This window comes from Sceloporus occidentalis, unplaced genomic scaffold, assembly GCF_023333645.1.
Source record: "Sceloporus occidentalis isolate IW3139 unplaced genomic scaffold, rSceOcc1.0.p SCAF_13, whole genome shotgun sequence".
NCBI classification, from domain to species: domain Eukaryota; kingdom Metazoa; phylum Chordata; class Lepidosauria; order Squamata; family Phrynosomatidae; genus Sceloporus; species Sceloporus occidentalis.
In genome coordinates, this window is record NW_028316993.1 from 16,748,573 (window position 1) to 16,811,879 (window position 63,307).

The 63,307-nt window shown below is 42.1% G+C and overlaps 2 protein-coding genes and 1 long non-coding RNA gene across 9 annotated transcripts; 1 reads left to right on the forward strand and 2 right to left on the reverse strand.

The window, feature by feature from the left end:
* Positions 1 to 2,002: 2,002 nt before the first annotated feature.
* ZDHHC18 (zDHHC palmitoyltransferase 18) lies at positions 2,003 to 36,656 on the reverse strand. 3 transcript variants are annotated; one of them, XR_016271819.1, is made up of 10 exons: positions 36,232 to 36,656; positions 26,291 to 26,451; positions 21,405 to 21,554; positions 14,866 to 15,003; positions 14,303 to 14,351; positions 13,371 to 13,473; positions 12,081 to 12,190; positions 8,535 to 8,634; positions 4,924 to 5,019; positions 2,088 to 2,175 (listed from the first exon to the last, which is right to left on the reverse strand). XR_016271819.1 is itself a non-coding variant. In XM_089478315.1 (10 exons), exons 1-9 carry the CDS (start codon positions 36,579 to 36,581, stop codon positions 4,978 to 4,980), a joined length of 1,203 nt encoding a protein of 400 aa, XP_089334441.1. In that variant the 5' UTR covers positions 36,582 to 36,656; the 3' UTR covers positions 2,089 to 2,175; positions 4,932 to 4,977. The 3 variants fall into 3 exon arrangements, 2 of the variants coding, with proteins under 2 accessions (XP_089334437.1, XP_089334441.1); XM_089478315.1 differs by having other exon boundaries at positions 2,089 to 2,175; positions 4,932 to 5,019; XM_089478311.1 differs by lacking the exon at positions 4,924 to 5,019 and having other exon boundaries at positions 2,003 to 2,175.
* Positions 36,657 to 36,727: 71 nt separating this feature from the next.
* Positions 36,728 to 38,363, forward strand: LOC149305091 (uncharacterized). The gene is made up of 2 exons (XR_016271900.1): positions 36,728 to 36,897; positions 38,097 to 38,363. It is a non-coding gene; the product is annotated as an uncharacterized LOC149305091 (long non-coding RNA).
* A 2,625-nt stretch (positions 38,364 to 40,988) lies between these two features.
* On the reverse strand, positions 40,989 to 59,464 carry PIGV (phosphatidylinositol glycan anchor biosynthesis class V). Of its 5 annotated transcripts, none has more exons than XM_089479038.1 (4): positions 59,379 to 59,464; positions 54,411 to 54,570; positions 49,665 to 50,819; positions 40,989 to 41,694 (listed from the first exon to the last, which is right to left on the reverse strand). In XM_089479038.1, the coding sequence occupies exons 2-4, from the start codon at positions 54,495 to 54,497 to the stop codon at positions 41,398 to 41,400; spliced, it is 1,539 nt and encodes a 512-aa protein (XP_089335164.1). In that variant the 5' UTR covers positions 54,498 to 54,570; positions 59,379 to 59,464; the 3' UTR covers positions 40,989 to 41,397. The 5 variants fall into 5 exon arrangements, with proteins under 5 accessions (XP_089335164.1, XP_089335166.1, XP_089335163.1 ...); XM_089479040.1 differs by lacking the exon at positions 59,379 to 59,464 and adding an exon at positions 59,318 to 59,353; XM_089479037.1 differs by lacking the exon at positions 59,379 to 59,464 and adding an exon at positions 58,775 to 58,820.
* Between the last annotated feature and the right edge of the window lie 3,843 nt (positions 59,465 to 63,307).

The window sequence follows — 63,307 nt, forward strand, 5'->3', positions numbered from 1 at the left end:
AATTGAGCAAAAGGTTGCGTTTATCCCTGAACTGTAAATCAGAGCTATCTGCAATGTAAAGGCTCAGAATTAAGACCACAGCAGGCATCCTTTTAAAACTAGTTCAGATTCTGCCCCCTCTCCCAAATTACATTTTTCAAAACAATTTTAAAAATTGCTAATTGTTCTTTCCAAAACAATGAATTGCTAATTGTTCAGGTGGCATCTCAACTGATGGGCCCTGGCACCTTTATGTCAACTATTGCATTTTGAAGAGCTAGGGAAAAAACAATTGTCTGTAAAAACATTAAAAGCAAAATATTATCCTGATGCTGAATCTTTCACACTATCCCATATTCCTTGGCAACACAGTACAACCATTTGACCTCTCCATTGACTCTCAGCCATATGTATGCTTCACTGCAGAAGCAGAAGGGAAAGTGGAACTTGCAGCTGCCAGTGAACCCAAGATGTTTCCAATGCCTTAACAGAGAGATCAGACACTCATGAAGTAGGAGAGGAGAAATTTTATTGTTACAAAAGTGAAAGGCATAAATGGATTTCAAACCCTACATACAGTAACTATTAGTTCAGGGGCCAAAAGGTTTGGTTTTGTTCACTGCATAGGGCCTCCTGACAACCTCCCTGTTCTCTGCTCTGCTCCTCCTTGGCCCTGCAAGAGATAGGCAAGGGCAGGATTCTGTACAATAACTACTAGATAATCGCTACAAAATACTGTTTGTTAGTGTTTTTGTTTTTGACAGGGAGAGGAAGGGAAGGGGGAATCTAAAGCAATCCACCAAAACAAGTTAATCGATTAGCAGGTTAAGTGCAGAAAGGTGCAAAGTCCAACCTATCTACATACAAGGAGTGAGCATCCTCCTCATACAAAGTGTGAAAAAGTAGCCCTGCTGTGGGATTTTCAACCGGTGACCTCTACAATATTCTCCTTAGCAAGCTTCATTAGCTGCTTTTGTGCACTTTGCCAGGTTCAGGGCTGCACAGCAATGTGACCTGGCCTCTACTACTGGCCTTAGGTAGCCCAAGACAGAACCAGACAGGTTCATCTAAGCAAAAGGACTCTGTGCTTGAAGAGTTTTGGTACCGGGGTAGGTGGGTGGGTAATGACAATTCTGCAAACCTAAATTGTTATCTTGATTTATTTTACACAATATATTCAACATATTTGCATAATTCTGATTTTGCCCATGATGGGGAGAGGTAAACGGCAATACAGAGCATCAACTCTCCTCCTCAAGCTACTGGAAAACTGATTCCATGAACCATCTGGTTTCTGAGATTTGAGCAGAAACTGCTCACAAACTCAAAAGCATAACTTCACAACTATTATTCTATTACTCATAATATACATATATAAAAAATTAAAAAGATAGCAGAGATGCTCAGGAAGTTGAATTCAGCATCATTACCGTATTCTTGTTGTTTTTTTCCTGTGGTCCCGCTGGATTATATCACACAACAGACATACACACTGTCTCACAGGCCTGGGTATTGGCTCACAATTCTAGTGCAGCATAATTGCATTGAAATAGATGCAAACCTTGACCAAATGCACCAAGTAGGAATATATTAAATGCTAGTGCAAAGTTAGCCTTAATGGGGGTCTGTTTTGTTGCAGCTACAGACACCACATGGATTCTCAACTCACAAGTGGATCAGGGCTAGGGAAAGGAGATATATGCATGTACCCTAGCACATAGCTAATAACATTGATTACTAAAGGCATCCCATAGGAATTATAAAGCCTTGAGACACCTTTGCTGTAAAATAAGGCTAGAGATAGGAATCCCCCCATGGCCTTGATGTGCTTAGATGCTGGAGTCCATTCCCCCAACCCAAATACAGGAGCCAACAGTAACTCCCTTTATTGCACTCATAGCAGGTGGCTTGTATGGCTTTTAAGCTTCAAACCCCACGGATGGCAGGAGCACCTCCACTCCAGGCCTTGTGGGTCAGAACAGCTTTTTCCTTGTGCATGGTGGCATCTCCCTATCTTTACAGTGAAACGGGAAGAGATGCAGTAATATAAAAAATGAGATAGCCCTGGAGGGTAGAGAGGCACAGGTGGTGGCAATGGCTGGACTTTCAGATATTGGACAGGGCCTCTTGGGTTTGCCTTGGGTTTTGCCACGAGGCGCAGAGGGTCCTCAAAAGCTCTTTTGTGCCCCGGACACACTGGATGGTCCCAAGCAGTGTAGGGGAGGTGGGGTGGAACAAAAGGAAGAGAAAGAGAGAAAGAGAAAGAGAAAAAGAGGATTAGTAAAACGAAATACCTGAGATAGAAGGAATGGTCACAGCAGTAGAGCCCGCAGGCAAGCTAGAGAACAAGGAGAAGACAGTGGGAAATTGGTACAAGTTTGGTAAATCTGGAATGGGTGCCATTTTGGTAAAACTCAGTTTTGATTAGAAAGGTTTTGGTGAGAGAAGCATAGTCAAGAAAGGGAGGTGGCAAACACACCAGGTCAAAACAGAAACAAATTTCAAACCAATCCTGATTAGGAGAACCAAAACAAAAATAAATGGTTTCTGATAAATCTGTCACATGGGCATGCAAGAGTAAGAATACTTTTTCATGAGGTCTATATAGACAGGGTTATTTTTAAGAATAAAATCATCCGAATTTCCCCCTAGACTTTGTCTTTTCTACACCTCTTCTATCAGGTGTTTCCAGTCCTCTTTGCTTTCTGTATAGGCAGGGGCCAAATGTTTGTGTGACCTCCTATGCTATTTAATTCCTGATTTCACTAAGCATCTATATTTAACTACAGCTTATGCTGACAAATCTAAAATGCAGAAACGTGTCCTGGAGTTTACAGTAGACGGAGAACATGATGGACCCCTTAGTTGAGACAGGCATAGAATAAATGGGAACTTCCCAACATTCAAAGCTCTACACATAGTAACCGAGGAAGGAGAAGCCTGTCTAGGTTTCTAAGCTCTGTGGCAGTAGCGAAACACAGGGAGTCAAGTTGGATTTTTGTCTGGAATGCTACCTGCCTGTGATCTGACCCTCTTGCTTTCTGTGGCAGCAAATACAGGCAGATGGCTAGAAGGTCCAAACAAGAACTCAACTCTTCCCTTCTAGCACTCCAGAAAGGAGCACACCATCACAGCATCTCACTCATTCACCACTAGCTTTATTGGTGAGAGCAGAGCCAGTATTGCTCCAGCTGCTGCTTCCTTTTAGCTGCTCTTGGCAATAGTAAGCAATGCTCAAGACATTTCTCTCTGGTACTTTATTGCAGGGGGGAAGGAAGAGGAAAAGGGAAAAAAAATATTAGAAAAGTTCTCCAACTCTTTTTATTGCTGATAGGGAGGGATGGTGGAGGCAAAGCAGATTACTTGCATTGCTCTAGCAAGGGTTAACCAGCCTTCCTCACCGCAGTGCACTCCAGGTGGTTTGTACTATAGTTCTTAGGATTCCTAAACCGATGTAAACTGAAATCTAACATATCTGGAGAACACCAGGTTGAGCAAGATAGTTATACATTAAATATAAAGTGTTTGTTAGAAAGTAGTCTAGGCAACTGGACAACAGCCACAGTTCAAACCAAACGTACATTATGGTATCACTGTTAACAAGGGATTGGGCTGCCAAATGGCTCTTTGTTAACATGGCCTATCTCAAGATTTCAGGACAGATGACATCTGTTCGGCTTGGAACTTCCCCACATAGACAATGACCTTCCATATGTTGATTCATCTCTTTTGGAATCAATTCCAAATGGAATTTTGAAGCAGAAGGGAATCAAATAGAAAGCACTGGCAGGAATTAGTGGCTGGAAATTTACACATTCGGTTTGATAAAGCAAGCTTACAGATAATTACTTACCAGCAATACAAAACAAGCACACATGAAAAAGGATTAAGGCTCATTTTGGGAAAAATGACATGGCAGTAAAATGAGCACTAGTGAGGAGCCAGCAGCCGTTAAACAGCAGAGCCATGACAGCACAGTTAGGTCCCTGCTTTAGTCCAAAATATGGAGTATGGACACTCTGGCCATCAATGGGATGGTCATCTTGAAAGCTGGTGTGATAAAGACACTGGGCAGAAACATCCTGAACTGGTCCCTTCTTACACTGTAACTCAGCCATGGGGCTATGAGGCAAGCTGCTTAGGCTCAGTAATTCACCTGCAAGACCTAAGACAAAAGATCCAGTGCACTCAAGTAGAAGCTGGAAAGTAATGTGAAGCACTTCAGATATTCAAAATCAACCTATCAATACTAAATGGTGACCTACTAGAGCAGAAGACTTCTGCCTTACCAATCTAGCACGGTCACAAAGTAGCACTCTCACATAGATGTAGGGGGAAGCAAATGGTCCTCTCCAGCAACCTTCATCAGCATCCCAAAACCATCCCCTACTGTAGGAGCCATCATTTACGTGACATGAGAGATTTAACTGTTCAGTAGTAGATGGGGAAGGCAGACCATCTCATTTACTCATTTACTATTCTGCCTTTAACTTTTAATCCAATATTCACAGTCAAGAGATTATGTAGAGATACAGATTGTATTTCCAACTACTTCAGGGTAATGGGTCTGCGGGAGGTGATTTGCACCACATGTTTTCATTTTCAATCCTCTGAGAATCATAGATGAATGGACAGACATGCCCTAAAAAAAAAAGCTATGAAGCCGCTTCCTGCCTTCTTTAAAGTCTGAAACTCAATGGGTTGAGTACTTTGTTCACAATCCTCCCCACCTATCTATCCCTCAGCCTGCAGGCTACCTTGCTGCCCCACAGCTCTTCTCACAGCTTCAGCTACTGATGGGATGGCTTGTAAGGCACACAACAAATGAGAACAGCCACAGACTGGAGGTGGTGGTGGTGGGGAAATGAGCTTCAGGCTTGAAGCAACTCATGCGGTGAGAATGAGATAATTCACTGAATGAGGTCGAGGAAAGAAAATTCTTACCAGCTAACCTTCAGAGAGCAGTACTAACCCATCCTGTGGGGAGGGGCTATCCCATCAGGCTGTGCAAGATATGGCAAAGTCCTGGCAAGCATCCTCCTGAAGAAGACACCAGAGATTATGTACCACGGCAGTCTTGAGTTTTGGAAAGTAAAATTGGGGCAAGGTGAGAGATGGCGGAAGCAAGCGTGAGTGCTGTCCACCAGCGGTGGAATGTGCTTTGGACAAGGAAAGGTCATCTTAAATTATGGCTATGCTGATATGTTATCTATAAAATCATTTCAATAAACAGCACTGAGTCTCCCTATGAACACACAGAAATGGGGGAAGCACTCAGCAACTGCAGCTATGCCTGCTGGATTCCCAAGTCAGCATCAGGGAAACTGGTGCTACCCATCAATGTTCTGCCAAAGCTTAGCTAAAGACTGTGTTCCTTAATCTAGCATAAGATAATGCAAACACAAAACTCAAAAGGAATTAGCTCATTTAAAAAACTGTTTTTTATTACAAAAGCAAACAAGAAGAAAAAATGACTTCACCACCAGAAAACTGTTTATCCCCACAAATTTAACACTTCTATAGTCCTTACCTCCTCCCTCCCACCTAAGCTTTATGAAAATGATTATGTGTTACAAGGTGGCCTGAACTAACAAGAACAACTTCTTTTCCAGGTTAAGGTATGGGGCCAACTTCTAGAAATAAGATGGGCTACAACTGGAGATCAGGATTCCCCCCTCCTGATAATGTCCTGGAAAGCTGCTTGGAGAAAAGGTGAGCCCACTTTAAAATTATGAGATTCCACCCTGAAAACAAAGCATTCTGTTCTGGACCAACTGAACAGGCATAACCTCTGTGCTAGTAAATGAACCACCATCTGAAAATGCACCATTACAGATGAAATGGCAAATGGGACTTTTAATGGGAATAGTAATTATTCAAAAATGGGCGGGATACCAGCAGAAAAAGAGAAACTCCAGGAAGTCTCACAGAACAGAAATGGCATTGCAGCCTCAGCAGGCTTAACACCAGGGCTCAAGCCTATTATTATCTAGGCCGGGAAAGAATTTACTATATCTCTGGTTTTGGTACTTGTGTAAATATCAAGGAATGCAAGCACCTGTCCCACATACCAGCTGCACAGAAGTTGGATCTGCCTTTCTAACTATTCCAGGGGACTTGAGATCCTTATATTTAGTAGGAGAAGAGACTCCTGAAATCTGTAGTACCTCCCAGCATAGTGGGCCATACATAGAGCTTCTCCAAGTGGTGTCCATCTACCAAAACCTGCAGTTCTGTATGAGGAATGAGCCAAATTCTTCCTGTCAAAATGCAATACAAGCAGCGGGTACTCTAGCCTCAACATTTGATTGCTCAAAGCTGCTGCATCAGAATATCCCATACCTGCATTTCAATTTTGGCTTTGTATCATACCTTAAGCTCATCTTTAAGTGCAGCTCCAGATTCTATAAAGGGACCTTTGATTACATGCACAGTTTCATCTCCATTGCAACTACATGATTCAGTGGACAAATAGATTTATTCAGTCCTCCAATCATCATAAAAATGTAAAGGAACAGGCATAGAAATGCCACAAACGTTTGTGGTCTTTGATCTCTTGCAGGAGATGCTCCAGATCTAGCGATAAGTGCAAAGGGAGTTCAGAAGTACTCCCTCTAGTAACATCAGTCTACTTAGAAAAATTAAGTTCAGTTAACTAATAGTATTAAAGAGTGCAAGACTGAGAAGGGTATTCTCCTCCTCCTCCTAAGGACAAGCAATGAGGAAGGACCTGTGTCGATCCAGTTTAACAAGGCTGGGTATCTCCCTGCCCACCTTAGGGCTGCCTAAGAAATCTCTCCCAGGCATGATACTGTACATATCAATGGAAGAAGCCTGCCATGTGCCTGGGGCAACAGGTGGGATTCAAGAATGCTCCACGGAAGGGGGTGGCACTACTCAAAGGTGTTGAGGTATGTCACATACATGAAGAGCATGTCTGGAAATGCGGAAGGAAAGATATGAATTGTTCTATATCTGATCCCTCACTTAAAGGGAGAATTCCTGAGATATGACCTCAATGATTCCAATTTAAAAAAAAATATAGCTGCAATGTTCATGTTTTTCTGATCCTCTGCTGAGGCAGCATTTTTTTAAAAGGCACACTTGATTTGTCCCTTTGAGACCTCAAATCCTTCTCTGTTTCCAGCAAACTCTAGTTTCTTCTGGTCATTAGGGATAAGGAAGATCAAGCTTCCTTATGTCCTATAGACTTCCCATTGTTTCCTATAGGCTGACAAAGTTCAAGGAAAAATTACAGATAAACAAATTTCAATGCTATTTTTTTTTTAAAAAAACTGGTTCTATGAACCTGTGAGCACAGGCTTATGTAGAATAAAACCACTTTAAAAATCCTTACAAAAATCTACAAAAGTTGTGCAAAAATATCCAGCAGCTTTTAATAGACACATTTCAAGTATTTCACATGTATTTGACCTTCCTATATACATAAGGGCTCACACAGCAGGATGGGAGGCACTGTTAAGAGGAATTCCAATAGGCATATTTATTATCCCTCCCCTCTTTATATGACTAGTCAAGAATCCAAGTGAGTGGACTCAGCTTCCTACAGAGAAATAAATATTTAATGCTTCTGAGAAGGTTTCTTTCTGGATTCCTCCTTGAACACAGCCTTGGGCCAGTATTTCTCCTGACAAAAATAGCTCTGTGACCCATAAGCACCAAGTGGCAATATTCCATCTCTATTTACATCACTGAATTATCTTTGTAGGATTTCCTTAATTTTCATTTATTAATTAAACAAATAACCGCACAGGGCTGTGTTACTGTTGTCCTGATTCAACTGTAACGAACAGGGACAACAACCCTACATTGAGAAACCATTTTCTGAAGCTGACCCAGACGATCAGCTCATGCTCCTTGCTAAGGATCGTCTAACCTATGCATTCCTCTCACTCCCGTTGGTGAGAACAGGAGAGCAGTCCTGGTAAACCAGCTCAGCAAGCAACACTTGCTGCTGGGGCAAGGAGTGCTGTGTCCTCAAACAGTACTCTCTGGCTGAAGGCTTAGCCAAGTAGTAATTATCTTTCTTGCTGCTCACACAAAGCAGCAGGACTGACAGACTAATGTCAAAGCTTCACCAAGGAGCATGTTAAGTGCTGTTTAGACGATGGGCACTTTTATGCTCTTTGTACCAGTGCCATATGCAAATTGCTATGCTTTTTTTCAATCAGTCCCTGCAGTAGAACCTCTGAGGATGGACGGTTCTCGAGAAGCTGGCATTTCCAACCAGTGGCATTGTTTGCTCTAAGCAATTCTGACCCATTTTTCCCCTGTGTCACATCAGGGCCTGCCTAGAGTCTTAGATGCAACAGTCCACAATGCTGAGGTAAATCCCACTGTATAAAAATCAAACCAAATAAAAAAACCAACACAGGAAATAACAGCATGTGGTTTGAGTAGGAGCTTGGGAGGCTCTGCCTCATGAGGCTGTCCTGTCTGAGCCCAATAAAATGGTAAACTGGAGAAGAAGCACCGGCTGGAGGTAGACCTAGGCACAGGACTCTATGGCAGCACTGCTAAGGTTTGGCTCATACCATGCTGGAATCCGATTTCATTCCAAAGGAAGGGATTTCACTCTTAGGCGTGGTTGGGATCGCAGCATCTGCCTGGATAAATCCTCTTCTGTCTATTAAACTAGATGAGGAAGAGAGAAAAAGAAAGCAAGAGGGTTAGAACCCAAATGAGCAGTCCTCTTTTCCATCTTGATAATGCATATTTTACAAAAGAGAGAGGACTTCCAGTTTGCTTTAGATCATAAATATAAAACTGAGATAGTCTTATTCTGGTGTAATATATAAAGTGTACAAGAACAGGATATTCCTTGGGCAAAAATTTACATGCATCTTGCTTAAGCATGGCCTGTTGTTTCTGTTTTAATATCAAACAGGCCTCAAGTGTCAGCATGTACAGGATTCTACAGAGCAGCCCAGCAATGACAGTATGGGCAGATAAATTCCTCCAGATGGGGAACACCTGGCCTTTTGGATGTTGCTGGACTACAGATCCACTCACCATGACTGATGCTGGTGGGGACACATGGGAGGTGGAGTCCAGGGGCTTTAAATGGCCATAGTTTCTCTTTCTTGCCTTGGCTTAGATTATGGATGTGAACAACAGAAACTCAAGAAAATGCTCTCTGTCTTGTGCTAGGCTTACACCATATTTTGGATCTACTTCACCTTGTGTTAAAACTGAGCCTTCATCTCTGTTTTGCCCAGAGAAAAGCATACACAATATTAATATCAAGGGGCCCGAACAGACAGGCCAAAATAAAGCTGCTTCGGGTCACTTTGGAGACAAATGATGCATGCATCCTATGAGGCCGAAAGCTGAGCCAAAGCCACGCTCCAAGACTAGAGACTGGCGCAGCTTTGGCTCAGCTTCTGGCCTCTTAAGATGCGTGTATCATTTAAACAGCATTCCTCCAAAATGACCTGAAGTAGCTTTATTTTGGCCTGTCTGCTTGGGCCCAAGGTTATTAGAAGAGAAGCACACTCTGAAGCCAAGGCTTAAGGTAATGTTTTTGGTATTCATTAATCTGATTTTGAATGTGATGCCGTACATCTGGAAAAATATGGCTCAAGTGGACCCCTATGCATTTTTTTAAAAGAATGAAACCATGAACAGAACACATTCAAATGATGGATAACAAGCGGCCGATAACATTTCTTCTTATAGGCATTCATGAGCCCTTCAAGGAGATATCTCCTAAACACCAAGGGCTACCTTTGAGACTGAGATAAAGAAAAAAAGACTTAAGTCTATGAAAGCTTATGCTACCAACATATTCCTTTCTCGCAGTTAGTCTTAAAGGTGCTACAAGATCCCTTTGCATACTCATCCAGACTAAAAAAGCTATATTTTTTAATTCTACTACCATGTGCTAATGTTAGAGTCACTCTTCATTTTGTCCAATTCTGCCCTCTTGTGACTACATGAAGACGGGTAAAATGGGATTATCAGCAAAGCGTTAGGTAGTTTAAACCTGCATCTAGACATGAAAGTCAAGAGCTGCATGCTAAAACTAAGTTTAGTGGAAATTCCACAAGATACAAAATGCCAAATATATGTAACAGCATAAGCATTTTCAGAAAAAAAAAACAACAACCCTGTAAATCAAAGGTACTGGTGAGTTGGACAATCCTGCTGAAAGACCAGATCCATTGGGTTCTGCCATTTCATGCCGTTTTCATTCCAGCTGGCTATTGCTATTTAATATTGCCTAAGTATTTAATGTTGCCTGAACCCAGAATCCTATTGATGTCATATACCAGCATTACATCCTATTATGCCAGCAGATGTACTATTTTGTTTGCTGCAGAAGGAAGTATCCATGTGTCTCCTTGTACAATTGCCACCTGTCCACATAATGTGCCTTGATAGTGCTGCAGTGTGCCTCCTTCAGCACCCAGAGGGCTCTCAGGCACAGTCTGGTCACAGTGTGGACTTTCAGGACTGCCAGTGTAGTTCCTGAAGGCCCAGCAAGGCTGAGAACGGTTCCTTTCTCTTGGTCATGGAAAATACAAGCAGATGCTCATCAGGATCTCCATACAGCCTCAACCACTAGCTGTAGGGATGTGTTCTGCCACTATCAAGCTATATTGCTTAAGTGGTATAATGGAAGCCTGGTGTTATTACACCTCTGGAGATTTATATTCCACTTCAACAGAATCTTGGTCTGAGCTTATTTTTACCCCTCTGTCCTCCTTTCTTTTTGTGTTTTGGTCATTTAGAATGTGCTGTATATACTCATATTTAAGTCTAGAAATTTTAGTTAAAAATTGACCCAAAAAAACCCAAGACAATTTATTCATGGGTCCATGAAAATACTGTTACTCTTACTAAAAAAAAGGGTCCATCCCCTGGTGAAATCTTTCTTGGAAATACTGGCCCCTACTCTCTTATCCATCCAGCTTTTAGTGTGAACTTTGGCCTGTTACAGACTGCCAAAATAAAGCTGCTTCGGGTCTCTTTGGAGGTATGCTATTTAAATGATGCATGCATCCTAAGAATCCGGAAGCTGAACCAAAGCTGCACTCCAGTGCTTAGGAATGGAGTGTGGCTTTGGCGCAACTTCCGGACTCTTAGGACCCATGCATCATTTCAATAGCATACCTCCATAGAGACCCGAAGCAGCTTTATTTTGGCAGTCTGTAACAGGCCATAGACAGTTAATGCCTGCTAAGATTCTGTAAGTTCTTTGGCAATGTTTTCCTTTGCTTTCCCGTTTGATCCTGTTACATACCCCTAAATTTTACCCTCCACTTAGCCATGGGTCGTATCAAAATCCATAATTTTGGTCCCAAAACCTGTCCTCAACTTCTACATGAGGTCGACTTACAGTCGAGTATATACGGTAAGCAAATCAGCAAGGACTCATCTTTCTTTCTTTAGTGGGGGAACTCTTTCGGATGAAGAGAGGAAAATGTATACTCATGCCATGCCCAGATACCAACAACTGTTATCTTTTCAAGGCTGACTTGTTGTCAAGATCAGTGAAGTGATGGCCTCAAAACGCAAACTGTGTACATCATTTAAGATGCAGCAAATTATATTTTTAGTACAGAAAAAGAGACAAGAGAATTTGGATTTTTTTGCCTCAGGCCAGCTGTGCATCCCTCAGCACTTCCTGTCTGGCTTTGCCTTTCCTCACTAGTGTAGCAATTTTTCCTCTCCCACTGTCATTTCTTACTGGCTCCATCTTTTCTAGTCCAGGCTCCCAAGCCCACATTGACTTCCACTCAATGTGGTGGACGACCTGCTTTTTTCTAACACAGTAGCTAGTTCTTAATTTTGGTCTTTGAATGAGCAGTGGCACACAGAAGAAGGAGGAAGCAGCCATGGCAGGGAGGTGGAATGAGGAAAATCCCTCTCAACCTTTATAAGCAGGAGCCCCTGTGCTGTCTGACTTCTGCAAATTGCTGCCCCAACACACTCATCTCAGAGGAAGGCTTTGTTAATAATCCTGGGCTCAGAAGAGCTGCTACTCAGTCCCTCTCCCCTCCACCCAAATGAACATGATTCAGTGTTATCTATTGTATATTAAGGTGCAGATCCTATTCAGGAAAGAGCATCCTTACCTGGGATAGAACGGTCCACAAAGCACTGCACAGCAGTTAGTGAGGACACTTTTATGGCTGTAGGGATTGGCAAATTCAGAACCTCTCTTACTCGACCATGCCCCTTTGAGCTACAAACCAAAAAAGACAAACTGGTTAGAAAAAGCCAAGTGGAAGAAAAATTAGTGAGAAACCTGTCTGGCTGGGCTAGATTCAGAAAGACACTTGCCCAATTTCCAAGAAATATTTCTGATTATTGATAAAGATTCCTACTCAGCTACTGAATTTTGGCCTCTCCAATTAGATAAGACTCTTGCTATTCTGCGTATTTATCCCCCCCAGTGCAAATCAGTTGTAATGCCTTTACTAGAAAAGCAAATTAAATATTCACATAGACCAGGGATAAAATAAATGAAAACATGCCTTTACAAGCATGTAGACTGTTCTGCACTTGTAAAATCATGGTCAGTCAGAACCAAAACTTACAAAATTTAATCAAAGAACTAGTTAGAATAATCAGTTTAAAGACTTTAATAATTAAAATGCTGTTCTGAGTCATCAGGTAGCCATTTTTAAATATATATATATATATATATATATATATATATATTTAGTAGCACTGTTTAATAAAAACTTTAAATAATTTCTTTTTTTCATAAGCAAAATTATGAAGGTTTAAGAGATTGATTCAAAACCATACAATAAACTGACTTTGGCTACAATCTTAAATTTGGCTTACACACAACTGAAAATTCCACTACAACTTCTTTAATTTGGTGACTAAATGATCAGAGTGTGTGTGTGTGTGTAAAGGAGTAGACGTATGTGTGTGTGTGTTTGTATGAGATAGAAAGATCCAAAACACACTGCGGAAATAATCCAGTTTGAGACCTCTTTAACTGCTCTGGTTCAATGCTAGGGAATTTTGGGAACTGTAGTTTTGTGAGACATTTAGCTTTCTCTGTCAGAGAGCTCTGGTGTCACAATAAACTACAATTCCCAGGATTGCCTAGCACTGAGCCAGAGCTAAAGTGGCTTCAAACTGGGTTATTTCTGCAGTGTGTTTTGGACCAACAAGTCAATATCTGTGGACCAAAGAGTCAAAACAGACACAACACAGCCATTCATCTAAGGCCAGCCTTCCCAACCAGTGTCATACAGATGTGTTGGGCTACAACTACCATCATCTCAAACTTCTCACTATCCCTAGTAGCGCCAATCCCTCCATTCTTGCTCAGCTCCTTGAACTATTATTGTGGAGTTTGTCTAAAGGTCCAGTAATTTTCTATTTAAAGAAATATTTATACTCACATCCTCGTTGGTTGTCAAGTTGGAGGCAACTAAGTAAGTGTGAAACCCTGAGAGGCCAAAGATAGACCAGACTGAGAAAAAACAGATTACCAATTCCAACACAGTGAGCAGAGAATCAAGGAAGGAATAACACATGGTTTTGGGGAGAACTTTATCTTCTCTAATTCGCCGAGACAAAAATCCTCAGCACCACTTTCAAAAATCCAATGGTGTTATCATCATTAGTAGTTCACAAGTAGAATACTTGTTCTGTACCTCAGCACCAGGGATCTCCAGCTTTTTATCTGATATCATGCCATACTCTTCAATACTTTAAAGTATTTTCAGAGTAGATTTGGGGCAAAATGATAACAATAAAACAAATAGCAATAACACAATACACAGCCTTAACAACATTTAAAAAACAAGATCTAAAAAGGCCTGGGATATTTTTTTTTTAAAGCCTTCAGTTGGCATTAAAAAATAGCAAATTTGGCATTAAGCCTCAGTAAAGGATGTCAGCAGAACTTAAGTTAACCTCTGTTTTGGGCAATGAGAATTGCTTAAGACCAGGCAAGTTTGAAAACATTGGACCTAATGAATCCTAGGACTTATGCAGAATCCTATGGCTAAAAGAGACCATGAAACAAGATCATGTCCTAAAAGCAGAGGTCTTCTTCAGTTCCTACAACAAGGGAGGACCAGATGTTCTTGGACTGCAACTCCCATTATATCTAGCCAGTACAAGACAAAGTATCACAGGAAATTTAGTCCAACAATACTTGGAATGTCACAAATTGATTACTCCATCCTATAAAGAGAGCCCCTGCCCTTTTCTGCATTAGTAGTTAGGGGTCAGCTATTGCTAGGATTTTAAAATCAGTTCTACTAAACTAGCTCTTTGCCAGTTCCACAAAAAAGCAGGATGGGGGTGGAATAACAGGAAAGGATATCTTGCTGGTGTTGCTTTTAAAACACTGATGAAATCATTTCCCTGGGAGCCTGAAAAGTAAAGAAACAGTAACAGTGAGTTAAAAGAAGCCATTAGCTATGTTTAATGCAGCAGACATCAGATAAATGTGCAGAAGGTTTCATGATGTCAACAAATAATGGAGACTCATGCAAGATCTCAGGAGTACATGACCAGGTTTGAGCTATACTAGATAGGTTTACTCAGGTACTTTGCATAAGTAACATTATTTTTTTAACCACACTCTAGGTCAGTGGTTCCCAACCTTTGATTGAGATGTTCCAGACTTCAACTCCCCCCAGAAGCTCCAACCAAATTGGAAAATGGTGAGGGATACAGATTTAAAACATCTGGAATGCCAAACAATGAGAAACAATGCACTAACTAACTTTTGCTGCTAGCCAAGTCTAGAAGACCTCAGAGACCTTCATCTCCAGAAAGATTTGTTGGCTATGGATTTGAAAGGTATTCTGGTTTTAGAACGAGTTCAGCTAGACAGAGACAAGATCTTCTGGTTCAAAGTCTTATACACAATGCTATACTTACGGAGGGCGAGATGGGTGATGACACAAGCAAAGATGAAGGCTGTCAAGAAGGAGAGAGAGAGGATGAAGGCATAGAAGAATCGATAATTCCGCTTCCCCACACAGTTGCCGACCCAGGGACAGTGGTGATCAAATCGCTCTGGAAGGGTAAAAAAAGGCATTGCGATGAGGACCTTAAGATAGCTGACACTGTAAACAACCAAAGAAGACACTCAGCAAAAACATTTAAGCAGATGAAAATCACAGAACACGACAATTTCCTTGCTAATACACAGACAGCGAAAGGACAGGCTTAGTTCTATTTTTAAATAAGGTGGAGGCCTATGAATGCCTTCAACCTTCCTGCCAACTGCATCTCACTGACTATAACCTGGAGGTGGGCTTATCATTAGTGGTAGATTTAATAAATGCTTTGGCATGGACTAGACAATTTTCCTTTGGGAGTCACTTTCTAATACACCATAGTATAAGAAGCAAAGTTAAGTGAGATAAGGAGGAAAGTATGCTCACAATCTTCAGCCAACTGATTTTTTTCATTTAAGATCTGAGCATGGCTGAGTTTAGCCTAAGAACTGGGCATACAGTGACTCTTCCTCGACTGGATAAAATACTAAAATTGACCAAAAGGTTTCTCCTGGTAGGACAAGAAGTTGCAAGAGAGAAGGATCAGTGAATCACCCCAATGCAGGCTCCCCAGAAGTCCAACAGAGTGATTCTTTTCAATCTAAAATTCACAATTTAAAAATCATCTGGGTAAGCCTGCCAAAAGAGACTGTCTTTAATGCTGTTTTGAATTCAGACAGATGTCAAATCTCTTTAGGCAGGTCATTCCACATATGGAAGGAAGAGAAAAAATACACACAGGCCTGTTACAGACTGCCAAAATAAAGCTGCTTCGGGTCTCTTTGGAGGCATGCTATTTAAATGATGCATGCATCCTAAGAATCCGGAAGCTGCACCAAAGCTGAACTCCAATGCTTAGGGATGGAGTGTGGCTTTGGCACGACCTCCAGACTCTTAGGACCCATGCATCATTTAAATAGCATACCTCCAAAGAGACCCGAAGCAGCTTTATTTTGGCAGTCTGTAACAGGCCACAGAGAGATACAAAAATCAGAATAAGGTAGTTAATTCCTTTGTGTAGCACTTAGACTTAAAAGAGGGTCAACTAGCCAGTCGAGGAAGAGTCACCTTTTCCTATTGGACAGTTTTAAATGTTGATGTTTAATCTCTTTTTATGGGTTCATCACTGTTTTTATGATGGGAGGAGGGTTGGGGTTTGGGGGGTTTAAATTGTAATTTTTAATTGTTTGATGTTTTAATTATACTGTGAAGTCGAAGGCTTTCATGGCCAGCATCCATATTTTTTGTGCGTTTTTCAGGCTATGTGACCATATTCTAGAAGAGTTTATTCCTGATGTTTCGCCAGCATCTGTGGCTGGCATCTTCAGAGAATGCTTGCCTGGAAAAATAGTGGGTCTATATATACTGGGAAGGCAGGAGTGATTTGCATGTGTTTTGTTCTGTTGCTAATGACAGGCCTTTAATTATACTGTTGGAATCTGCTTTGGTTCCTTGTGAAAAAGCGGAATACAATTATTATTATTATTAAAAAGAATGAGAAGAGGCAGACCAAGGCCTGAACGCTCACACCTAAACAAGCCAGCGAACTCCTACTGCTGTAAGTGCTGCCTTCTACCAGCTTATGGTTGATTGAGGTTTGCAGGTGGGAGAAAGAACCATGATCTGAAAGTATCGTCGCTACATAATCTATTTCAGTTTTGCCATATATAAAGACTGTCCATGTGGTATTTTGCATGTATCTGTTTAACAACTGCCCTTTTTTTAGATGTTGAAACCCTACCACAAAATCTTCACACTGGTGGAAGGGAGACCACCAGTTCTGTACAGGAAGTCACCCTTTCTTTCCAGAGGGCAAAATATATTTATCTACAATTACTAACGAAAAGCTCTAGAGCAATGGTGCAGAACCTAACTGGAGGCAGTATATGCAAGTAAGTAACTGAGTGACCTTAAGGAAGGCATGGGCAAATTGTGACCCTCCAAATGCTGCTGGGCTCCAACTCCATGCCTCAGCATTGGCTACACTAGCTAAACAGCTGATGGGAACTGTAATCCAACATAATAAATAAATAATAATATAATAAAACCACAATCAAAGCGGCGTACAACCTTTAAAAAATACAATATATACAATTCCCCCCCTTAAAAAAGGATTAAACAATTCTATCCATTAAAATTACAGACAATAAAATCTATAAACAATAAATACAATAATAAAATAACGGTGGGCAGAGTTTTTGCTTGTATATGACTGTGGGGGGAGCATTACGTGGCCAGGTTCTATTCCGGGAAGGCCTGCTGGAAGAGATCCATCTTGACAGCTTTCTTGAAGCTCTCTAGATTGGTAATTTGATGGATCTTGTCCAGCAGACCATTCCACAAAGTGGGAGCGATCGTGGAAAAAGTCCTCTGGGAGGTCGCCATCAATCTGGTCTTTGTGGACTGCAACAAATTCCTGCGATAGGATCTGAGGGTACGGGGCGGATTATACGGAAGGAGGCGATCCCTTAAGTAGATTGGGCCCAAGCCATGGAGGGCTTTAAAGGTAGTAATCAACACCTTGTACTGTGTCTGGAAATGAATAGGCAGCCAATGGAGTGATTTCAATATTGGTGTAATATGGTCACTCCTAGTTGTTCCTGTAATCAATCTGGCTGCCATATTCTGTACCAGCTGAAGTTTCCGGACTAGGCACAAGGGTAGCCCCATGTAGAGTGCATTGCAAAAATCAAGTCTTGAGGTTACCAGTGCATGTACAGTGGAACCTTGCTATATGCGGGGGATCTGTTCCGGATCCCTCCGCGTATAGCAAATTCCGCCTATGCTCGAGCCCCATTGTTTCCAATGGGGCTCGTGCACAGCGGCGTGGCAGCGCGCAGGGCGCAACGGGTGCGCGTGCCCATTCAATTGAATGGGACGTGCCACTCCTTCCGCCCCGCACGCGCCCGCGGCTTTGAGCGCGTATGCTCAAAGCCTCCTATAAAAAGTCCGCGTATGCGGAGGCGCGACTGTACTACAGTTTCGAGGTTACCCAGCTCCAGGCAAGGGCACAGCCGACGTATCAGCCGGAGCTGATAACAGGCACTACTGACCGTTGCATTCACCTGATTTCTCATCTGAAGCGACGAGTTGAGAAGCAACCCTAAACTGCGAACACAGTCCTTTGAGGGGAACATGAACCCCGCTAGGACTGGAGGTTGCGGCCCGATACCTGGTTTGGGAGCCCCTACCGTTAAATACTTCCGTTTTGTCTGGATTCAGCTTGAGCTTGTTTTCCCTCATCCAGTCCATTACTGCTGCAAGACATTGATTGAGGGGAGAAATGCCATCTGTCATCATTACTGATGACCGAGACATGGAGAAGTATATTTGGGTGTCATCAGCATACTGATAACACCCCGCTCCATGCCTACGGATGATTTCTCCCAGCGGCTTCATATAGATGCTGAATAACATCGGGGACAGGATGGTGCCCTGAAACACTATGGCCACCTCTGCCTAGAGCATGAATAAAGATATGTGTGAAACTGGCAGAAAGGATGCATGTCCTTGCTATGGAATGGACACTGCAGTAACTGGTCACAGTCCCAGTGCCAGGTCTAAGGGAAATTTGAGCAAACTGCAACCCTCCCTGACCTGAGTATCATCCTGGCATCCTAGAAGGCTTACTGGAAAGCAAGAGTGAGCAGTGTTGTAAGAGTTGCTAAAACTATCTGAAATTTTACTCACTTGTGCACCCCTCTGAAAGAACTATAGCTGCCAGTATTGGTGGGGGGGGGGGGGGGGAGATGAGAGCAATTAAACCACAATCTGCACTGCAGATAACTCTTAAGTATTTTGCAAAGGAGAAACAAGGGGAGACACACAGCAAGTTCCCACCCACAGTCATCCCAAATCCTGGTTGATGTCTTTTTCTCTCCTTAAAGTATCAGCAGAACTTGCTCTCATTTCAGAGTCAGCGTTCGTCTGTAAGCCATCTTCTTAAAACATATATTTCTTGTTCTGCAGCATAGTCATATCCAAGCACATTAAAAGATTCTCCCGACAAAGTATTAGCAGCCTCAAGGGCTCTGGTCACATGTACACCCATTTGGATTCTGGTCCTACCCCCTTTTCTCTCTCTCCCCACAGCCCATACCATCTCCTCCAGTTGCCCAGTCTTGTTTGACACCATGGCAGACTGATGAAGGAAGTTCACCTAATGCCCTGCAGTGCCCCACCCCATCTGTTACTGGAAATATTTTTAGGTGGCTGCTGGCCCTGCCTTGCTCAAGACACAGCTGTTCTGTGCCTCTACATAACTCAACAAATGCATAACTGTTCACTGGAAGCATTCCTTGGGCCAGTATTCACCTACTGCTCTCTAGAACCTGCATGACTTTACATGTAATTTGGCTGAGAAACAGAATCTATCCATACTGGATTCTTGAAAATTTTACTTCCTAGACAGTGAGAGATGAGAGAAGGGGAGAAACTGAATCACTGAACCATCCAGGAATCTGCTTCAAGAAGCAGAATGTCTTATCCAGAACTTTCTCTTGCCCTGAAGCACTGTGTATCTTGATAAGAGCCAGTAACTGGGGTGCATCCAAGGCTTGGTTCATGTCTCAATATGACTGTTAACCTTTGTTTTTTTCCTACAAAGTCCATGCTACACTGCAAATGCCTCAAGAATGGAAAGGAACTGGTTGCTGACATTTCCACAGAACAGAAACATTTTTGCTACTTGCCCATTCCTAACATTTTCACCAATCTCAATATCTGTCTGTCACCTATCCATACCTACAGACAAGGGAAAGAGCAAATTGCACTAATCAACACAGTCAATGGTAAGGGATGACAGGAGCTGTAGTTCAGCAGCAGTCTCCTTCACCATGTATCAAGTCTAAGAATTTGGCTGTCTTTTCAACATATACTTATGCCATCCTCTTTCCACAAGGCAATGGCCCTCAGTTAAACTGTACACCAGAGAACTCTCAAGTACAGAGTCCACAATTTATAAAGGAGTTTGTTGCCATTTTATTAGTGAAGAAGGCAAATACTTGCTACCATCTGATTCACTGGAATTTGCCATAAAGAAAAACAAGTGCTGGGAGCCATTTCTCACATCAGTAGTGGGCCACACTGTCATATTTTCTACCAAAAATGCAATATGGAAGCATCTAGAGGTTACTGTGGGATTTTGGGGTACTCTAGAGCTGGTTTTGATAGTTTGAGGGCCAGGGAGTTATAGGCATTTTGGTGGATTTTGGTCTATTTGAAATATTGGTTTGTCTTTTGGATTATTTTCTCTTCTGAATAAAAATATATCATTTGAATAAAAATATAACTAGCTTCTGGCGTTTCCAGAGTCCAGCCTGAAATCTAGTAGGGTATAATCCACAAGCACACATTTACGTAAAGAAATGTAACAAGCAAACTAGACGGTCAGAGTTACAACAAACAGCAATTTCAGTATAGTAACTGTAGTCAAGAGGTTGTTGCTGCTGCTGTGTGCCTTCAAGTTGTTTCTGATTTATGGCAGCCCTAAGGTGAAGTTATCACAGGGTTTTGTGGGGCTGAGAATCTGTGACTCACCCAAGGTCACCCAGTGGGTTTCCATGGCCAAGCAGGGAATTGAACCCTGCTCTCTAGACTTGGAATCTAATGCTCAAGGAACAGCAGTTATATCAAGTGAAACCTCATTCATACATGTATGCATGTCTATGTGAACCTAGGCTCAAAGCAAGGCTGGGACTGGTTATGTAGAGAAAAAGCATTATGGCAATCAATTCTTGTTAGTTTCTACCATTTAGGGCACTGACACAATAATTTTAGCTTGCTTTTTAAGGAAGCAATCCTATTTGGAAATTATGCAATGAGTAGACTATGCTGTGCATTCTTTTCCATGTGGAGTGAAGTATTCTTACTTTCAGTACTTTAACAAATTTTTCAGGCTGACCTTCCAGATGAAAATATTAAAACAACTGAAATGCATACATCCTGTTTTTAAAACTAGCATAAAATATGCAGAAGTAGAATAAAAAAATGGCAGAGGTAATGATCCAAATTTTAAAAAATGGTGGTTCAAAACTTGTTAAAATGCCTGGGAAAATTAAACTGCCTTTTCACGTCATTAAATGACACCAAATTAGGCATAAGTGGATGCCATTAATGAAAAGCCTTCTCCTCCTCTTTAAACATTTGCTGAACCCCAACTAGCAGAAGCACATGGAAAAGCGCATCAGATGATTTATGGACTCTCATGCAGGAATAGGGACACACAGAGATGAATCATCTATCTTGATTCTAATATCATCTAAAATCATCTAATAAAACCTATCATCATCATCATCATCATCTGTGGCCAAAACTGATAATGGAAGAGGCAGCATACCCAAGGTGTTTCAGACTTCAGATGAATCCAGAAAGATTAGTCAACATTACTGCTTGCAGGGCATCCTTCTCTGAACTTACCTACACAATTGTCACAGACACTGCAGTGGGAAGTCCTAGGAGGACGAAACATTTTGCATGTATAACAGTATTTCAACTTCACCATATATTTGTTTATAACAACTTCCATGGTGCGAGCTGGTGGCCGATAAGTGGAGGTGCCCATGTTGTCTGCAAAGAAAAACAACAACAACCATACATTAGATTCAGTTCAGATATAATTAAAGGGTAGAGTGGATTCTGGCATCTTCTTGTTGAGTCCTCTGCCCAAAATCAGGATGCACAACCCATCATCCACATCACACACTTTTGAAATTATTGCATGACACCTATTCACCATGCCACAGGCAAGAAATACATTTTTGTAGTGCTTCTTTAAGTGTCCAATTTTTTAAAATATGTTACTCCTCTTGTCTGATGAATATTAGTCATACTGAATTGAAATACAGTTGGAACAGGATAAGTTCAAACAATCTATCTGCATCCATAAGATTCACCTTCGTTTAAGTGAAAGTCTTCCTGAATTAGATTTTTAAGAAGCTTAAGGGGGAAAATGGGTGCGTGTGTAAGTTGTCCTAAAAACAGAAAGGACAGCTTCCACATTCTGACCTTTCTTCATCACATTTGCTGATGCCATTTATCTGCCTCTTCAAAAAGATAAACAGGCAGCCTGTGCGTGCTGCCTCTAGACCATGCTGTGTCCAGTCTTTATGCCCTACAGTGCTGTCAAACATGCATCATGCTGCATGAAAAAGTTTTTAGTGTTTTGGAGATGTTCTGTAATTCAGGGGTATGTATCAAGTAGATTACAGACCTGCAGGTTAGTCTTCAGTGCATCAGCTCATATCTACTGGTTACTGGGATTTACCTTTTGCAAAGGACACTGAATTAGGCAGGCCATGATCTTATTCGGGGAATGTCTGATATCTTTAAGCAAGTATTGAACTTAGACATTTGAAGTCATCTTGGCATCTGGACCCCAGCCATCCACTCGAAAGCGCCAGTTACCAATTTGACTCTAACTTTGAAGCTGGGGATACTCCCAGAAACTCCATGGCAATCCCCTACCTCACACTCAGCTCCAGGACTGGAGAAAAAGCTGGGGGTTGTCTGGACAAAAACTGCTGAGCTAGTAAGGCCAGAGGGAAAAAGGAGGAGGCTTTTCCTTCCATGCTGCTCTATGGAAGAACTCCTCTGTCAAGAAGCAGTCACAGCTGACATACTTTCAGCCAGTCTTTCCTGCAGGAAAGAAAATGTTGGAGGTGGAATCCTGTACCATTTTTTGATGAAATCATGTTGCACCCACCCAATGGGTGAAGTGGATGAGAAGGGAAGTTTCCTTAGCCACTAAGCATCAGTCAAGCAAGAAAAGGAGAAACGTGAACGCAACGGCCACAAGTTCTTGTGTAGAACCAAGGCCATCCAAAAACTGTGGATCACTCAAAATTGTATATACACAAAAGATCATTAGAAACAATTAGTTGCATCTCAACTAAAAAGAAATCCTAAATGAAGGGATTGTTTCTCTGTGAATGTAACATACATTGTTAGCTTAAAAGAATTCAAGTAAAAAAAACAAACAGAAACAGCGGTGTTATAGACCTCTAAAGGGCCTGATATGCCCACCCCACCATTTTTTAAAATAAACAGTCCTGTTTTAAATGGTCTCTTTATGGAATTGCTATTTCCAAAATTAAGCTATCATATAATATAAATCTTGCCTATTTCCCTCTGTGCTAAGCCTTCCTCTGCCACATCCAAGCACCTCCAGCTAGCATCAACCAATCTGGCGAGTACCAGCTAAATTGAAAGAAGCAACTGAACACAGCCTTCAGCCATTTTCCCTCCTGATCCTATTGCACAATAATTCTTAATGAGGCAGAAAAAATTATTTTATTTAGACATTTCTCAGATGCATTTTCTGCCATACAAAGCACCCAAAGTGACTTACAGGTTAAATGTATGCACAGAAAATCCAATTAACACAGATTAACACATCAAATACAGAACATAAAACTAAAGCCAGAAGCAAACCCAGGCTATTTGGCTATAAACAACAGTGCATTTAAATATTGTTCCCCTCACAGCAAAGACATTGGAAGGCACATGTAAGATACTTATCTGCCCAGTCCAATATGTAGATGGGATTACTGGTTGCTGAGCAAGTTAACATAAGCATTTATCTTTGGGGGAGGGCATAACCGTTTGTTTTCAGTCTCTTTATTTTACAATGGCTGAATGACTGATTGTTTGTACAGAATTTTGGTAGTAATCTTGAATGTCATTTGGCAGAAAGGCTTCAAACTTATCAGACATAAATAAATAAAGCATTATTTCCCCCCACTTGATAACATTGCATTGGACTACTGATCATAAAGTCACTATGAGACAATAAAATAAAAAGTGACATATGCTGTAGCAATGCAAACCACGAGAAAAAGAACCTTGTGATAGAATAGAGGAAACAGAACTATGTCATCCATCTGAGTCATCTGGGAGACTGATGATAGTACCTGTGAAAGCAGGGTATCATCAGAAAGTAAGGCACTTGCAATCCTGCTCCTTTGAGAAGAACACACTTTTTTCTTTGCAGGTGGGGGGGGAGAAGAAATACTTTAAGATCCAGCTTGCTTGTTGTTGTATGTCTTCAAGTCATTTCTGACTTATGGCGACACTAAGACAAAGCTGTCACAGGGTTTTCTTGGCAAAATTTGTTTGGGAAGGGCTAAGAGAGTGTGACTTACCTATGTTCACCCAGTGGGGTTTCCAACATTCAAATCACTACCCCACACTGGCTCTAATGTGATGGAATTCAGGCTCCGTTGTCTAGCTCAGAACTTGGAAAGGTGACCATAAGCCTTTCCATTATGTTTACTGTTCATTATGTTTACTTCTTGGGGGTTGGACTGGATGGCCCTTGTGGTCTCTTCCAACTCTATGATCCTATGATTCTTCATCAAGAGAGCATTAATAGGATGGGCAAGAGACTTTGGGCCAAATAGGACAGGATCAAAATTCAAAATAACCTGAATAGACTTGAAAGCTGGGCCAAAGCTAACAAAATGAAATTCAACACAGAAAAATGTAAGGTACTGCACATAGGGCAGAAAAATAAAATGCACAGATATAGGATGGGGGACACTGGCTGAATGAAACTACATGTGAAAGGGATCTTGGAGTCCAAGTAGACCACAAATTGAACATGAGTCAACAATGCGATGCGGCAGCTAAAAAGGCCAATGCAATTTTAGGCTGCATCAATAAAAGTATAGTGTCTAGATCAAGAGAAGTAATAGTGCCACTGTATTCTGCTGTGGTCAGGCCCCACCTGGAATATTGTGTCCAGTTGTGGGCACCACAATTCAAAAAGGACATTGAGAAACTGGAGCATGTCCAAAGGAGGACGACTAAAATGGTGAAGGGTCTGGAAACCATGTCCTATGAGGAACGACTTAGGGATCTGGGGATGTTTAGCCTGGAGAAAAGAAGGTTAAGAGGTGATATGATAGCCCTGTTTAAATATTTGAAGGGGTGTCACATCGAGGAGGGAAGAAGCTTGTTTTCTGCTGCTCCAGAGAACAGGACCAGGAACAATGGATGCAAGCTCCAGGAAGAGATTCCACCTCAACATTAGGAGGAACTTCCTGACGTTAAGGGCTGTTCGACAGTGGAACAAACTCCCTCAGAGTGTAGTGGAGTCTCCTTCTTTGGAGGTCTTTAAGCAGAGGCTGGATGGCCATCTGTCAGGGATGCTTTGATATGGATTTCCTGCATGGCAGGGGGTTGGACTGGATGGCCCTTGCGGTCTCTTCCAACTCTACGATTCTATGATTCTATGAAATAAAAAATCAAGCCACTGTCCTTAGCTACAGGGCTTCTGTTGTCTGGACATCCTCTTTTCTTCCCCACTCTGCTATAGCATGGGGCATTCTGGCTCCAAAACACAGAAAACAGGAGAAGGAGAAGCAATATCACAAGGGATAAGCCTACTACTCAGAGTCAAAGTGAGTTTTGCACTAAAGAAGGCTTAAAGTCCTAACTTTGGAAACATTACTGTTATTGGATAACAGCTCCCAGAATCCCTCTGCCAGCATGGACACCTGTGGGATTCTAGAGTTACTGTCCAAAAAAGGTAACATTTCTAAGCTCTGCTAATTTCATATGGCCCTTGATCTTTGCTCATACAGATATGGTGAGCTCAGTGGGAAGGAAGGGAAGTGGGCCAAAGCTGCAAGTGACCAATTCTGACAGATGACAAGAGTCATCTGCCAATGCCCCAATAGACTGATGGGTGGGAAGAGAAGAAAACGCTGGCCATAATCTTTTTTGGGTCTGGGCCCACTGACCAGCAGCTATATTATTGTGTTATATTGTGTAAACCACTATGATCTCTAAGGAATAGCGGTCTAGAAAATAAGCATTCAAACATTCACCCTTCACAAAGAAAAAGTATGTACAGTCCGTCCTCGCCTTACGCAGGGGATCCGTTCCGGATCCCGCCGCGTAAGGCAAATTCCACCTATGCTCGAGCCCCATTGGAAACAATGGGGCTCATGCACGGCGGCGCGGGGCGCAATGGGTGCGCGCGCCCATTTAATTGAATGGGACGCGACGCCCCTTCCGCCCCGCGGCTTGAGCGCATATGCTCAAGGCCGTGTATGGCGCGCCCGCGTATGGTGCAGGCGCGCTATAGTCCTTGAAAACAGGGAAAAAGTTCCTCACCTCTGGCTTCAGGTATCCAAGACCCCCGAGTCAACATTTGGCAAACCTACTGCCCTGTGTCCCCTGCCAGAATGCTTCAGACTCAGGAAATGAAGTTGCCTGCATTAGGATGCTGGATACCATCAGATCACAAACAGCATCTGTAAACATTTTGCATAAGTAAAAATATGACAAGAAGCACTCACCAATCCATTTCTCCAGATCAGCAGCTTCGCTGGGGGTGGCTCTGGGCAGGATACCAGGGTCTCTGAAGCTGGTCTGCAGCAGAGAGCTGATGACAAAAAAGAACAGGATGCCAGCAATGATAGGAATGGCCAAGGTCAGATTACGAGCCAGGAAGGGACAGCTGAAATGAAAACAATACAGTTTTAAAGTAGGGCCTTAACTCACTGTACCGGCTTTTCACCCAAGTGGGTTTCTCTTACTGCGCACATTGGTCTCTAAAATCCACAGAGTAGATCATTTAGTTCAATGTGATAAAGTACATGATGAACAGTAGTGGCTATCTTATGTGGACATGATAATTTGCAACACAACATGGACTCACAGCATATTCCTCAACTACATCCTTCCTGCCTCTTTAGATATCTTACAAATTCTGCAGTAAGTCAGTGCTTCCTAGAGCACTTCTTTCCTCAATGTTCTTTTTCATCAGCAAGCAAAAGCTAGTTCTACATCCCACAATTCCATTTCTGAGGTCAGTTCAGCCACATGACCTGCCAGGATTATTAAAACTGATTTCCCCCCTATCGATGTCTTAAAAAATAAGGGGTGTAGTCCCTTAAAAAGTTAAATTTTAAAATATGATTTGTCAATGACAGTAGAATCATAGAATCGTAGAGTTGGAAGAGACTGCAAGGGCCATCCAGTCCAACCTCCTGCCATGCAGGAACTCCAAATCAAAGCATTCCCGACAGATGGCCATCCAGCCTCTGTTTAAAGACCTCCAAAGAGGGAGAAGCCACTACACTCCGAGGGAGTGTGTTTCAGTGTAGGAACACTGGTCACTTCTCTCCAGGATGAAAAGGAGCCATTGTTGAGCACCCTTTGGCTTCGGTCAGTCAACCAGTTACAAATCCATGTAACAGTTGCCTTGTCTAGCCCACATTTTACCAGCTTGTTTGCAAGAATGTCATGGGGAACTTTGTCAAAGTATTGATCGATGAACCCCAATGATTCTATTTTTTTAAAGGTAAACCATGAGATACAGTTACTTGTCAAAGGCTATGCAAACCCAAGGCAATATAGTCTGACCACACTGGATCAGCAATCGCTTTGTGTTGGAAAACAAAGATTGGGGGGAACAAACCTTTAATGCCCTATAGCAGTATCTGTTCTTGTTGAAGCACAGCACTTTCTCCTATGTTCTTCTACTCAAGATAAAACCATATATTCAGCAATTGATAAACATGTCTCCATCAACCACTCAGACCTACATTCTGGTGCACCAAAGCCATTGGGCAGATTGCTGATAATGTTGTCTTGATGTAAGCCAGATCAAAGCAGAACCTTTTTAAAAGCAGTGGAACACCATCTGAATCCAGAGTTGTCAGTATTATTTAAATTCTTATTTGAGACTCAGTACCAAGAGACAAGGTATATTTCCCAATGTCATCAGAGGACAAGGAGAGTTAAGAGTACAGAATCTGAACATACAAAGTCTTGAGTTGTCAAGGGTAACCATGGTATTCTTTTCGCGAGGAGAAAGGGTGGGTGGTTGATTTGAGTTGTGAAGTGGGAGTAAGCTGTGCGTCATGAGGGAATTCAATACTATTTCTGTTCTGTTCTTTTCGTGAAAGAACAGATTTGCAAAGGATGGGATCATTTGCCAGAAAGAACTGAAAGGCTATAGGGAGCTAGGGTATGATCACCAAGTCAGTTTGTGATGGTGATGGCAGCAGGGTTGATCATGAAAAAATGGCCTTGCCTGTTCCTGTGATGTTAACAGAAGCGTGGATCGCAGAAACCAGTACACGACGTTATGCCCAGCTGGGAAACAATTCGTGTATAAGTCAAGGACAAGTTTTGGGGTCAAAATTATGGATTTTGATATGACCTGTGGATAAGTCAAGGGTAAAATCTAGGGGCATGTAACAAAAGACCTGAAGGATGATGCAAAGGAAAACAATGCCAAAGAACTTACAAAACACTACATATATACAGTACCTATATTGACCCGCGGATAAGTCGACTCAGGTTTTTTGGGTCAATTTTTTGACTAAAATTTCAAGACTTATACAAGAGTATATACAGTATCTCTACTTCCTAAAACTGACACATCAAGCCACTGTTCAAGACACGGTTTGGTTTAAAAGCTGGAAACTCTAGAAATGGGAGGGGAAAGTCAAAGCAGCCTTTATTCCTTCCTGAAATGTTTATTATATGCTGGAGATGTGATAAACTATGTTTACATTTAGGTACCACTTCCGAGTATTCCTTGCATAAGAAAACCCAATGAAATTCATAGGGTCACCATAAGTCAAGAGGCGGCCTGAAGGCACATACACACAGTACAATCTCTATTGATGTCAACAGAATTGATTCTCAAGTAGTTACACCTAAGTCTGTCTATAAGGACACCCAGGACAGTTTCAAACACTAACATAAACGTACCCTAAAGTTTTTAGTGTTTTTTTAAATAAAAAAACTCAATTCTAATATATTTAAACAGATTCATTGTCAATAATCTTTGGATCCAAACATATCGTTGGAAGGCAACTCGTTCTCTGTTTCTTCCCACTCTGCTAAGAACACAAGGCAGCAGACAACACAAAACTCTTGCTGTCCAAGAATTTGTCCTTGCAGGTAGGGCAAAGAACACCTTGATTTCTTTAAAGAATACCTATTGTGTGCGTGTGTCACATAACAAGTCATTCTTTCTTTCAAACTTTTGTACCAACTTTTGATCTAACTCTCAATCATGGGGAAGGTGCAGAGTTCCAGAACTGAACTAAAAGGGTTATCATGTCAGCACAAGGAACAGAATTAACAAGTCATCTAAAGAAAAACCAGCTTCTAGAAACATGAACTCAAGAGGGAATGGATTCAGGTGTGTACATGTGAATGACTACCAGCAAATTATAGACATCCAAGTTGCTGAAGGAGCCAGTTCACATACAAAGCAAGAGAAAGCATGCACTTTGTATGTCAGTGGTGGTGAGGTATAGGATGTACACAGTGAGACATACACTGCAACCATGCTGATGTCTATATCTACCAATAATGCAGCTGACATAAGCTAACTGAACATCTGACATATGTCTGACTTGCTGATTTCTACTAGAATTCAAAGATATAGCCATGTTAGTCTGTAGAATCAGTATGCAGAGAGCTCTTGTAGCACCTTTGAGACTCACTAAAAGAAAGAAGTTGGCAGCATGAGTTTTCCTAGACTTCAGTCTATGCCCTCAGATGCATTTAGTGGAGTGATTTCTACTAGTAAAGACAGGGGCCTAAATCCAGTTATAAATCTCCATAAGAATAAACCCACTGAATTAGAGGGAACTAGGCAAGCCAATACACAATTAAGTTTTATTAATTCAATGGTCTACCAATAGGGACTAATAGTTGCAGTCATGTCAAGGGTGATATCTCTATTCACCCAGCCTGAAGCTGCAGGCACTTCCTGTCAAAAACATGGCAGACAATGAACTCTTAGGCCTGACTACTAAAAAGGCAAGATTAAATCACCAGCAAAAACAGGACAAGCAGGACACACAAACAGAGGCTTTAGACAAAACTAGCACTCTGGGGGGAAATAGCCGTTTATATAAGGGAAATGCAAAAACACTGTCTCTCCTCCACTCTGCTAAAGGATTTTACTATTATAAGCACTGATAATCACACAGACTCCCAACACATATACGGAAGCTGCCCAAATACTTCCCGAAACCCACTCATGAGAGGATTAAAGGCATCTGATGCATCTCCCAAGTTCGGTTGTGAAGCCACACCAGATCAACACCAATATCATCTGTTACAGCTGTCCCCATGATTTTTCCTTTGTGCAAGGACAGAAGGACATGCAATAAGCCCTTCGTGTTCATCCCTGAATCCTCCATCACTCTTCTTTCTCCAAAGAAGCGCTAATCCCACTAGGCAGCTGCAGCCCACCAGTCAAAGAGGGGGTCTGTAATGAAAGATGTGACCCTTTGCTGCAGCCCTAAAAGGAGAATTAGCACCTTTAAAATACACACACACAGAGAAAGCGCAACACAAAGCACCACAATGTGATGCTGGCAAGCACAAGTTTTCCCCCCCATCTCTCACTAAAAGCATCTAGTGGTAAAAAGTCTAACAGGGGGCTTAAAAGCATGTTAGAGAAAGATTAAAGCCTGCTTTCTCACGATATGGCAGTCACAGAGAGGCTGCTGGCAAATGCTTTTGCATGGCAGCTGAGCAGTCTGAACTGTTCTTACACTGCTGTAAGGACACAGGGGGAAAGTCATGCATGGCAGACAGGGGAAATACACTGGCAGGTTGCTTGTGAGTGGTAGCATTTGTTACTGTAATTCTCAGTCTTTCTTTAAAACATCCAAATAATGTTTCTGTTGTCCCAGACTATTTGCTGGCAATTCCAGTTTTGGTCCCATCCTCAAGTTGTTGTGATATCAGAACAATATCTGTCTTTATTTAACAAAAAACATTGTAGATACAGTGCTGTAAAAGTGTACTTGCAAAACAACACGTTTGCACGTTAACTCCTAGGAAAAACTAAGAGAGAAGATTTGCTCTTCAAATCATAAGGCCACCCAAGGAAACTACATCCATTAAGGAAGGAGGGAAGGAGGGAAGGAAGGAAGGAAGGAAGGAAGGAAGGAAGGAAGGAAGGAAGGAAGAAACCTTTGGAAAAGCTCTGTACATTTCTAGTATATCCTGCCACCCTTGAAGTGAAAGTATCAAAGTATCAATAGCACCTATCTAAGAAAATACTCCAAGTGGTCCCAAAAATAATAGAATGAGTGGATGTGGTGACAACAACTAGAAAACCCCAAGGAAACACATTAAGGGAACAGATGCTTCTTTAGCCCAATCTGAAAGAACCCCAGATATAGGAGATCAGTGCTTCCTGAACAACTCACTACAGAGTGCAGTGGAGGAAGTTCATCCAGTTTTACAGGTGACTACTATCTCTTGAGAGCCAGTGCAGTGTAGTGTTTTGAGAGTCAGTGTACAACCCTGGAGACCGGGGTTCGATTTCCTCATTGGAAATGATCTGAAGGCACAGAACAACACTTGAAGGTGAAGAGACCCAAAGCAAAGCATGAAACACACACACACACACATACACACCTATTGTTTATCCTTACTTAGTTGAATGCCCCTGAACATGCAGGTTGCATTTAGCTGTTACGATAATCTAACAGCAGCCCCAACCTTACAATCACAAGCACAAAGAGGCTTGGTGATGCCAAGGCAGGCTGTGGTCCTACTGCCAAGGCAAAAAAGAAACAAGCACACAGTGCAGTGGACAGAGTACTGGATTAAAGGGGAGAGAGACCAAGACTGCATCTGCACTACAGAAATAATGCAGTTTGACTCTGCTTTAACTGCTATGGCTCAATGCTATGGATTTCTGGTATCCGTTGTTTTCTGAGAGCCTTAGCCTTCTCTGTCAAAAAGCTCTGGTGCCACAACACACTACAAATCCCAGGATTCCACAGCACTGAGCCTTGGCAATTAAAATGGTATCAAACGACATTATTTCTGTAGTGTGGACGCAGATTCCAACCCCCAATTTACCATGATGCTCACTGGATGGCTTTAATCCAGTTATATTCTCTGCCTAATCTACCACACAAAGCTGTCAGAAAAGTGACAAAGGGCAGCTCTTTGGAGAAAAGGCAGGGTCAAAAACCTTAAAACATAGGCTGCATCCCACGTTGGCTTTAGCCAAGCGCAGAGCTTCTGTCCGCACAAGTTAGATAATCCTACTTTTTGCCAGTCCGTGTCTTACCCACGTAAGCCCCTGGCCTGTTCTGAAAAGCTGCTCCAGAGGTTTTGAGGCGCCTCTGGGACAAAATGGGATGGAAATGTCGTAACAGACAAGTGACAGTAGCCCAAAATAGGCATTCCAGCTTGTGCAGATGAAAGAAAGCTTCCTTGATAAGGCAAGGTTACCACTGAACAGAGCCCATGAACAAGAAAGAAAACCTCTGTGAAATAAAAGGGTGGCTTCAGTATACCCCAAAACATGGCTTCTTCAGCAGTGACCCCTAAAACTGTACATTTCTAGTATATCCTGCCCCCCCTGGAAGTCAAAGTGTCAATGCATTCTCTCCTTTCGTCAATGCATCCCTCAGAGGAGGGTATTGCCATCTCTGTACAATTTTCTGTATAATCTTGCTTTACAATATGCGCTTTAATAGAGTGCCCTTTTTTCTATATCTGCAAACAGAGACCTCCTGACAAGCCTTGTAATACCGAAAAGACTTAAGGTTTATCTTGTAGCTACAATCTGTCATGGACAGGGTGACCAGATGTCTTAGCTGCAAAGGAGGACAAGGCACTGCAACGTGTGGGAGACTCAAGAAAAATGTAGGGCATTTTAAGGCAGGCTTTTCAATATATAATCACGACAGAGAGGTCTTTTTATATGGGGCGTGTGTCCTAGTTACGTTTATATCTTTTGTACGTCTTTGCGTTAATTTTATACTGTTTTAGCTAGATGATTTGAATTTGTTTTAAAAATTTTATTGCAGTGTCTTTTTAAAATGTTTTTATCTTGCAAAAGGGTTTCCTTTTGGGAGAAAGGCGGCACAGAAATGAAATAAATACATACACCGTATAACCAAATAAAAGCTATAAACACTAATATAAATGTAATATTACGGTCATGCATTTTGAAATTCCTCCTGGACAGCAGGTTCAAATGTCCTGGAAAAGGAGGACGTCTGGTCACTCTGGGCATGGACCAAATCAGGACTGGGCAAAACTGCAGCCCTGCAGATAATGTTGGGCTATGACTCTCTGGATTCCTCACCATGGCAAGGCAGATGGGATTTGTTGTTCATCTGCACTTTGCTGACTCCTGGACCAAATACTAGCATGGCTTCTACCCTACAAGAGCTTATACAGTGGGTCCTTGGTATCCGCTGGGGTTTGGTTTCAGGACCTCCACGGATACCTAAATCCATGGATGCTCAAGTCCCATTAAATACAGTGGCATAATACAATGGTGACCCTTACATAAAACAACAAAATCAAGGTTTGCTTTTTTATTGGAATTCATTTTAAAAAATATTTTCAAGCCATGGATGGTTGGATGCGCGGATAAAGAATGTGTGCCGACGGAGGGCCGACCGTATCCCACAACAAGAGTGAAATCTTCCCCTGTGAGGAACTATCACTAAACAGAGCAAGACGGACTTCTGAGGAAAGGTAGAGCAGACTGCACAACACATCTGCAAAAGTCTTTCAGTTCACAACCCTAGACACAGGTCCTAGGAAGTACTGTATACGCTCCTGTGTAAGTCTAGAAATTTTAGTCAAAAAAGGTCAATGTAAGTACTGTTCTTTAACTCTTATTTTAAAAGGAACCGAAAAACCTGGGCTGACTTATCCACAGATCAGTTTAAGTACTGTACTTTAACTCTTATATTTAAAAGGAACCCTGGTTAAAGGCAAGAACCCATATATCCTGGAAGCATGGATCCTTCTCTACTCTCTCATCCATCCAGCCTTTACTTTGAGCTCAGTTACACCTGCTGGAATTCTGTAAGTTCTTCAGCATCTTTTCCCTTTGCTTCATCCTTTGTTACATGTCCCTCCTAGGTTTTACCCTCGGCTTTTCCATGAGTCGTATTGACATTCCTAATTTTGGCCCTAAACCTGCCCTCAACTTACACATAAGGTCCAGTATATGTGGTAAGTGCTACTTAATCCAATGGCCTTACTTCTGTCTGGGTATGAAGAGAGTGGACATCACAGTCAGCTGCTACAAGACTCTGTGACAGACCGACAGATTTACAGTGGCACTTAGCAAGGCTCTCTGGCATGTGCTGTGCAATTGCTGATGCTCACTTCTAACAGAATGGCCGCTGTAGCGTTGGAACAGGTTAGGCACCCTTTACCTGGGACCTGCAACACTCCAGAATCCAAAATCAGTGGCTGAGATGGAAACATCTTTGTTTTCAAATAAGTGAGTCAATGGCATGGCAAGTTTCTTCAGAGGGTGTTTGCCACGGCCATCTTCTGAGGCTGAGAGAGTGTGACTTGCCCAAGGTTGCCTAGTGTGCTTCATGGCCAAGTTGGGAATCGAACCCTGGCCTCCAGAGATGCAGTTCAACACCCAAACCATTATTACATCACGCTGTCCCTCATGTGTGCATATGTGTTTAGACACAGACAGTGTGGTGTAGTGGTTTGAGTGTTACACTATGACTAGGGTTCAAATCCCTGCTTGGCCATGAAAACCTATTGAGTGACCTTAGCCAAGTCACACTCTCTCAGCCTCAGAGGAAGGCAATGGCAAAGCCCCTCTGAACAAGCCTTGCCAAGAAAACCCTATGACTTATGGCAGCCCTTCTCATTCGCTGCGGTTCAGGGTGCAGGACCCTGTGAATGTGAAAGGACTGCAAATAATAAAACGTTATTCTTTTTAACTAAGAGAACACCTCTCTAGGAATCTCCAGGTCCTCCAGTGCAACTCTATGGTCAATGTCTGCTGGAAGTTGACCATAGAATCACGCTGGAGGACCTACAATTGCCTAGAGAAGTGTTTTTATCTGGGAACGTCTATGGTCAACTTCTGGCAGAGTTGCGCTGGAGGACCCAGAGATTCCTAGAGAGAGCAAAGGCCAACTGTATACACACACATATGTACACATGTACACTCACACATATCTATGTACCTATATGTGTGAGTATACACTTAGCCCTCCACATTCGCTGGGGTTTGGGGCACAGGACCCCTGTGAATGTGGGGGAACCGCACATAACAAAAAGCACTATGTTTGTACCTGAGAAAACACCTCTCTGGTAATTTCTAGATCCTCCAGTGCAACTCTGTGGTCATCATCTGCTAGACATTGACCATAGAGTTACGCTGGAGGAGCTACAAAGGCCTAGCGGAGGGTTCTCTCTAGGAATCCCCAGGTCCTTCAGTGTGAGTTTTGGTTAAAGTTGAGCATAGAGTTGCGCTGGAGGACCTAGAGATTCCTAGAGAGAACACAGTCATCACATCTGTGAATAATCAAATCTGCAGAAGTCAAAGCTGCAAATGTGGAGGGACGAATGTACACACGCAGACATAGATATAGTATCACACACACATACAGAAACATGCACACTATATATATATATATAGTGTATGTACACATAGTGTGTGTACAATACAACAGTTTTATATATATATATACTGTATGTGTATATGTGTATATATATATATATATTGTGTGTGTGTGTATATATATAGTGGGTGTACACATAATGTATGTATACATATATACACACATTCTATGTACACATACAATATATATATACATATTACATAATATATAGATATACACATACAGCATATATATTTTATTATAGACACACACATTGTATATCTATCTATCTATCTATCTATGCACAGACATACATTCTATGTACACACAAGATATATAAATATATATACATAATACGTACACAGACACACACATATATCTCTATCTATTGTATTATAGATACACATGAATTGTGTGTGTGTGTGTATATATATATATATATATGTTCTATACATATACACATATGTATCTTATTAAAAATCCTGTATATACACACAGTATATATAAGAGGAGACATGTGTTGTGTGTGTATAGAATGTATATACACAGACAGACACAGGCACATATACCTATACAGTCCCACAATGTCCCTATGTGAGTGAGTGTACATATTACATACTATATACGTGTGTGTGTGTGTGTGTGTGCATGTCTGTCTGTCTATATATATATATATATATATATATATATATATCTGAAATGCCAAGGGGGTCCTGGGAGTGTGGGGTGTGTCTCCTGGGGGCCCCCCATGGCTCCCTTTATATACACACACACACACACACACCCTTCCGTGTGTACACACACTAGAGTCCCCCCCCGAGAGAGGCATCGCCTGGGCTGAGGGAGGCGGGACTCACTCGAAGGCGAAGAAGAGGGCGTTGGTGGCCAGGATGAGGCCGAGGGTGAGGAGGAAGACGCCGCTGTGCCTGGCCAGCATCAGCCTCCCGCCGCAGAAGAACCGCGTCCGCCCCGGGAACACCTCCCACTTGCGCCGCCCCAGCAGCCGGGGAGCCTCGGCCGAGGAAGAGGAGGCCAGGGCCAGGGCCGCCCTGCGCCCCGGGGACCCCTCCGCCGCCGCCGCCGCCGCCTCCTCCTCCTCTCCCTTCGGCAAAGAAGGCAAAGGCGGAGGAGCAGGAGCAGGCAGCTCCGAGGCCGGAGGCGCGGAAGGGGTCCCCGGAGGGATCTGCCGGTACTCGCACTCCTTCATGGCCCAGCGGGAGGCGGCGGAGGAGGGAAGGAAGGAAGGAAGGGGAGACGCCGAGGCCTCCCCTCGCAGCACCAGCCTCAGCAGCAGCGCCGCCGCCGCCGCCGCTTGTCCGGTGGGCAGGGCCTGGCGCTGCAGCCTGCCTGCCTCCCTCGGGGGCTGGGCCTCCTCTGGCTCCTCCTCCTCCTCTCCAGGCCATTGACCTCACAAAAGGCAAAGGGCCTCCTCCTCCTCCTCAGCGCCAGCCTCGGCCCCCAGCAGCAGGGACCCTTCCAGCTGGGCCTCTGCCTCTTTCTAGGGAGCATACATATCTATGGAGGTAGGTAGGTATATCGCCTGTGGGGCTGTGTGAGTGTGTATACACACAGATACTATTTAGGTGTGCATAGATTCAAATATACTGTGGATGTCTTTTGTGAGTGTGTATATATATATATATGTGTGTGTGTGTATTGTGTATGTATATATACATATATACAGTATGTACGCGTTTGTGTGTGTGTGTGTGTATATATATATATATATATACTATGTGTTTTTGTGTGTATATATATTCATATATACTAACAACAACAACAATAACAACAATAATAATATGATTTATTTATATGCCACCCGAATCTGGGCGGCTTACAACAGAGGTGTGTATGTATTGTGTGTGTATATATTTATATATACTATGTGTGTGTACATGTGTGTGTGTGTATATTCATATATATATTATTTATGGTATTTATATAAGAAATAATAGTTTATAAATTAAGTAATTTATATATATTCTGTGTGTATGTATGTATGTCTGTGTGTGTGTGTATACATATATATATTCATGTGTATATGTGTGTGTGTATATATATATATATATTCATGTGTATATATGTGTGTATATATATATTCATGTGTATATGTGTGTGTGTGTATATATATATATATTCATGTGTGTATATATATTCATGTGTATATGTGTGTCTGTGTGTATATATATATATATTCATGTGTATATATGTGTCTGTGTGTATATATATGTATTCATGTGTATATGTGTGTCTGTGTGTATATATATATTCATGTGTATATGTGTGTCTGTGTGTATATATATATATATATTCATGTGTATATATGTGTCTGTGTGTATATATATATATTCATGTGTATATGTGTGTGTGTGTATATATATATTCATGTGTATATGTGTGTCTGTGTGTATATATATATATATATATATTCATGTGTATATATGTGTGTGTATATATATATATATATTCATGTGTGTATATATTCATGTGTATATGTGTGTCTGTGTGTATATATATTCATGTGTATATGTGTGTCTGTGTGTATATATATATATATATTCATGTGTATATATGTGTCTGTGTGTATATATATATATTCATGTGTATATGTGTGTGTGTATATATATATATACATACACACACACACACACACACACACATACATATATATATAGCAATAGAATGGAATAGAGATGTTGCTTTCTCCCTGCCTCTCCTGCAGGACTGAGGCGGCTGACAACACACTAAAACATAACAACAAAAGAGTAAATTACAGCCATGGAGTAAAATGCAGTCAGACCCAGCAAAAGGAGATGAAGCCTCGCTGGCCAAGGAGGCCCTTCCAGGGCTGCCACAATCGGAGTCCCCTTGAAGCCAGCAACAGACACTCAGCCTCACCAGAGTCATGTATATCACCTAAAAGCCTCTCTTCCACATTTCCATTTGGAAAATCTCAAAAGACCTCACAATAAACATCAACACAACAACATTTCAAAACAGAATGGCTTACTTTTTTTAAGGGATGGGAGACACAGTTTTAACACTTTGCATTTTGAAACTGCATTCTCCCGCGGATGCTCCAGTCCCATTAAATACAAAGGCACAGTAAAATGGTGCCCCATGTATAAAATGGCAAACTCCAAATGTATATTTCTGGGGGTGGTTTTCAAAGCGTGGATGCTTGAATCCGTGGATGGAAAACCCATGGATCTGGAGGGCCAGCTGGACTTGTAGGCCACATACTTGCTTGAAAGAAAAGTTCTTTTTAAACCAAATACCAAAAGGTCATGCTGACGATGGCCACAAGATACGCTTGCTCCTCTTCCCTGCCACAAATGGACTTCGGATGTTGGCAGGATATAAAGAGGAGCCACTCTGGATTATCTTAATGCATGGGACAAGAGAAGAAAAGGTCTTTTCTGGCCCTCAGCAATTCAGGGCTCTTAGAAGGAACAAGCAGCACTTTGAAATGGTTCCAGAAACAGACTGCAAGTGAGATAAGCTCCTCTGAAGAAGGAAAGAGGGAGCAACAGGCTTTCCATAATCTATATACTCAAAACATTAGCGGTAGTATTTTTGTCTGGCTGAAGCGCATAGACACTTTGCAAAGGCAGTCCCGTCTTAAGTGCATTGCTGTAATATAATCTTGTATAGTCTTGTACTCTTTTATATTGTTTTATGCTGGTCATCGGCCGTAATAATAAAATTTCAATATAACCTTGATACCACTAAGGCCCATTTTATCATGGGCAGATTCTCTGAGGGGGCAAAGTGTGGCTCCAGAAACTCCTGGAGACACTTTCAGGGTACTTTTACGCCATTTAATCCTTCCAAACAATCTGGACCTGTCCTTTTGCTGGTCATAAAAAGATGAACTGCCTCTTTCTTCTAGGAGCAGCAGTTCACCGTTTGAATAGTTTTGCAGGGTCCCTCTGTGCTGTTTAACATTTAAAAAAATACTAGTTATTCTAAGACCAGAAGTAAACTTTCAACCACTTCCAGTTTTGTATTTTCCCACTGTTCTCAGGCTGTGCATCCCCAGAAGGTTTTGGTGGTAGAAAATCCCTGCACCCACTAGGTCTGGAAACCATGCCCTGTGAGGAGTGACTTAGGCCTGTTACAGACAGCCAAAATAAAGCTGCTTCGAGTCACAGTGGAGGTATGGTGTTTCAATGATGCATGCGTCCTAAGAGTCCAGAAGCCACACCAAAGCCACACTGAAGGGCTGGAGCATGGCTTTGGCCGACTTCTGGACTCTTGGGACGCATGCATCATTGAAACACCATTACCTCCACTGTGACTCGAAGCAGCTTTATTTTGGCTGCCTGTAACAGGCCTTAGAGAGCTGAGTATGTTCAACCTGGAGAAGGTTAAGAGGTGATATGATAGCCCTGTTTAAATACTTAAAGGGATGTCATATTGAGGAGGGAGCAAGCTTGTTTCCTGCTGCTACAGAGAACAGGATAAGAGCAATGGATGCAAGCTACAGGAACAGAGATTCCACCTTACCAATAGGAAGAGCTGCTTGACAGTGGAATATGCTTCCAAATCCTCAGAGGTTGGTAGAGTCTCCTTTGGAGGTTAAGAGAGGCTGGATGGCCATCTGTTGGGAGTGCTTTGTGTATTCCTACATGACAAGTGGTTGGACTGGATGTCCCTTGTTGTCTCTTCGAATGCTATGATTCTACCACAGTTTCCCACCCCTGCTCCATAGGAACAAGTGCAGAAGGCACACTAGCCTAAGTTGAGAAAAAGCACTCCTAGCCACAGCCATCAAAGAGCACCTGCAACATATAAACCTGGATTTCCAAAGGGAGTGAGTGCAGCCTCTTCCAAAGCAGCTGAACTCCTATTCCCAGCTGGCCAGCTCTGCAAATCAGAAGCATCTCTTATCTTGCCCAGACAAACATCTGTATTTTCATCTGGAGCCTACGTAATAATAGCAGACATTATCTGAATGCTGAGCCTTAAACAGTCAAATGACATTATCCATGAACAAGATGGTGATAATTCACAGGCTTGGGATCACCTCAAGATTTAGAGGTAGAAAAGGGGATGAGGGTGACAAAAACCCCTAAAGGAGAGTGTCTAAAAAGAGTCCAATTAAATCTGAACACATTTGATGGCACATAAGATCTACTGGAAGAAAAACTAAGAGGAACAGAATGGAACATTCTGGAAAATGGCATGGCTGATTAGCAGACTCCTAGACAGAAGCAATCCTCACCACAACATTTGGCTGTAAGTCTGATTTGTCTAATCTAATACTATCTTCAGTCACTGATATAACCCCTTCAGCTGCCTCTCTGGATGGTGATGGAAAAGAGAGATAGAGCTGAGTGGCATCAATATACCATATACTACAATATACTATAAGTTGATCTCATGTATAGGTTGGGGGCCAAACGTATGGATTTTGATATCACCTGTGGATAAGTCAAAGGTAAAACCTAGAGGCATGTAACAAATGATTTAAAGAATGAAGCAAAGGAAAACAGTACCAAAGAACTTAAAAAATTACAGCATTCTGACTGTTGGCAGTCACACTAAAAGCTAGATGGATGAAAATGCGGAGGGAGGGAGGGAGGGAGGGAGGGAGGGAGGGGGGGTGCAATGCTTCCAGGACAGATTATACTTTTGCCTTTCCCCACAGAATGGTTCCTTTTTTAATAAGAGTTAAAGTACAGTACTTACACTGACCTGTGGATAAGTCGACTTAGGGTTTTTTGGTCGATATTTTGACTAAAACGACTATATTTATACATGAATTTATACAGTATTACTGACATTCCAAGTCCCAGGCAACCTTTCTTCAAACTGGAACACACTGAACTCCTACTCCAATGAAAGCCAGCATCTCTATTTCCATTCTCAAATAAGAGTGAGAAATCCGAGGCCCTTTGGATGGTGTACTGCAGCTCCCACTGTAACCGATGATTGGTCATGTTGGCAGGGGCTGATGGGACTTTGAGTTCAACAATACCTGAAGAGCAATGAATTCTCCACCCTTGTTCTAAATATGCTTATGTCCAAGGAAAGAAGTTGCAATGAAGGACCAGCCCCAGAAGCCAATAGGAAAGTACATATCCCAAAATGCATTTGGTGAGGGCAGTACTCTGACTCCAGTTGCTCAGAAGTGCCAGCACGACGTTTTCCTTTCTGTTCCAGAGAGAGTTGCCAATTGGGGGGTTCTCAGAGCAGAGAGGTCCATGACCGGGAGATGGGATCCCATTCTGCAGTAAAGGTTCATGGTCATAAAGCAGTTGAGCAGAAAACCAATAGAGGACTGGAGAAGAGGAGCCCAAAAATCGGGTGAGGACCTGTTAAAAAATTAGCAAAGCAGGAATCATCAAATATATTATCACAGTCATGTTAGGCTCTTGGAGCATAAAAAGGGAAAAACAGGAGGAGGAATCTAGTAGCGCTGCTAAAAATACCTGATTAATTCTAGCATTAGGTTTTGTGGCTATCAATCAACCTGCGACTTTGGTATCATTCTATCAATGCATTTGGAGAAGGGGATTGATATGAACAGTGGTGCTATAATAAATTATGTAGTCTTTAAAGATATTGTTAAATTCCTTATTCCTCCTTCCCTTTTTCTAAAGGAAGATCCCCCCCGCCCCAATATATGTCCAAGACCTTTCAAGATAACTCCAGGATAATATATCCCCATCCTGCCAAATTTTCTGTGACAATATATAATGCAAATTAACTAGATAGCTCATAATTTTCCAAGAAATCTGGAACAGAGTAGCTCAGATATTTAAAAAAATCCTGTTCTACACAGAAAAAAAAGCTAGCTACAGTCCTTCAAACTTCAGCGCATATAATCATGTACCATTTTACAATTTCTAGCATGTTTTTCAGTAGATGTTTCACATCAGTGATTTAATACAGTATTTTGTCAGTCGTAGTGACAATTTTTAACCCTGCTCTCAAGTAGATGGAGATGATTCCTTTTCAAAGAATGTAGGGATGAGCATTTGATATGGAGACAGGAAACATTTTATTTTAACTTCAGTTTAGCCATTAAATAATCTGAATAAGAGAGACCTGTCTAAGAAGCTGTAGTGGGAATCATTGAAAATATATGTACAGTGGGACCTTGTTATCCAATGGCGTTTGGTTCCAGGATCCCCCGTGAATAACAAAATCTGTGGATACTCAAGTCCCATTAAATAGAATGGCAGAGCAAAATGATGTCCTTGATATAAAATGGAAAATCAAGGTTTGCCATTTGGAATTTATACTGTTTTAAAAAATCTTTTCAAGCTGTGGATGGTTGAATCCGTGGATAAAAAATCCCTGGATAAGGAGAGCCGATTGTATGAAGTATTTTGACCAGGTTGAAAGATCACTATACATACACAAAGCATTCAGATTTTTTCTGAAAACCCCCATTCTCTAATACAGTGGCTCCGAAAGTTGGGTTTCCAAAACATATTGGACTGAAGCCCCCAGAATTCTCAGGGAGCATGGTCAATGGTAAGGGATTCTGGGATTTGCAGGCTAACAACATCTGGAAACCCAACTTCTTCAATGACTGATCTAGTGGTTAATGTTACAGCTGGGCAAAACCTCTGTCAAGCATGCAGTTCATTAGTGTGTTACAATGTTCCGTTATGCGGTCAGAGTTTTTGTGATGAGGAAGCTTAAGGGGGCAGATAAGACCTCTGAACAAATCTTGCCAAGAAAACCCCATGATAGGTTTGCCTTAGGATCACTATACATTGGAAACTGCTTGAAGGCAGACAACATCAACAAAGCAACCTTTGGCCTGTTACAGACTGCCAAAATAAAGCTGCTTTGGGTCTCTTTGGAGGTATGCTATTTAAATGATGCATGGGTCCTAAGAGGCCGGAGGTCACGCCAAAGCCACACTCCATTCCTAAGCACCGGAGTGCAGCTTTGGTGCAGCTTCCGAATTCTTAGGATGCATGCATCATTTAAACAGCATACCTCCAAAGAGAGCCGAAGCAGCTTTATTTTGGCAGTCTGTAACAGGCCTTAGTTACAGTGCTACTTATTGAATCCCAGCATGGTCTTCTCAATCCACATTTACCAGGCGGCAGCTGCTGCTACTGATGTAAGTTTGTTCCCGTCAATTGCCATTTCTATCCCCTCCCTGAAGCAATCCTCATTATGACAGGGAAATATAGAGTCCCTGTTGTAATTTGGGAACATCAGCCAAGTGCTTCTTGAACAACAGGCCAAGGGATCCCCATAGATTGCAGCAGCTGATTCCTGGGAACTTAAAACTGTGGGACGTTCCTGGGCTCTACGTGGGCTCTAAATTAAACTAGGTCCTAGGCAGGGACCATGAATAGATAACAGAGGTAACAGAATATGTAACAGAAGTGTGTAACTCCAGGTTACGCATCTGTAACTGTGATACAGCATTCCAGTCACCATCCTTGCCATTGTCATCATTGATCACCACCATCACCATATCCTGCCCTTTTCCCAGTTCAGGAATACAAGCTGGCTTACAAAACTGAAAACAAATACAGCTATAGATTCTCATCACACAGAAGTTAAAAAATAGAATTAAACTATCAATAAAATTTAAACCAGTTAAAAACAGAATCATTCAAAAGAAAACAACAAATAGGCAGTTCAGCACATTATACAGGGCCCTGTACTCTGCGCAAATCTGTCTTCAAAGACCTACCAAAACAAAACAAGTCTTCATCTGCCTGTGGAAACATAGCAAGGGTTCAAAAAACATGGCAGAAATAACCCAGTTTGGCAGTGCTTTAACAGCCATGGCTCAATGCTAGGGATTTCTGGGAACTAGTTTTGTGAGACATTTAGCCTTCTCTGTCAGCTCTGGTGCCACAACAAACTATAAATCCCAGGATTCCCTAGCACTGAGCTAGGGCAGTTAAAGTGGTCTCAAATGGAACTATTTCTGCAGCGTGTTTTGGACCAAGGAGGGTGCCAATCTAACCTCTCTTGAAGTTTGAGAGGTTGGGTGCAGCCACTGAAAAGCCCCTCTCCCATGTTCCCATCAGATGCACCTGTAACTGCTCACCCCTGATCTATGCACAAGAGAAAGGTTATCAGCTAATTTGGTGGAATTCCAAGATTTGCAGAAATGCAAAACAACTCTCAGAAGTGGGGTGAGGGAACCGTTAATATTTCTGTGGGCTCGAACAGACAGGCCAAAATAAAGCTGCTTCGGGTCACTTTGGAGGTATACTGTTTAAATGCTGCATGCATCCTAAAGAGACCAGAAGCCACACCAAAGCCACACTCTAGTCCTAAGGATTGGAGTGCAGCTTTGTCGCAGCTTCTGGCCTCTTAAGATGTGTGTGTCATTTAAACAGCATACCTCCAAAGTGACCCGAAGCAGCATTGTTTTGCCCTGTCTGTTCGGGCCCTATGATTTGTTTTTAAATGCTTTTCATTTTAGTGACATGTTTAACTTTTGAATAACGTAAAAAAAATTAGCTGTTTCTGTAAATCTACAGTGTAAATGTACTATCTGTTTTAACTTTTGCAAGGCAACTTGAGGGCCCAGTCTGGGAAAAAGGAAGGGTATAAATATTATCCTCCTCCTCCTCCATTTCAACAAGAAGTATCATCCGCAGTCACAGGATGCTAACTGTTGGGGGCAAGGTGGAAGAGAAACTGAATGGAATATCCCAAGCCATGGCTGCGAGGCATACTGAACATTTACTGCTGGTCCTTCTTATGCATTCTAGCCCACACATCTATTAGCTCCTGGGAGCTGCAAGACTGGTTTTAAATGAAAGAGGGATCTTTTCAAATAGAGTCTGTTTCTCTCCCTCACCCCGTTTCAAGAACAGAATTTGGAAACATTAATTTTTGGAGCACAGTTCCCAATATTCCTCTCCCAGCATGGCTAGTGCCACCTTGGTTGGGGGAGTCTGAGACTTTTAGTCCAAAACGTAATCCAAGCTCTGCCTGAGACACACTCATGTGAAAAACCTGGCTCAACTTAAAGTATGTATCTCCTACAGCAGCTTTTCCCAACCCAGTACTCTTCAGGTTACTCTGAAAAGACTACAACCCTCCTTGGTGTGTATGGATGATAGGGAGTGTAGTCCAGCCCATCTGGAAACCACCAGATTGTGGGTAGCTGTCTTACAGAAATAGAGTCCGCAGTACATATAACTGCATCCATACATACTTAATCTGATCACTGTCACTGTTATCTCCCTGGCTGTAAAAAATTTAGACTGCCACTTCCTTGCAGGAAGGAATTTGTCCTTGCAGATTTAATTCTATATAAGAGTGCCACATATACTGATGGGAAACAGCAAGTAGTAGTAATAAATGATGCCCATCTCCTGCTTAGGAAATGGAATAATGCATTACTTTGTTGGCTATTTTGAGGAAATATTGTAAACACATTTTGTACATCAATAGTGCTTTTCATATAACAAATGCATTCAACTGCAGGGTGGAACACAATACAACAGCCATTTGAAAGAAAGAAATCGCTGCAGGGGAAACTTGACAGGTGATATATGAGAATTAGAAGGTATGGAAAGACAGGCTTCAGGCTAAATAGGAGAAAAAGTCAAACATTTTTATTTCAGTCAATAAGAACCGGGGCAGTCAACAATGAAGCTTGGATGTTTGAAAAATTACCCATTGTTCAAGGCTAAAAACTGGGCAGCCTATATATTATCCAAACTCTTACAGATTCATTAGTAATTTAGGCCTGTTACAGACTACTAAAATAAAGCTGCTTTGGGTCTCTTTGGAGGTATGCTATTTAAATGATGCATGGGTCCTAAGAGTCCGGAGGTTGCACCAAAGCCACACTCCATTCCTAAGCACCAGAGTGCAGCTTGGGTGCAGCTTCCGGATTCTTCGGATGCATCCATCATTTAAACAGCATGCCTCCAAAGAGACCCAAAGCAGCTTTATTTTGGCAGTCTGTAACAGGCCTTAGACAGACAGACAGACAGACCCAAACCTGTTACTGTATATTTTTGTTTTTTAAAAAACAACCCCAAATGTCTTTTTAAGGTTTATAACTCTCTCCAAATTGGTCTGGGTTACCTTAGGTTCAACAAGAGTGGCATTCCCAACTGTCTGCCTACAAGTAACACTTTCCACCCTGATGTATCTGTCATGAAACTGCTGCATATTGCAAATGATTATGGAATAAATATTCTACAGAGCACAAACTCTTCGTAAAAACAACAGAGGCATGTAGCTCCTTAAGAACTGACGTGTTTATTAGGACATGCTTTAGTGAAGAATTTAAGATGAAATGGACTCCAATCCGCAAAAGCTTTGGTGCTATTGTGCGCCTTCAAGTGATTTCCAATTTATGGTGACCCCAAGGCAAACCTATCACATGATTTATGATCTTCACAGAGCTTCCTGGTCTACTGCTAAGCTTGGAATGTTACTTTTAAAAAGTAATTTGTTCCCATTTATTACACTGTTTAAAAAATTATGTTACCAAGACTCACTGCAATCTTTTAAGAAGTAGTCTATTGACATTATTACGTTTGTCCAAAGAAGGTGAGATATTACAGCTACTTTTGATACTTTTTAATTCATTAGAAATAATTTCCAAACTATGTTCCAGAATGTGCCCCAAATGCCCATTCAGAATGCTGTCTGTTGCTCTGTTTACTCTAAGCCAACGGATGGCTATCTGAAACCCTGCTTTTGGCATGTCTTCCAGTGTGTATCTTCTACCACACTCTTATCAACTGGCCACCAGACTGAAGGAAAAATCCTAGGAAGTGTACACAAAGAAAGGGTAACACTGACTGTCAATAATCTAGAGGATTTTCCTACTTCCTCTTTCTTCAGACTTTCTTCCCCTGAGATGATTATGAGTCACTTAAAAGGGAAAAGCGGAATCCACTGAGTCTCACAGCCTGTGACCAACTCCTGCCAACTACTAGAGAGTGAGAGTCAAACCCCACCCCAAAAATTCTCTAGCCAGCTGCAAATTTTGCAATAGGAATTTGGGAAACAACATCCCTTGGGGACAAAATCTATTTTTAAAAGAGAAGTAGGAGGCATACTTATGTTACTGGTGACGTTTTTAACTGGTTTTATTTTGATTAATAGTGTCATTACACTTTCTAATTTTAGTGTTAGGTGAATTTTTACCTCTATTTGCTTTAACGTTTGAGTCCCAAATTGAGAAAAAGGTGGGATTTAACCAATAATAATAATAATAATAATAATAATAATAATAATAATAATACCCAGTTCTTAAAAGACCAAGTGGCTAGTCCTTCCAAAAAACCTCCCCATGCATCAAAAGCCAGGGATAGGTAACCTATAATTCTCAATCTAATTTCAAAAACCCTCTGCAAATTATTAGTTCAAACCTCTGGCAAGAGTGACCCTTCTCTGCAGGAAGGATGAATGCGAGAGAGACAGAATAAAGGTGTTCTCACCAACTTTTGCCTTCCTCACAGGCTGCGTGTACCCTGACCATCACCCCTCCACCGTAACTCCCTGAGGTAGCCTTCAGCAGAAACAAGATTCTTAACCCTGACCTAAATAATTATTTAAGAAGACTTCAAGACCAGAAGAGAGGATTGTACTTAGAAGCAAGAATCATGGCCATGCTGGCTGGATGATTCTGGGAGCTGTACTCCAAAGGTTTCAGCTGAGAGTTCACACTGACAAAGTACAGCCACACACTGCAGACACATGGACCATCTTCTTCCACTGGCGGAATTTGTTTAACTTACATGGAACAGAGGCCATATTTGCAGAGCTGTGACTGTCTGACCTTTGTATCTGTCAACTTCACCAACCCTATGTCACTGCAGGCTCCAGAACATTTTAAAAAGTTAACCATCCATCCCCTGGACCCCAGCAAGAGAAATAGTATGCTGAACCTTTGAGTAGATATCTATATTAGTCTGTAAAAGTGATAACAAAGTAGGCAGGCTAAACAATCTATTTTCAGTTCAGCACCAATTATTATTTGAGGAGTAAAAGTGCTGGTGAGGAATAAGGGCTCACCCTAAGGCAAAGAAAAACGCTCTCCCACTGTGGTTTCCAAGTGCCTCCTCATTTATCCAACAGCCCCTTATTAGCAAGAGATAGACAACCTGGTTCATTAGTCAGGTCCACTGCCACCCTTAGAAGTACAAGGCCATCTACTACAGCTGAAATTTCAGTTGCTGTTATTAAGGCAATCTTGCTCTCATTAGCAAGACTGAACCACAGTCTTTCTTCAACAAGAAGCTTTTCCATATTCAAGTTTAGCAATCTTTTACTCGTGGTTTCTGCAGGCTATGTATTCCTAGTTCTTTTCCTTTTTTAAAAAATCACAGCTGGCATTTAGTTCAAAGTAGTATTAACTGTCAGTGGCAAACACATAAGAACACAAGGAGCTCACCTCTCTCAAATCAGATTATTTGTTCATCTAATGTGGTCTACTCTACTCTGGCTAGCATTCGTTCTCCAGTTTCACACAAAATTCTTTATCACCACTTACTACTTCACCTTCAAAATCTGGAGATTCCAGGGGTTGAGCCTACAACCTTCCACACAGTCAGTCATAATCTATGCCAGAGTAGACCACTGTGCCCCCATCATATGCTGCTGCACTGAAATTTTCATAATCCTTCACCATTACATTTGCTAAGGCAGATGGGAGCTGAAAGTTAAAAACATATGTAGGGCCATACTGGCACATTGCTTACCTATGGTCTCTCCTATTAATGCCATTTTCCTCAGCCTGGGGCCCTCCAGAGCAGTTGGACTACAAGCACCAGAGTATGGCTAGTGTCAGGAATAGTGGGAGCCCCAGTCTAGAACAGTGGTTCCCAAACTTTGATTTTCCATTTGTTTTGGACTTCAGCTCTCAAGAGCCCCAACTAACTTGGGTCCAAAAAACACAGCAGAATTAATCCAGTTTGAGACTACTTTAACTGCCCTGGTTCAATGCTAGAGAATTCTTGGGACTGTAGTTTTGTGAGATATTTAGCCTTCTCTGTCATAGAGCTCTGGTGCCACAGTAAATAACAATTTCCAGGCCCCCCTAGCACTGAGCAGTGTGTTTTGGACCTTGGCTAACAGTCAGGAATTATGAGAGCTGAAGTCCCAACTACTGGAGGACCAAAAGTTAGGAACCACTGGTCTAGAAAAATTGATATGCACTAGGCTGAGGCAGTTTGCTTTATTTTGTGCTAAATGTCGTTCTTCTGCTAGAGCACTGAGCTAGATAAACCCTTCTTTGCTTAGGAGCCATTAAGTTGCCATCACCCCACTACCTTGTTCTGGGCAGCCTCGTGACTGCTCTTTTAAAATCTCCCAGACTTACCTGTACATGCATGCAAAAAGTCCCAAACACTAGCAAAGCTGCTGCATGGACCACGTAAACAAATACACCTGGAGTGGAAAAACCAGCTGCCAGCTTGTCTTCTCCCTTCATCCCAGTCTTTCTTTTCATCAGGCCAAGTGTCAAGCAATGCCAAGGGTTTGCTGTCACATACCACCAAACTGCCCAAGATCCCAGCAAAAAAGCAGGCAAAGCAAGTAAAAAGTTGGGGATTTGTTTGGGCTCAAAGTACCTGAGGAAACCAACATTCCAGTAAGCATCTTGAATATAGGCATAGAGCACAGGAATGTCCCAAGAGCACCACGGCTGTTCACCATTAGTCAAGGTTGCTACACGATATCCTTTGTCGATGGCCAACTGCAGCAGTGGCCTTGGCAGAGCATACTCATCGGGCTTGCAGAACCGACAGTAGGCATAAAACTGAAACAAAGCAAAAGGTAGGAAAACAAAGGCAGGCATCACTGCCAGAGAAGCTATCAAGCTTAGAAAGCGACCTACAACCTGCAGCGATTTTACTGCAGTTCTTGCATTTGCCTGGAGCTGGAAGGCAAAGTGTTTTGTCTGGGAATATAGAAGGAATCCAGCATTGATCAGCCCATTGGAGCGTACACCAGTGGCTAGAGAGAAGAGGAGAATGCTGGCCCAACGCTGCCCTTTCTCTAGTTGCCACATTGCACCAAACACAAGAAGGGCAAACATGCTTTCTGAATAGGCAGCTGCCATAAAGACGTTAGCTGGGGTGAGGCAGAAGAGGATGGCTGAGAGAAAAGCCCTCCTGCGACACTGTAGGACCAGACAGCTAAGCTCATATAAAGCCCATGATGCCAAGGCAGAGAAAAGGCTATTGAGAAGAGCTGCAGAAAGGAGCAGGCGGCTCCGGAGACACAGGAAGCCACGGAAGGGCCACAGGGCTGTTTCTGCTGCCACTCGCAGGCTCAGGGGATAGAGAGGGAAGAAGGCACAGTTATGCTCATAGACATAGCCATGTTCAGCAATGAACAAGAAGTGCTCTGCATCCCAGCGGGATAAGCCTCCCAGGAGCCACTCCAGCAGCTGGTCCCCAAACCCAGACTCCGACAAGCGGGGTGGAGAGAAAGCATCGGCAGTATGATCTGGGATCAAAATGTTGAAAAGGGCCTGCAGAGAGGGAAAACAGAATACAGTAACTAACTCAACAATCTACATGTGACTATATTTATGCGTCTATGCATTGTTTTCCCTGTATTCTGGACTCTCCTTGGTTTCAGGGAGCAAGATATTCAACAGAAGCAACATTTCTATTGTCCAAAGAAATAGTGAGTATTGCATTGTACATGAAGCAGTGACTATTGTCTGAAAGTATGAATAAATGATGGGCACTTTTTACCATTTGTGTTGGACTTGTGAAAAAACCCAGAAATATCAGACCCAGGTTCATCTGATGATGGAAGATATCCTGTAAACTCAGTACCAAAGAAATTGGAACTGTATTTCTCCTCCAAGAATGTCTTCACACAAGGTAAAATTAAGTTATAGAACTTGCTGGTAGAAAGAGAATTTGTCAAATACATGCTGGAGACCTGCTGGTGGCTATTTGCCATAATGACTAGTGCAATCCAGAAATCCCAGGTTAAGAGGCCAGTGAATACTAAATGTTGGTGTACAAGCTACAAAGAAGTGCTTTTGCATTCTAGTCTTGCTGAGTTTCCCAGATGCATCAAGCTGGTCACAGCATTCGGATGTTGGCCTAGGCAGACTGTTTCTTAACAGGGTTAACAGAGTTTTTCCTAAGCCTTTAAGAAGCAGCAGTGCAGAGATTCCTCTCTTTTATCTCCTGCTTTCTGACTAGCTTCTTGCATATGACCTTTATTTAAAATTATCTTTAGGCTATATTTAAGGGTTGCCTTGCTATCAGTGCAAAAGTTGGGGAACCTCAGTCCCAGGTGCTGAATCCAGCCATCACAGCTTCCTTAGATGGCTGTCCTTTTCATTACATCACAGTTTGGTGTTTTCCACAATTTTATTGAGATCTTTTTCTGATTCCAAAAAGTTGGCATGTCTCTCCTAAGGTTTAGTTAATGGTAGTATTAGTGTTGAGCTCAAATACACTGGTGTTTTTGTTTTACCCTTTTGCCTTGGCCCTGCCTACCAGCAGATAGTGCCCCCCCCCCCCCCCGAACTTTTCTGAAACCAAATTTGGCCTTTGGAATGAGTTATCTCTCACCCAGGTCTTAACACAAAGGCATTCTGCCACCTTTTCACTTGTTTTCACAGCTCACTCTTACCTAAGACAATCCTTAGCAATAGGTAACCTTGTATCTGGTTTTAACCTGGCTTTCTCATCCCAAACCAGTATAAATTCCTGACTCCTGTGTCTCTGGTTTGGTTTAGCTTGGACTTACATCTACAAAGTTCTAGTCTAGTTTTGGCCATAGAAATTTCGAAGCCCTGATAGCTGAGCCTTGATATTCACACAGCCACATTTTACACAGCTTAATGACAAAATGAAATGATTGCAACTTATACAAAAAACATGGGGTCAGCTAAGCTACCCTACAGTCAAGCCATTCCTATTCTTGCAGTGTTCAAAATAAAGCATTTGGAATGCATTAATAAGTTGCATTTGCCTCACCTATCAGAAGCTTGGAAATCATGACTACCAATGATGGCCTGCGATGCTGCATCTTAGATTCGTGGCTACAGAAGCAAGTACCAGAAAAGGGAACTTCTGTTGTACAGCAGAATCCTATAATGTTCAGATCCAAGGTCAGTAAGTAGCCCAGTCTGACCAGGTGACTTCAGAAACCAACAGGGGCCTGGCTGCACCTGTATACTCACTCTTCTTGTGTTGTTTCCACAGTCTAAGCACCTTGTCTATCAAGGATGGTGAAAAATGGTCTTGTGACTGTTCCAAAATATGATGATATTTTAGGACCATCAATAAGATCTGCCTCTGACCTCTAGCTTCTCTGGGGCTATTCTAGACCTAGACCAGTGGCCTTGCTGGATTAATTCCTTTGTTTTTAAACCAGCTGGATTCTGACAAAAACTCTTCAGTGTTTAGGCATGTGAGCATTTCTAGTTTGTATAGCTATCTGCCCCACAGTTAAGCCCTAAGGGGAAAAAAGATGGGGTTTTTCACTTCATGGGGAAAATGTCCCCCCCCCCCCGCCCCAATACCCAACTACCTTCCTCCTCCTAGACCTTACATCCCTATAAAGGCTTCCATTTAACCTGTCAAGAGGGAACACATCCATCTCAAAACACATCTATCAACCAAGGTTAGAAAAAAATAAGCAAGGGTTTGAATTCTCTGGTATATTTTTCATGCATACCAGAAGGATATTCACATACTGTATTCATATGTATATATTTTTCAGCCAAACTAAAAAGATGTACTGTGCCTCATGAGGCGTTTAAAACCAGGACATTGAAAAATGTATTTCTCAATGGGATTTATCACCTTTGAACAGAATTAAGATTGCTTCACTGTAGAGCATGATCAAAGATAAACAAGAATTGAAAGATCACTTGATCAAGATGAGTAAACTCATGCAAAGACAGCCTTTAGCAGGTCTTGATTTCAGCTAATTACTGTTTCTTTCCTGGATAGTTCATACCTCTATATATTTCTGGCTTATGTATCTGTGAAAACTATCAAACTGACAGTTTGTCTTAGAAACAAGGTCATATAATCTAAGAACCACCCTAATAAAGCAGATCAAAGGCCTATTTAATCCAACCTCTAGGTTTCAGATATTTTTGGTGTGAGACAGTACTCTCACACTACAAGAAATTGTGGCACCTTAAAAAGCTAATAAGTTTTATTTATTTAATGGACTGCAACCCACTCTATCAGATGCAAGTTTCCTACAATGGTTAAAAAGATGACTATGGCAAGTCTACAAGCAAAACGATGAGTGCAAAATACCTTACCATTTATGTTCCTTCTGATACAGGTTAAAATGTAACCAAACAGACTAGTAGCCACTAACTGCCTTATGTTCTTTTAAAACTGGCTAATTGGTAGTCATCAACACATCTTGTAGAAACAAAATCCATTATTAATTATTGTTTGTTCTGAATTTAGTGGCATCATTCAGTTTCATTGGCCTTTTGCACATCTGCTTCACACTGAATTATAATTTTCAGTGAGATATCCACAACTGCAAGATCTCTTTCCTGGCCTGTCACCATGGCCCAGACACCATCAGTATATGCGTGAAGCTAGGATTTTAGAGTCCAATTACTGCACTGAACTGCATTTGTATTTTGTAGAGATCTTACTGAACTCATCACAAATCCCTTTTCCTTAGTTTCCTGAATAACTGGTTGTTGTCATCTAATTTTGTCATAACACTATTTACCCCTAACTCCAGATCATATAAAGTCAAGTTAAAAAGCATAAGTCCCAGTACATCTCTAGAAAACCCAGCTCTTCTAGCTAGCTATCCCAGTATTGTCCACTTTGTCTAGCAATTGGTCTCTAGGATCTCAGGAAAAGGTCCTTTCCATTGTCTACTATCTGATCCTTTTAACTGGAAGTACCAGGGATTTTAATATAGGAACAATGACAGGCAAAAAGAGAAACCTCGCTATGCCCCTTTCTTATTGTATAAAAGGAATAAAATTGTTATTGGCATTTAAAAATAAATATGCTGAAGTTGGATGCCATCACGATCTGTGCATATACAGGTTACATTTCAGCAACGTTAATTATCTGTGCCCATCCATTGCTTTGGGACTTGCCTGGAGGAGCAGTGTGAGAGCTCTGCAAAACAATGCAAACTGGATAACCTCTCGGCAGCGAGGGTCTCTCCCAATCCTCAGCAGCATCCTAGGCTTCAAGGTGATCAAATGGTTCACTGCTGCCTTTCATGCAGGGAGTTCCATTTGGAAATTTCAAAACCTGAAAACAGATCACAACATCAATGATGTACAGTTTCAAACAGTAGTGTGCTTGTAAACGACAGGCAAAAAACAAGCGTTACAACGGTGCAGTAGAGTTAGCATCGGATTGGGAGCCAGTTCAAATTCTCATTCAGCCTTTTCTTGGTAGTAAAAATATGCTGCCTCTGAACCAGCAAGATCCATTTAGCTATCAAGGCTAATAAAACTGATAGAGCTATCAGTTCCCCACTACAGTAACTAGGCTACTTCTGAGCTTGCAGGGTCAATTTATCCATCATAGCTATAGCAAAACCTACTCTAACCCCACCCCACCCCCATCAAAATACTGAGCAATCAGGCCTTCATTTGCAAGGATGCCAAAGGAGTATGTGAAATATGTCTGTATGCAGAATACACAGGCACACTGCACACACCCTTCCTCTGAGTTGTTGCAAGATACAAGCCCTTCCTCTCAACACATCCTGCCATCACCATGTGAGGAGGGAAGATAATTGTGCTTGTGTGAGAGAAAGCAAGCCTGTGTATACGACCTTGTGCAGAATGCTGAAACATCTTAAACTCTCTGCAGTGACAACACAAAGCACACTCTCTTTAAGAGGAAGTAAAACCTCCCGCCCAGTTAGCAATGACTATCAAGCAGCCTTTTCTTTGCACTATAAAGATTACACAAGCATTCCAGAGTGGATGCACTGAAACGTAAGAGAAAAATAAATTAAAATTAAATTAAACATTTAAAATAGAACAAAACAAACCCTTGTTCACATTAATGCCTAGCAAATGCCTGCTCCTAGCATATCCGTTGGCTTCAAGAACACACTATTTTCACTCTCTGTGTCCCATTTTTTAAATCCTATTCCTATCAACAAGACTGTGCATATCTATAAGCTAAAGGCAAGGTTTTTAAAATATTCTTTAAAATGGAAATAGAGAAATGGCTTCATAGTTATGCACTGAAGATGGGCTACCACCAGAGGGCAGCAGGCACTCACTATGTTAGTACCTAACCATACTCTGGATTGTTTCAGCCACCCATTTAAAGCAGGTATAATACAAAACTCCTAAATTAAGTCTATAGAAACATATACACTGAACCCTGCTTTAATGGTTTAGACAGCTGTCCATGAATGAAATGCAATGTTAGTCTCAACTAAATCAGACTCACTGAATCAAACTGACATAGGTGTTGGTAGACCAAATTTCCAGTGATTCAGTAGGTCTACGCTATTTGAGAGTAACAGTTGACTTTATGCTATAAGATCTTAGCATGGTATGTTTGAACTCAAATAAAATCTTGATATCTCTAGCCTATGACTATATCTAAAATCGGTGTCCAGGAAGGACAGAAGGAAACTACCACCAAAATGGGGAATATGGCAACTTTGGCAAACGGCACTCATGACAGTGTGTTACTAAATGTAAAACAAGAATAAAATTATATTTGCTATGCTATGTGGATGTTTGATTGGTAAAAAGGTTTACATGCAATGAATGTGTGCTGACTTATCATCTGGCCACTGCACGTTAGTTCTTGCTGTTATTCCTCAGTGCTGTAAATATGTAAATGTGGCAAACTGTATCTATGACACAGTGTGAATCAGCTATATGATTTCATACATGTCAGATTAAAGGTGTTTTTAAGGGAGATATTAATTTCAGACGAGATGTAGTATCTGATCCTATGGGAGTTTTCTCAGAGATACCACTGAGTCCAAAAGGGCTTATCTCTAGTCAACCTGCAGAGACTAATTGGCTTGATTGTCTACAAGATGAAAGGGACTTTTAAAGTCTATGAACAGGGTAAGATAGGCATCAGAGCAGTTAGACATGCATAATGTTCAGTCTCAAGCATTTTCAGATGAAAAGGCAGAAATCAACCTTCACTCCCGGCTAAGCTTCTGGAGGGCAGCTGTCATTTAGGACTGGCAAGGCTGTTTATGCAAAGTGCTGTTCATCGGTGAAACATGCACAGGATCCTGTATTCAATCCCAAACAGTCCTGTTAAAGTAATCTCAAAGAATCAGGATTGGAAAGCACTGAACCAAATATCAGTTTTTAAAAACCAAGACAAAAAATGCCCTGTGCTAGAACTTGTGCTATTTGTCTGTCTGTCTCCTTTCACTAGCATCAGGGTCTCCAGGGTCTGTCAGCCATCTTCCCTATCATCTGCTGCTTGGATCTTTTGTGAAGTAGAGAAGCCGCAGACTGAAACTAGGGCAGTCTGTGTGCACACCATACACTCTGGCGGCTGAGTTATGGTTCCTTCTCATTTGAAATGATTTAAAACTTAGGGACACCCTTTCTCCAAGATGCCCAAGTCAGTAACGCTGGTTACCACCAATGAGGAGATAGTACAATACCCTTCCCACCCAAATTTGCTCCCAAAGCATAAAGTAGACCGACACAAAACAAACTGGCCAAACAAGGCTGCTGCCATACTGCAGAAGTAGACCGAAGTCTATGAAAGATCCAAGAAGAAAGAGCAAGATCATGTAGCAATTGATGAGGATTTTAATTTTAGCATTTTAGTATATTATTTTAGTAATTTTTAAATATTATTTAGTATAGATTCTAACTAAACATTAGGAAGAACTTCCTGACAGTAAGGGCTGTTTGACGGTGGAACCAACTTCGTCATAGAGTGATGGAGTCTCCTCCTTTGGAGGTCTTTAAACAGAGGCTGGATGTTGGGGATGCTTCGATTGTCAGTTCCTGCAGGGAAGAAGGGAATTGGACTGGATGGCCCTTGAGGCCCCTTCCCACTCTATGTTTCCATGATTTGGAGAAAAGCCATTTGCTCAAGGCATATTTAGCCTTGAATTCAGGGAGTCTGGTGGAGTCTCCTTTGGAGGTTTTTTAAACAGAGGCTGGATGGCCATCTGTCACAGAGGTGCGTAGATTGTGTCTCTCTCCATCGCAGAATGGGGTTGTATTAGATGACCCTTGGGGTCTCTTCCAACTCTACGCTTTCATAGTGTCGTGTTTTATATTCTGTTTTGATTGCATATGTTCCGATGTACCACCCTTTTGGTGATAAGGGCATTATAAATAAACAACAACAATAACAACAACAATAATAATATTAAAGCTCAGGCTGCCAGCTTCTTTACTTAAGTCATTGTTTCATAGAACCATAGTATCGTAAAGCTGGAAGAGACAGGGGCCATCTTCCTGTCCAGCCCCATTCTGCCATGCAGGAACTCAAAGCATTCTCTGAAGATGCCCATAGCCACAGATGCAGGCGAAACGTCAGGAATAAACTCTTCTAGAACATGGCCACAGAGCCCCCAAAACCCACAAAAAACCATGGATGCCGGCCGTGAAAACCTCTGCCTTCACAAAAGCATTTAACGCTTCTTCCCATACAACCTTCAAACTAGTCGGCCTCAAAAAGAGCTATAACTGTGGTCCTCAAATCGTGCCCTTTGAGAGATTTGGATAATATTGATACGGTTTGCCCTTATCTGCCCCACGACGCCTCAGTTTTAATTATGTTTATTTTATTAATTTGTTTGTTGTGTTATTGTTTATAATATGGGGGGTAAGGGGATGGTACAATTTTTTTGTTTATGTAGATTTTATATTTGTTATCGATGTATTTTATGGCTGTGACCCCCCTCAATCCTTCAGAGCGAGGTGGGCTACAAATAAATTTATTATTATTATTATTATTATTATTATTATTCTATTAGACCCCAGCTCCCAGAATCCTAGGCTACTGGCCAAGGTGGCTGAGGCTTCTGGGAGCTGAAGTCCACAGTTTGGGGGGCCACTGATATCATCAACTGACTTCCATAGAAAGCCTCGTTTCTGTGAGGTTAATAACAGAGGTCCTCCCAAACTGGGCCCTTTTAAGAGATGGGTTTTTTTTTGGACTTCATTTCCCAGAAGCCTCAGCCATGTTGGCCAATGCTTGGGGATTCTGGGTGCTGTAGTCCAAAAAAACCCCTTAAAAGACCCCCTTGAGGAGGCGCAGAGGACGCCATTTCCCTCGCTCTCTGGGCAATAACAAGGGAGCCCATTGGGCGGGGCTTAGCCAATGGCATGAGCCCATGGAGGAAGGCGCTGAGGGGAGGAGGAGGAGGAGATGGAGGAAGGTTGTCCCCTCTAAGCTTCCGTCGCTATTGAGGAACCAGAGCCTCCAATGACTCTTTTCCCTCCCCTCAGCTCCTACTATCCCTCTTTTAGATTCCTCACTAACTCACAGAATATCAAGGTGGAAGACCCTTTTTTCTCCCACTTCCGGCTCACGTCGGCCCACTTCCGGCTTACGTCGGCCCACTTCCGGTGGTGTCACGGTGTCCCGCGCCTGCGCAGTAACGGGCGCTGGCGCCTCTTCCGGTGTTTGAATAAAGGATGGGGAAAATGCCCTATTATTATTATTATTATTATTATTATTATTATTATTATTATTATTATTATTATTATTATTATTATTATTATTATGGAACATTTTGAGGCCAACTAGTTTTAAGTCTTTATAGGGATAATTATTAAATAATTATTCCAACCAGTTTTACGTCTTTAAATAATTAATAATTATTAAATATTTATTCTTAATAATTATTAAATTTTTATTCCAAATATTTTTAAGTCTTTATGGGAATAATAATAATAATAATCGTTATTTCTATGCCGCCTCTTCAACAACATCGAGGCGGCTTACATCAATACAAGCCCCATAATACAATAAAAGAAACCCCGCCCTCCCCTCCCTCCTTAAAACAAATGGACATCATAATAATTACAAGATAATAATGACGATAATAAAACGCAGTTAGAACCGTTAAACAAAGGTCCAGGACGCACTGCACAAATAGTCCCCTCTGAGGCCGCTTTCAGTGCTAAGGGATCTTGGGAATTGTAGTTTGTTGTGGTATCAGGGCTCTCTCCTCTCTCTCTCTCTCTGGCAGAGAAGGCCCAACGTCTCACAGAACTACAGTTCCCAGGATTCCTTAGCCTTGAGCCGAGGAAGCTAAAGCGGTCTCAAACCGGGTTATTTCCGCAGTGGGTTTTGGGCCAGTCTTGACACGGGAAGAGAGTGTGCTTTTTGTGAAAAGGAAGACTCTCCTGACGCAACTCTATGGCCGTCGCAGCACCGCTCTAGCCGAAGCAACTCTATGATAGGAGAGAGGGTTTTGTCGGGGGGGGGGAGGAATGAAGGATACTTGCTTCTTTGGGAGCTGAAAGTGGCGGGGGCCGTTTTATGTAAAGGGGAGACACAGTTATGCTCATTGCTCTTCCAGAGCTGGCTTGGGAAGGGCAGCCAAAAGGGGCCTCATTGGGAGGCCTGAGGCGGCGAGTGAGGGCCCAGGCGCCATCTTGGTTAAGGGCAGAGAGGGGCGGGAGGGAACCCTCCTGCTCTGGATCCAGCTGGCCTCCTTTTCTTCTCCCTCTTTCTTTTTCCTTACAAGGCGACACGTTTCTTGGAAATTCACTCAGAATAACAACAACAACAACAACAACAATTTAATCATCATAATACACTCATCCCTCCATATTCGCGGCTTTGATATTTGCAGATTTGATTATTCACTGATTTGTTCTCTCTAGGAATATCTAGGTCCTCCAGCGCAACTCTATGGTCAACTTTAACTAAAGGTCACACTGGAGGTCCTAGAGAGGACACTCTACTAGGCCTTTGTAACTCCTCCACAGCAACTCTATGGTCAGTGTCAGACGTGGGCCACAGAGTTGCCCTGGAGGACCTAGGGATTCCTAGAGAGGTGTCCTCTCAGGCAAAAACATGGGAGTTTTTGTTATTTGCAGTTTTTCCACATTCAATGGGGCCTAGTGCCTCTAATACACCTCCACTACTGGTATCGTCGTGCTCTACGCTGCATCCACACAGCATTAAATAATCTGGTTTGACACCACTTTTAACTGCCATGGCTCAAAGCTATGGGATTCGGGGATGAGGAAGCTGACTGAAGTCAATGAAAGCTCATGCTGCCAACTTCTTTCTTTCAGTTAGTCTCAAAGGTGCTACAAGATCTCTCTTCATACAGATGTTTTGAATCTGAACTGACATTCTCACAGACCTATGGCATATATAGCCTGTCTCTGGCTTTCCACTCCACCAAAAGCATCAAAGTGGACTGAAGTCTAGGAAAGCTCATGCTGCCCATTTCTTTTAATGAGTCTCAAAGGTGCTACAAGATGTCTCTATGTATTGATTCTACAGACTTAACACGGTTATATCTACAGTCAGCCCTCCATATCCACATATCCAGCTATCCACACCTTGAACGATATTCCAAAAACATAAAATTCCAAAATGCAAACCTTGATTTTGCTATAGAGAGATCCTGTAGTAGTACCTCTGAGACTAACTGAAAGAAAGAAGTTGGCAGCGTGAGCTTTCCTAGATTGAAGCCTACTTCCTCAGATGCATTTTGAGGATCCACTCCACCAAATACATTTGAGGAAGTAGACTGAAGTCTACGAAAAGCTTATGCTGCCAACTTCTTTCTTTCAGCTAGGCTCAAAGGTGCTACAAGATCTCTCTACGCACTGATTCTACAGATTAACATGGCTATATCCTTGATTTTGGCATTTTATATAAGGGACACCATTTTACTGTGCCATTGTACATAATGAGACTGGAGCACCCACTGATTTTGATAGTCATGGGAGGTCCTGGAACCAAACCCTAGCAGATACTAAGGGCCCACTGTAGTCACCAATATCCACAGTGAAACTGCAGAGACTGTGGCATCAAGCGTCTGGGATAGGGAGGACAGCTGACCCATAGCACCATAACTGCTATACATGCACAGCCATGATGGACACGGGGGGGCCTAGAGCAAAAACCGAATCTCGTTGGACTGCCTAGTAATGTTATGCGTATGTTAGCGCTGCCGTGTTTATCTTGGCTTTGGATGTTCCTGCGCTGGCTGCCAACCAGGAGACATTCTGGCTGGTTGACAGTCCCACGCTATCTTGGCAAGAGGTTGGGGTACACAAGATACGATTTGGATCAGAGACACTGGTTCAATGCCCTGCTCAGCTAAAACACTCATAAAGTTATTGGCTTAAGTGAAATCGAGGGCTTTCACGGCTGGTATCCATAGATTTTTGTGGGGTTTTGGGGCTATGTGGCATTCCCTTAAGATTCTCTGAAGATGCCAGCCACAGATGCTGGCGAAACGTCAGAAGTAAACTCTTCTTTAACATGGCCACATAGCCTGAAAAACACACACACAAATATTGGCTTAACGTAGTTCTCTCTCAGCTCAGTTTTACCTCATAGGAACAAACATTATAAGAAACAGTACTATTAATGCCACTTTTAATTCTTCAAAAAGCAAAAGTGAGACGTGACAGATTTAAAAACAAGAGTAAACAAATGTATCTGAAAGTTACCTCGGTACTCACACTGAAAAGGGAACATGCTCGCCTCTTAGCATGCTTTTCGATCTCTTCATAAGAACCTCCATAATTCCTTCCTCATAAGCTTCCTGGCTTCATTAATGGGAAACTCACTCAAGGTGGATGAGAAGTCAGAAAGACGGCTTGTCCCCTATGACCAACCTTGCTTTTCAAATACAAAATGTGTTCAGAGGTGGATTCTGCTTCCTGCTAGACAAAAGATAGGCCTCTGAAAAACTAGAACACTCCAGGCTTCTCTGCGAGAATTGAAAAATGGCATTGCAGATACACGCAATATTCTTGCTATCAAGAGCAATTTGCTGTTCTACTTTAAAAAGCAACTTGTTTTTCTTTGGTTGGTTCTGGCTTGAGCAAAACATGACCTAACTAAAAGCACCACTCCTGGCTGAGCTTCCTATTCATACAAGTTTAATGGCTCTTGAGGTTGAAAGGCCAACTAATAAACATCTCTGATCTCAGATGCTGGCGAAATGTCAGGAATAAACTCTTCTAGAACATGGCCAGAGAGCCTGAAAAACCCACAAAGAACTAACAAACATCACATTCACTGCTCACTTTTTCCAATCTTCCCAGTTTCAGTGCCCTCCAGATGTACTGGAGCATAACTCGCATCATTTGCAGCCAGTATTAGCGTGGTGCAGTGGTTAAAGTTCTAGACTGTGTGAATTGAGATCCAGGTCCGCACTGCGTCGTCTTAACTTGAGGAAGTCATTTGCTCAGCCTGACCTACTTTACAAAGCTGTTGTGAAGAAAGTGTGGAAGCATTTAAAGTGTGGAAGCATCTTCCACTTTGACCTTAATGGAGGAAATATAGGATATAAGTGTAATATTGTAAGAAAGCTGTAACCAAATGAACTGGAACAGCTGGAAGGCACTAGGTGACCTAGTCCTGCTGTCTTTAGTCACATTATGTACAAATACCTTCATAGAATAGAATCAATAGAACCTTCTCCAACTTGATGTCTTCTGTGTGTTAGGTTCCAATTTCCATCATCCCAAGCCACCAGTGAATGGTGTTGACCATCTGGAGGCCTGCAAGCCAGGAACTGTAGTGGAGTCCCCTTCCTTAGAGGTCTTTAAACAGAGGCTGGATGGCCGATGCTTTGACTGTGGTTTCCTGCATGGCCGGGGGGTGGTCTGGATGGCCCTTGGGGTCTCTTCCAACTCTAGGATTCTATGATTGTAAGTGTTTGCCACTGGTGTAGTACCACTTGTAATCTGCATTACATTTCCTCACCTTGACTAATTAGCAATTGAAATGATAATAGTTCATAATTGTTCACCTTAAAATAATTAAGTGGAATGCATCAGAGCTGGGATGGTGAAGTGGACAACACTGAGCTAAG

Coding starts and splice junctions, on each gene's coding strand:
- ZDHHC18 (XM_089478311.1), bottom strand. CDS start 36,581: ATGAAGGAGTGCGAGTACCGGCAGATCCCTCCGGGGACCCCTTCCGCG. Junction 13,474..14,302: donor TTAAAAGCAACACCAGCAAG/ATATCCTTTCCT, acceptor TTCTCTGCTCAC/TGTGTTGGAATTGGTAATCT. Junction 8,635..12,080: donor TGTGGACCGTTCTATCCCAG/GTAAGGATGCTC, acceptor TTCCTCATCTAG/TTTAATAGACAGAAGAGGAT.
- PIGV (XM_089479038.1), bottom strand. CDS start 54,497: ATGCTGCTGAGGATTGGGAGAGACCCTCGCTGCCGAGAGGTTATCCAG. Junction 50,820..54,410: donor CTCTCACACTGCTCCTCCAG/GCAAGTCCCAAA, acceptor CCCTCTCTGCAG/GCCCTTTTCAACATTTTGAT. Junction 41,695..49,664: donor CTTTTTGCATGCATGTACAG/GTAAGTCTGGGA, acceptor ATTTTTTAACAG/GTCCTCACCCGATTTTTGGG.